At 36.6% G+C, this 72,089-nt stretch overlaps 2 protein-coding genes across 3 annotated transcripts in view; one reads left to right on the forward strand and one right to left on the reverse strand.

Annotated features, from left to right (window-relative positions):
* The window catches only part of LOC141711037 (uncharacterized), a 3,988-nt gene extending 2,536 nt beyond the window's left edge, over positions 1 to 1,452 (forward strand). Inside the window, exons 5-6 of one of the 2 annotated variants that reach the window (XM_074513491.1) lie at positions 74 to 174; positions 524 to 1,452. In XM_074513491.1, coding sequence (XP_074369592.1) covers positions 74 to 174; positions 524 to 581 — 159 coding nt within the window. In that variant the 3' untranslated portion in view covers positions 582 to 1,452. Of the gene's footprint in view, positions 1 to 73; positions 175 to 523 lie in introns of those variants that run through there. The other variant, XR_012571194.1, reaches the window with a different exon arrangement.
* Positions 1,453 to 27,495: 26,043 nt separating this feature from the next.
* Positions 27,496 to 34,734, reverse strand: LOC141713246 (putative nitric oxide synthase). The gene is made up of 13 exons (XM_074516574.1): positions 34,263 to 34,734; positions 33,758 to 33,943; positions 33,294 to 33,380; positions 32,859 to 32,938; positions 31,668 to 31,749; positions 31,556 to 31,576; positions 30,859 to 30,904; positions 30,212 to 30,327; positions 29,770 to 29,883; positions 29,528 to 29,635; positions 29,365 to 29,454; positions 28,257 to 28,366; positions 27,496 to 27,960 (listed from the first exon to the last, which is right to left on the reverse strand). The coding sequence occupies exons 1-13, from the start codon at positions 34,644 to 34,646 to the stop codon at positions 27,702 to 27,704; spliced, it is 1,683 nt and encodes a 560-aa protein (XP_074372675.1). The 5' UTR covers positions 34,647 to 34,734; the 3' UTR covers positions 27,496 to 27,701.
* Positions 34,735 to 72,089: the final 37,355 nt, after the last annotated feature.

Below are 72,089 nucleotides of genomic sequence, written 5' to 3' on the forward strand. Positions count from 1 at the left end.
GGCTTTTAACTTTACTTCTTGTTCTTGACCTCTTTAATTAATTTTATTTTCAAAATTCAAAATTTCCATCCAGTGTATTCAGCAAGGAGGTACATCATCTGTTTCTGGTGGGAGTGTTAAGGCTGACACCTCAAAAGCAAATTACTGGCTGATGGCAGCATATTATATCCACAGGTAAGTTATAGGACAATGTTAATGCTATTTTATATTTTTACTATTTAAAAATATTTAAGAATGTTTTCCCAATAATATAGCGATTTTGCCTATTACTTTAGAAAAGAAAAAGTTAAGTTAAGCTTGCATGCCTTTTTTTCAGCTTACATAGTTGGAATGTGTAATCAAATTTCTGTTTGAGAATACCTTCAAGTGTCGTTAGAGTTTTTTACTGGCTTTATACGTTCTTAGGTGTGCAGATTTAGTCCCTCGAAATCATTTGTTCTTAGTGATGCCATTGATACTTACATGTGAAATGCAACTTTTTCTTCTATATAAGCCTGGCTATTTAATGTCTGATAGTATACAGGGCTACTGCAAGTACCAGGCCCGGACTCCTAATTCAATCCAGTCCCGCATATCACTAGTCCTAACCGGCCCAATCCCGCAAGCCCAATCTTGGGGAATCCCAGCACGTGAGGCGCTTGCCTAAACACATGATAGAGACAGGCTGTCACTCATCAATCATGGGAATAATCAGGGCACGTGTCAGAGGATTCTCAGAACATTCCTCAGTCAGTCCCGCGCTGACACGTGTAAAATATCCACCACAGCCAGGTATCCTCCGCTCTTAGAACCAATGGCTACGATTCAAAGGTACCAACCCCAAAACTCTATCATTGGCATATAAATAGCCCAAGAAGGTAAGGTTTTGAGGTTAATCACTCTCTTGCACTCATATACACACACAGCCAACCATCATTCCTATCTATCTTCATCTTCCTCAAAAGCGAGTTCTTACTCTCACACCGGAGGCGCCGCGGGACCCAAACCCCCCTTCCGGTGTTGTTTTGTAGGAAACCCACCACCACAGTTACACTTCCACAGCGGCGAAGGATTCAAGTACAGCGTCGAAGGAGCAGCCCCGCCACCAGGAGTTATCATTTGGCGCTAGAAGGGGGCTCTCCATCCTTGGGTCTCGGGGCCCCTGGATTCACCTTCATCAGCAAGCTCTTGAAAGAGTCCATTTATTTAACTTGCAAGAACCCAAGCAACCAAACTCTTCCATAAACATGAATGTTGTTTATTTAAGCCACGTTTCTGTGTGCTCGTTATTTTAGGCCACGTTTGTGTGAGCCCTGTTTTGTTGATTTAAGCCACGTTTGCGTGTGCTATTTTTAGTTTTGATCATTTTAGAACCCCGATTTTGCTCTAGTTTGAATATTGCCTTTGTGTTCTAGAACCCAGCTGCACTCATTCTACCACATTGTTAAGTATTCCCAGAAGATTGTTTAAATTAGTCCCAGAAAGCTGTTTGTTACTGCTTGTTATTGTTCTGGATAGTTTTTGCGGTTTTCGAAAAGCGACCTTAGATCAATATTGTTAGTTGGAAATCTTTGTTATTTGTTGTTGGTATTTTTGAGACAATGGCAAGACCAGGAAAGCATACTTCTGGAAAACCATCTGCTAGTACTCAGGTCCAGGAGTCGGACCACTCCCAGGCCCTTGACCCCGGAGCCGACAGAGAAGCGTTTCAGGAGCAACCATTGCAACACACTCCCGTTGTGGAGAGAATTGTAAACACCCGGGATGCCAGAAGCCTTATTGAGCTGAATCAATACAAATACACTAATGTCCGGTGGACGAAGAGCACATGGCCAACCTTACAAGTGATGAACTGGTAGAAACAATCCGGCTCTACAGGAAGGAGCAAACCCGGCTCCAGGAAGAAGCCGAACTTGAGGAAGAACCGGAGGAGTCCGGGGACTCCCAACAATATAAGAGATCTGTCATTGACCGAATTGGAGCTAAGGGAAAGAAAAACAAAAAGGATCAGGGTAATAAGAAAGAAGCAGAAGTTGCTAAGCAGGAAAAGGTTGGAAGAGATGTGGGAGCAAATCAGAAAAGAGGAGGAAGCAAAGCTCGAGCTAAAGATCCAAAAAAGAATGCAGTTAGAAGAAGAAAAGCTACTGGCCAAGTCTAGGACTAAGAGATCCCGGAGGGATCCTACTCCGGAGGTGATTTCTGATGATGAAGAAGAGGAAAAGCAAAAAGACCTGAAAGATATGATCTATGAATTACAAAGGAAGATGGATAGAGACTCAGGTGTAGAAATTGAAGAAACACTAACTCCTTTCAGCCACTCCTTGGAGGCTATTCCCCGGCAGCGGGACTTGAAGCACTATAATTTTGATTCTTTTGATGGTCTGGGAGACCCAGAAGAGCACTTGAACTACTTTGAGCAAATCGCGCAAATATATTACTACAATGACTTGAAAAAATCAAGGTTCTTTGCATCAACTCTTAAGGCGGGACCCAGAGATGGTTCAGCAGGATCCCCTCCCGCAGCATCCATAGTTGGAAGGAGTTTTGAGCATCTTTTCTCCGAAGATTTCGAGCAAACAAGATACATGAAATACATATGTGTCACCTAGAAACAATCCGGCAACACGTTAACGAGTCCCTCTCAGCCTATATGCGCCGGTTCCAAGAAGCAATCAACAAAGTCTCGAACTTGGACGAGCGTGAAGCTCTTAGCATCTTCAGAAGAAACTTAGATCCGAAGCACAATGAAAGACACATTGTAGAGTTGATCAATAAGGAGCCACAAAGTCTGATAGCAGCTTATTTCATGGCTGCCAGATTCATAAAGGAAACTGATCTACTTCAGGCAATGAGGATGACCCGGAATGGGGGATCCAGGAGTAAGAACTCTGATGACCGACCGAAAGGGGGTTACCATCAGGATAAGAAGTTCAAGCAAAACCAGCAGAACCAAGAGAGGCCAACTACTCCAGTTTTTCAGAGACTGGGTCCTAAGCCAGAGTCCAAAAGCGATCCAGGACCCGCGAAGCAGCCCCGGGAGCCGAAGTAGGAGCCGGACTGGACTCCTCTCAACATGACCCGGGAGGAAATCTTGAAGGAGGTAAAAGATAAATCTTTATATTATCCTCTAAAGCCAATGCAAACTCCTCCGGAGAGCAGGCCTTACAATAGGCAATGCGATTATCATGAGACCTATGGCCACAAGACGGAGAACTGCTTATTACTCAAGTACTTTATCGAGGACCAGGTGAAGAAAGAAAATATGAACAAAAACCTAGTTCGGGACAACAACAAAGGGGAGGCACAGAAGAGAGGAAAGAACGTAGTTAATGTAGTCCTAGGAGGCTCCCACTCCCACCACGAAGCCCGGACTTCGGCGAAGAAGTGTTATCAATCCGGTCACTCCCAGACCTGGTGATATCCTTCAGCAGTAAGGACTATGAAGGAGTCAACCCTCATCACAATGCAGCTTTAGTTGTCACCTTGGACATCTTTGATAATGAAGTAAGAAGAATGCTCATAGACAATGGTTCCTCAGTAAATATTCTCTTCAAGCACACATTGGATCGAATGCAGTTAGGGAGCATCCGCTCAAACAAGCAAAGCTCAAGTTCTTCTAAAGACAACTACATTAGTCCTGATTGGCTAACTCAACCCAATCCGGACTGGGGGCAGCCAAAGCTCAAATTCTTCTAAGGACAACTACATTAGTCTTGATTGGCTGAACTCAACCCAATCCGGACTGGGGGCAGCCAAGCTCAAATTCTTCTAAAGACAGCTACATTAGTCCTGATTGGCTACACTCAACCCAATCCGGACTGGGGGGCATCCAAAGCTCAAATTCTTCTAAGGACAACTACCTTACTCCTGATTGGCTGAACTCAACTCAATCCGGACTGGGGGCAAGCAAAGCTCAAGTTCTTCTAAAGACAACCAACCTTATTCCTGATTGGCTAAAATCAACTCAATCCGGACTGGGACAATCAAAACCTCATGTTCTTCAAGCAAAGCCAACCTTACCCCCCCCCCATCCAGAAATCTGCATAAGGGAGTAGGGGCACATGATAGTACATAGGGCTCCTACAAGGACCAGGCCTGGAATCCTAACCCAATCCAGTCCCACATACCACTAGTCCTAACTGGCCCAGTCCCGCAAGCCCAATCTTGGGGAATCCCAGTGTTGGGTTTCGAGCACATAAACGCAACGAAAACAGTAATTAAAAACTGTAAAAAACCATAATTTTCAAAACCCGCCGCAGGATCCATGCGAAAAATATATATTTAATTCGTAAATCAGATTGTTTACCTTAAGAAGCTTTACCAATTGATTGACTAATGGAGATCCAAAGTTTGTTCAATAACCACGCATCCCGCTCTCGCGATCTACGCTCTATCGGTATCTACACGAATGCTTGAACTCAAGGATTGGATGTGTACTAGCACAAACACGTTTCTTCTTGCTCTCTCCATCTTCTCTCTTGGTGGCTAGGGTTTTAGTAAAAGTCTTTTCATACCAAATCAGCTACACAACAGATATTATATAGAGATTATAATAAGAATTATAACTCTTAACTAATTAAGAGTTATTATCAATTCGAAATTCCTATTTGTTTAATAATTAAGTCACACTTAATTATTTAACAAATGAATTTCATAATTAATATTAGTAAATTTGAATATCAATATTTATCTAATTAATTAAGTCAAACTTAATTAATATTATAAATAATTCAAATTATTTAAATTTAATTTAAATCCAATTTAAATTAAATATCATTCAAGCATTCTTTGTGTGTGACCCTATAGGTTATTATTACATTGGCAACGAATTTTAAATCTAATATAAAATCGTAGACAATGAGCGGCATCTAGTAATACATCATTGTTACCCAAGTAACAATAATTCAATAGATTATCGATTAAACCTTTCATGAATAATGTACAATGTAATATAATCCCTTTAACCGCATATTATAGATTAAACTAGAGGCATGTAATGTGTCATCCTCATCAATGTTTAATCCAAGTTTTCTTGATCAATGAGTAGACTATTATATCAAATCAACATTTGAGTGCGGCCACGTATTTCATAGTCTAGCTCACACAAGAGGCCAATAATATCACTCCTAAAATAGGAGGGTTAAATCCCATCTAGATCATTCATATTTCTCATACGATTCGTAATATACCCAGTGTCCACTTTTATCATTACCCGGTCAAGGATAACTTTTAATGGAATCAATGTATATTAATTCTCGTATAGAAATATAATGATTTCAGGTTTAAGGACCATTACATCATTATCACTGTGAGAATTACTTATGACACAACAAACATGTAGAATCTCACATTGGGTCTGTCCAGCACCATGTATATATATATATATATATATCTTCCTGTGTCTTTGACTTTAGTATCATTATACCTATGATCAATGAGATGTGATCATCAGTCAACAAACACACTAGTCTTAATGCATTATTATTGTCCCTTAATAATAATACTCGACTAGGGACCTTTAGGAATATTGATACTATTCTCATAATCTCATTTATAAGTCACATACTTAGAGATATAGAATTACATATCATATTCCAAGGACATTTATTAATCTAACATTTATATCACAGTAAATTAAGAATTAATAAATTATAAAGAGAATAATCGATAGAACATAAACATTAATAATCCTAATGTCTTAAACTAAAACATCATAGTGTTGTCTCTAGGGCACAAACACTAACAATCTCCCACTTGCACTAGAGCCAATCATCCATGTATCTAATACCTGATGGAACTAGTATGACCATCATACTTCTGCTGCGACAAAGCCTTAGTCAGTGGGTCTGCAACACTATCATTACTATGCACTTTACATTTATATCTCCTTAATCATTAATCTCATTCATAAGGTGATATTTCCTAAGGGCATGCCTAAACAGTCTCCATGGCTATTTTAAAAAAATATCAATATATTCGGTTTCCACAAAATCATCAATATTCTTGTTGTGAACTATTCCAGCTAACATCACTTATATTTAGACAAAACACAAACCAGACATAGACACATATGCATCCTTGTCTATCCAGAAATTAGGTTAAGAAACTAGTATCAGTGTAAGCCTTTACAACCAGTTCCCTATCTTTTCCATACACCAAAAATAAATCTTTAGTCCTCTTTAAGTACTTAAGAATATTCTTGAAAATTATCCAGTGACCCTCACTTGGATTTGACTGATATCTGTTTGTCATGCTCAAAGCATACGAAACATCAGGATAAATACATATCATTGTACACATTATAGATCCAATTGCTGACGCATCTGGAACTTTCTCAAACGGCCCTTATCATCTAATGATTTAGGGGGCAATTATCTTTTGAGATCACTATCCCATGAGACATCGAAACATATCCTTTCTTTATCTCCTGCATCCTAAAATGATGCAATATTTTATCAATGTATGTACTCCGACTAGGTCGATTAATCTTTTCAATCTATCTCTATAGATCTTGATCCCTAATATATAGATAGCATCGCCTAAGTCTTTCATCGAGAAACTATTTCTCAACCAAGTCTTAACAGCCTGTAGAGAAGGTATGTCATTCCTTATCTATTATATGTCATCTACATATAATACTTGGAATGTCACATGGCTCCCACTAACCTTCTTAAAAACACATGGTTCATCTTCGTTTTGAATAAAGCCAAACTCTGTGACCATTTCATCAAAATGAATATTCATTTTCCTTGAGGCTTGCTTCAATCTATAAATAGATAGAAGCAACTTACAAACTATCTTAGCAAACTTTGGATCGACAAAACCCTCAGGTTGTATCATATATACATCCTCTTCACGGCTCCCATATAAAAAAGTAGTTTTGACATCCATTTGCCAAATCTCATAGTCAAAGTAAGCAACTATTGCTAACAAAATTCTGATAGACTTGACCATAGTAACCGGTGAAAAAGTCTCATCATAGTCTGTACCATGAATTAGTTTGAAACTTTTGCCACTAGTCGCGTCTTATAGGTCTGTACTTTACCATCCATGTCAGTTTTCTTCTTGAAAACCCACTTGCACCCTATATGTTTTACCCCTTCGAGTGGATCAACTAAAGTCAATACTTTATTTTGATACATGGATTCCATCTCGGATTTCATGGCCTCAAGCCATATCTCAGAGTCTGAACTGTTCATAGCATCTTGGTAGATGAGAGGCTTATCATTATCCGTAAGCATCACATCACCATCTTGAGTCAAAAGAAATTCATAATTTCTCCCGAGCTCATGGTGAATCCTACTAGATTTATGAATAACATGTGTTTCTTGGACATGATTACTTTCAAAATTTTGATGTACATCCTGATCTTATTGCAACTTTGGTTCAATGTTATCATGTGGTTCTCGATCTTCATCGAGATGTATTATCCTCCCACTGATTTTCATAGAAAGTAGTTCTCCCTCAAGAAATACAGCGGCCCGAGCAACAAACACTTTGTTCTCAGAATGATTATAAAAACTATACCGTAGTCTCACTTGGGTATCCCACAAAATAGCATCTATCTAATTTTGGTCCAAGCTTGTCAGAGGCTAAACAATTTACAAACGCTTCACGTCCCCAAATTTTCATAAATGACATGCTATGACGTTTATCAGTCCATATCTCATACGGAGTATTTTGAACCGCTTTGGTCGGAACTTGGTTAAGTGTATATGCAGCCGTTTCTAGAGCATAACCCTAGAAACTGATTAGAAGATCCGTTTGACTCATCATCGATCGCACCATGTCCAACAAGGTACGATTTCTCCCCTCAGAATCTCTATTCCATTGAGGTATTTCAGAAGGAGTAAGTTGTGATACAATATCACACTCCTTCAAGAATCCCTTGAAATTGAGGTTTAAGTATTCTCCTCCACGATATGATCGTAAAACTTTTATACTTTTCCCTTGTTTTCTTTTCTACTTCGGCCTTATATTCTTTGAATATTTCAAAAGAATCGGATTTGTACTTCATAAGAACCATATATCCATATCTACTGAAATCATCAGTAAATGTTATGAAGTAGTATAAGCCCCCCCTGCCATCATACGCATTCGACCACATACATCATTATGTATAAGTCATAATCGTTCGGTGGCCCTTTCACCTGTTCAGGTAAAAAAAGCTTTAGTCATTTAGCCAATGAGACAAAGTTCGCATCTTCCGTATGATTCAAAATCAAACTTATCCAAGTATTCATCTATATGTAACTCAGAAATGTGTTTCTCATTAATATGGATTAACGACAATGCTAGAGGTAATGTTTGATTTGAGTCAACTTAGAACATATAAATTGTTAACTAATTGTGCAACATTATAAGTCTTATCATTGTAATAAAATAAACAACTATTGTTTATTTAAACAACTATTGTTTATTTAATTAAAATGAAAACCTTTCTTGTCCTGACAAGAAATTGACTTAATGTATCCGCTAAAGGCAGGCACGTAATAACAATTTATCAAGTTCTCAATCTCGCCTATATAGGGAAAATTACGTATCAAGTTCCTTCAACTAGAGAAATAACTTTTGCTCCAATTCTAACCCTGATACCAGAAGCTTGACCATTGCTAGTCTTCTTTTTAGATCTTCCAAACAAGCTCGATAATTTAACTTCCAATCATCCGGTTATTTCCACAAGAATGACAATCATCTCCTTTAGCAACACCACTATCAGGCTTCAAAATCCCTTTTGGATTGGACTTTGGTTTGGCACTGAATGAGATCAAATCTTCACCTTGCCTGTCCACTTTCCTTTCCCATTTGCATTCCATGTGTACATCATCAATATGGACGTAATTCATGCCTTTACCGTGTTATTTTTAGCAGTCCTAAACATGCTTAACAACTCAGTGAGTGTTCTGTCTATCTCATTCCTTTTGTTCTTAACAAACTGAGAATAGAAGTTGTTCAAAGATCGTTTGATCAAATCAAGCTGAGTCTCTAGACCATTCTTGAAACCCAAAATATCAAGGTACATATGCCTATCACCTTTAGAACATGTGGTTCAACCGGATATGATTCTCTCATTAATGCAAAAGTATGGTGCCTTATTATTATCAAATCTTTCGGACGAGCCTATCCTTCAAACATCCTTTGAAGGTGCTCAATCATATCATAAGCATCATTATGCTCTTGTTTCTTCTAAAGCTCAGCACTCATAATTACAAGCATGAGATATGAAACATCAGTTGCATAATCAATTTGCTTCTCGTAAGCATTTCAGTTCAGCAAATGTTTCATTCTCAGCTAGAAGAAATAAGGGAGAGGTTTGAGTGACATCCTTGAACCTGAGGACAATCCTCAAGTTCTCGTGTCAATTATGGAAATTATTTAATGTCAGATTATCCTTCTCAAGGACTATTACATAGAGAAGTTATTTGTGTTATTTGTCATTTAATATCTACAATATTAAAGTGCATAAAATGACTTAGTCTACAGATGATCATTAAATTATATTCAAGTGATTATTCATATATATATACACAATATATATCTCCCACTATTTTTATCAAATCAATAGCCCTAACTATTAATTTGGAAAGAACATCTTCAATATCCTTTCTAGTGAGCCAAGATCCATATTTTACCATGCGTTAGGTTAGTTTTGGCTTTTCTCCTAAAACATGATTATTTAGGTAGACAACATTTGTCAGTTATATCAACTATATAACTCTTGGATAGCTTGGTGGAACAACATTTGTTCATATTTATCTAATAAATTTCGCCAAACTCTATGCCTCTAAGTTCACAATCCTATTGTGGTAACTTAGTTAAGTCAAACATAATAGTCAAAAGTATCAATATACTTCAACACATCTCTTACGATATATGGGAGTACTTCGCTTTGGCGAACCCACTCCTTATCGATCTAGGGTTAACGCATTAGACTTACTGGAAGGCATCCGATCAACTTAATATTAACTTCAGGGTTTTGTTAATTTTAAAACGATCATGATCCCATCATAAAGAGATTCCCAATTTTTCCTTGAATAAAATACTTCAAATCAATATTCGTCAATGGTTCGATTTCCAGGTAGTGAGGGAGTCACAACGGTCTCGCTTAAAACCCACAACCTTACAAGTTCAATGAATTCGCTTTTGACAAAATCGCCCCATGTCAGAAATAAAGAAAATTTATATTTTATTATGTGTTTCATAAACACGAGAATCCCATAATCGTTTGTTCATTTTAAAATCTTGAGTCATTACAGATTTTATCTTGTTTAGAAAGAATGGCATGGGTGTCGTATCTAATACATACATCCTTAATCTAATTAAGCATGCATCTTTATAAACTACTCTACACATACATTCATCATATGCTCATATATATGTAAAGTGCAATAAATAAATGTGGTTGTTTGTGGCTTTATCCTATATGATCTTCATCAAGCTAATGACAAAGATCTAGGTCAATCTAAGGTGAAAAATAAATACAGGCTAACTATTACATGTCTTCTTTCTTGTATTGCTTCCTTAGATGGCCTCCATGTGAGATTACCCTTCCTTGATCTTCAAATCTTCATGTCTTCATGTACATTACACGAATGAAAAATAAAAACTAATCTAATGTACTTACAATAAGAACTCGAGTTACATTCGAGATTTCATAATTACAAGATCAAACAATATGCAAGCCGTATTTAAAAAACCAAAACCATTAACCTAAGGTCATAAGCCATAACCATCCATCATGCTCAATTAACACAAAATAACATGTTAAAACACATAATCTGATCTTAACATACCATACCCATCATGATCTAATCATAAAAACCAAATATTAAAAAAATCAGAAAATTCGAAATTAAATCTAATAACATTAAATCGCAGATTACAGGGCCTAAACGACGTCAAACGCCTTACAGATCAGTCGATGATAGATTTATCTATCAGTTACGTTATGACGCTCGATTCCATATGAAATAGCATATTCATTCGCCAAAATCGAACACCAGACACAGATTTTAGCAAATCCGCTGCATCCGATTCAGAATCGTATCAAATACGATTCTTATAATTAGAACAAACACAAAACATGTATATATCAGTATATATACAGATTATATAATCATCATATGATTATACAACTCTCATGAATATCATTTATTCAAAACATATATATACATGATTATACAACTCTCATGAATATCATTTATTCAAAACATATATATACATATGCATATATAAACATAACAACATGTAAAACATACAAAATAGCATACATAACAGTCATGGAATATTGTATACATGTTATCATCATAAAACCAATAAACACATAAACGAATTAAACACTTTTCGCAAGTAGCTCTGATGCCATTGTTGGGTTTCGAGCACATAAACGCAACGGAAACTGTTAGGTCACACACACTGTAGAAGGGGGTGAATACAGTGTAAAATACAATCAAATCGAACTTTAAATATTTCAAGTAACAGAATACAAACTTTATTGAAACAATAAACTCTGTTACAGTATGGAACTGTTACCTCTCAATGATGAACAAATATCACGAGAGCTGCTAGGGTTACAATGAATAATCTTATCGAATATGATAACACTTATAGTGTAAACCCTATGTCTGTGTTTACATACTACACAGTTACAAGATAATCGCTAATTGATATGGAATATAATTATGCTTCCTAAAATATATCAATCAGATATCTTTTCTTCCAAGTATTCTATTCTTCATAGAATTCCTTCTGCATGCATATCTCTTCTTATGTTTATCTCGATCTTCTTTCCTTTAACCATCTACTGTCCTTATCTGAACGTCCTTTAACACTTAAGTTCTGATATCCATCTTCTGATGATTATCTCCTGATAATATAAGTACTGATATCCTTAAGTCCTGACTTCCAGCATAAGTACTGATTCCCAGTTAAGTACTGATTTGTCCTGTTAAGTAAGATCTGAAAACTAAACATAAATCATATTAGCCATGATATTATCAAATATATCTAACAATCTCCCCCAACTTGTAAATTAGCATAATATACAAGTTTAACAGATATTTGATGATGTCAAAAACATTAAGTACAAATGCATGAGAATTAGACTAGATAACTACAACTTACAGTCCTTAAAGTTTTACCAACATTTAACTTCTGATAACAGCTTCAGTCTGTACAAATATCAGAATTTAATCAGTTGTAGATCTTAGCTTGGCTTCATCTTCTGATCTCTCTGATGTCAGGAGTTGTTCTGAGATCGTTCTTCAACAAACATCTCTCAGTATATCTAAGTTCAACAATCATCCTCCTTTTAGCATCTTTAAGCTCTGCAGTATCTTCACCAATTTGAAAGATTGCAGCCCTGAGATCATTAATCTTTGCTTTTCTTATATCCTGATCCAGTCTAATCAAATAAGCTTTATCAGACTCAAGATTAAATTCCACAGCCCTGTAACCTAGAAAGGTAGTTATAATTTTAGCAGTGTTAGGCTTCATTTCAACTATATCATCCTTGTGATCTCTGTACTTTGGAACATATGTGCTGTCAGACTTAACAGAATAAAGCCTTTTCTGTCTCTGAATCTGATCCTTCAAATAGTTTGCAGCACTTCCTGTCAATCTGTCATCCACTTGAAGTAAGAATAGTACATGCTCCAATTCTTCAAAATACTTCAATGGAATGACATTTTGCCTTATATGATAAACCCTACCATCTGTCATGAAGTACAACAAGATGTGTTCTTTCAAGTAGGTATGGTAAACCATTTGTACAGACTCTAGTTGATTCAATCTCTCAAGAGTTGCTCCAATACCTGGTTCACTCAAGGAAGTTGGATCATTGATAGTGTTCTGTATTCTTCTTTCATCAGCACTTTCCAATCCAGTTTTATCTCTTGCTTCCTTTCTAGTAACTACTCTTGCTTCAAAACCACTTGCAGCAGTCTTCAAAGGTTGAGTCTATTTTGCTTTAGTGAATCCTGGTAGGAGTGTCTTTGGTCTATCTTCTGATATCAAGTTAACTTGAGATGTGTTAGAGGTTACTTGCTTCTTTGAAATATCAGAACTTACTTTATCTTGACTCTGAACAACTTGAGCCATGTCAGAGGTTGTTTTAAAAACTTTTCTTGAAGTCAGAGCAAGATCATCATTTTCATCAGTGATTTCTTCATTCTCAGGAGGCACATAAACCTTGATAGGTTCACCAACCTTTTCTTTACCCTTGGATCTTGGATCTATATGCGGTTGTGATTTAGCCAATGTTGCTTCAGCATTTGTCCTTTCTTTTATCACAATGCCTTTGAGTTTTGGAAGTGGATTTTTACCAGAAGCTTCAGATTTAGATATGGCTTTTTCTGATTTAAGTCTGGCTTCTTCTTGCATTAAACTCTCCAAGTCCATTCCTGGATTTTCCTGAAAAAATAACTGTCTTGACATTTCTTCATCAAGATCTAAAAGTTCATCAGAACTTATCCTTTTACCAGTAGCAGAACTAATTCTTTCCCAGTATCAGAACTTGTCCTGTGACTTGTGATTTCAGCTTTTCTTGATGTGAATCCTCTACCTTGACTATGACCTCTACCCATTCCAGAGCTTCCTTGATCATCCTTTCCATCATCCTTTCCTTTCAGTGTTTTGTCAGGATTGCATTTGGACTTAATTACTTTCTCCCCCTTTTTGGCATCAGCAGGTAGTAGAAGAGAGACAAGCAATTCCACTGAGGCTTGGATTTCAGTAAGTTGAGATTGCTGAGAAGCTTGATTTTTCAGAATATCATTAATCTGAGCTTATTGTTTCTCTTGAGTCTTCTCAATATAAGCAATCATGTCAAAGGTAGGTTGGAAGAACTTTTTCTTATCAATTTTGTGAACTTGTTCTTGTTTGATGAATTCTTCCTGAATCTTGTGTAGCTCCGCATGAGTAGTTGAATGAAGACCTTGTCGATGTTTAGTACTCAATACAGTGACTCTAAGCTGGGTTTTGAAATCATCAGAATTTAACATTCATCAGCTTTAGTCAAGTGCTCAGCAAGATGCTTTTCATTTGGAACACAGGAAACTGAGTTCCATTCCTTAGTCCACTCCTGTCTTGCAGGAGTTTCACTCCAAGGCACTGGTGCTTCTCTGGTAATAAACTTCTTAACAAGTTCAGACTTAAGAATAGTTTGTTGAGGAGCATGTCCTGAAGGACCTGCTGCATCAGCATCTGCATTTGGAGCAGCATCACCAGTATCTCCAGCATTTGCAGCATCAGAACTTACAGAATCAGTATCTTGTGATAAAACAACAGTGTGAGTAGCAATGGAGGCTTCAGCATCCTCTAATTGCTGATATGGTTCTAAGTTCTGATCAACAGCCATATCCTGATGCTCACCTATATTCTGATCATCAGCATCTAGATGCAGAGAAGGTGTAGTAGATAACTCTGGAGTTTGAACAGCATCAGTAACAGGTGTTGTTGATGGATTATATGTTGTTGGAGCTTCTAACAGAATTACTTCAGGCACAACCAAGTTGTGATCATCAATATCAGCACGTGTGCCTGGATCAACAGGAGATACAGATGGTGTGTTGACCTTTTCAGAAACAGCTTCCTGAGATGGAGTTGATGAAGAAGAAGTGACTTTAGCAAATTCCTTTTCTTGTGAGATCAGAGATTCCTGATCCCCTTCCCGAGTTACTGCTTCTTCATCATCTGAAACAGGTCTTTTTGTCCTCTGTTTCTTGTATCTCTTGGAAGATTTTGATTCCTTGGGAGTTTCAGGGAACTGTCATTCTTCTAAGCCTCTTGAGAAGCCTAGATCCCCCAATTTCAGAATCCTTCTGAGAAGTCACTTTCTCAGCTTCTTTAACAACAGGTTCTGAAGAAGGAACATGTTCCTCAGTATCAGATTCATCTCTCAAAGCAATCTTCCTTCTCTTTTGAGGTGTTTGAGGAACAGTCTTTGTCCTCTTTGGCTTGGAAGATGAAGGCTTCACAGTAGGTACTGAGGTTGAGGGTTGAACTGTCTGTGAAGTGGAGAGATAAGATTTGATATATTGCCTGAGGGTTGGATTGAGTAGAATGAGTGGTAGGTGCTGATGGTTGTTGTGGTGTTTGGGAGGTTGTTGTTGGTTGGACATCAGAATAAACAGATCTATAAGTATCAGGATCAGCATTTACTAAGATCTGTTTTACAGATTGAGGAATCTGTAAAGGTCTAACCATTGATTTCTTAGTGTCAGCATTTATCAGGCCATTAAAGTAACGTTTTGCAACCTTAAAAGGTGGGGTTGAGGTACTAATTAGTTGAGGTTCATCAGTACAAAAAGTATATATAAGTTGACAGAATCTAGCAAAGTAGATAACATTCCTATCCTCTGACATCGTATCCCCAATAAAACCAATTATAGCAGTTGCAAAATCAAAATGAGTTTGGTTAATAATAGCATACCCGATGTGCTGACTCATGATAGCATCAAAATTCGAACACTTATTCCCAAAAGCTTTAGTGATGCAGTCGAAGAAGAAGCTCCATTCTCTTCTGATATGAGCCCGTTTCAACTGCCCAAGCTTTGCCAAACTCTGTTCATACCCCAACTTGGCCATTAACTCCTGAAGAGATGATTCCTCTGGAATTGAAAAGGTACATCCTTCTGGGAGATGTAGAGCCTTGTGTATTGTACCAGGAGTGATTGCATATGAAGAATCACCCACTTCGAAAAACAATACTGGGAGTGCCATGTGTACCACCATTATCAAAGTGCCCAGTCCGCCAAAATTTCAGAACTTGTTGGCTTGAAAAGACTGAAGGTTGGGTCAATGCATACCCAATCTCACTGTATGCAAGAAGATCTTGCACAAAATGCAATTCAGATGGAGCTTCATCATGATCAAGAATTGCAGCATAGTTGTTTGGAACAAATTTAGCTCCATCAATGATTAAATCCTTAGGTGCCATGTGAAAAATTTAGATTTAAGAGTGCCTGTTAGGTGTTTGATAAAATAGTCTGTATGAAAAACCAACGTTAGATGAAGAAGGAGAGTAAAAGCAAGTAGAGAGAAAAAGTATGAAGGGAAATAAAGGATTAAAAAGTCCTCTCTCTCTCTTACTTATACTCAAAGAAAAATGTTACCGTTGGACACCTGTCAGACATGCAGTAATAACGGATAGTTACTGGGCTCGAGAAAACAGTAATCATTACTTACCCACTTGCAGTTTTTCAAGGAAAAACCTTTCCACTTACCCAGTTATTCCATTAATGACGGTGAAACAGTTTTAATTCAAAATTGAAACTGTTCCCACTTATTTAATTATTTCTCACTGCAACATCAATATTCTGAAAATAAATTTGAGTGAAAATGACCAAAATAAATCAAATGAGTAAGTACTGATAAAGGAAAATCATAACTTAAATTAAAACAGAATTTACGTGGTCATCAGAATATGATTATTTATCATGATTTATCAATGCATTACAAATTATCTCAGAGACAAAATCTTGAAATAAAAACAAATTTCATTAATATATCAAGATAATACATTCATGAAATTGAAATTACATCAGAACATATACAAGATTTCCCTAAGCTGTTAAACCTAACGTCAACAGCCTTTGTCCTAGCTCAAGAAGCAGGGCAAGGCTGATGATGAAGAAAAACAGGAAGAAGAAAATAAATCATTTCTTCTTCCTACTCTCGACAAACAGAATGGCGAGTCGAATGATTCGCTCTTGCTGGCGGAGAGCTTCCAGCCTTTCCTCCTTCAATCGCTCCAGATGGCGATGGTAATCCATATAGAAGAACAGGAGGTGGGTGAGAACCTCCTGTGGGACAGAGTCCCATATCTCATCAGGAATGGCAGTGACGTGCCATTCCTGCTGCCAATCGGCACAGCTTAGCTCCATATTGAAGGTTTCGTAGTCAAAACATGTTGTATCTGACCATGGTGTTTTTGAAAGAAAAAGTATGAAGATGAGTTTGTGAGAAAAGATTTGATGGGAAGGCTGATGTGAAGTGGTTGCTTATATAGGCAAGAGAATGCCAGGAGACGTAAAGAAATTTAAAGCTGACAAGTAGAATTAATTCTACCTCGTCTCCCCAGACTTGGAAAAAGAAAAACATTCATTGGAAAGGGAAAACATGATTTAATGCGCACAAGAAGCAAGTAAAAGTTGACTGTTCAAGTACGAGTACCACTAACCCTAACCGTAGTGACTATTAATCTTCCACTTCAACATATTCAGGTTTAAACTGAGACTGTTTCCAAATTTTATCCACAAATAAGTCAAGTAAGGAATTATACGTTAATATCAGAACTTAGACTTATATCAGAACTTAACAGTCATCAGAACATAATTTCTTAACTCGAAAAAGAAATGCCTATCTTAGTAAGTCCTCTCACAAATTTTGATTTATATTCTTCAGAACTTAAACATTAGAGTATGTAATCAGAACTTGTCCTCGGAATTTGTGCAATGTGACACAATGACTGTTCATCAAAAACAACATAGATCACCACAGTAATTTTCTTCATTCATATGGAGTGATTAGTGTGTGCATTAAGCTAAATATCAGACAAAGAGTAAAGTCTGATTCACTTCAGTACATCTTAGAAATAAGGCATAACTAAAACTTTGCTAAAGAGCTGTCATTATCCTGAAACCTACTGATCAATGAGTTCATGCTTGAGTCCACCTCAACTATTATGTGCTGATTTTGTGCATCTTTTTAAATTCCTTTTTACAGTGGCTTCTCAGTGTAAGTGAGTCACGACCGCTTATCAGAATTTATGCTATTATCAGAGTATTTCTCCAGTAATCATAGAGTGTGAAAAGTCACCAAGAAAATATGTTATTTGCTTTTCTGATGCATATTACTTAATATCAGCAATGCACTTGGGTCTTCCCTTCCATATTTTTACTCTAGATCTCGTAGGAGTACCTGATTTTTAATCCTTGATTCTTTTGCTTTTTCTTTTGATATGTGAGGTTTATCAGCACTTAGTACATTCAACAGATTTACTAGCATCAGAATTTAACAGATGAGTAGCATTATTCTAGTTTGTGACTTAGTAATAAGATAGACAAAGTAAACTCAACTAAGCTCAATTATCAGAATTTGCTTGTGTCAATAGATTTCCACAGAAATAATTACTTCTTACATGGGATCCCTTATTTATTGAAGACTACTAGTTCATCATCTAGCACAGTTATCCTCATAGGATTGAAAGTTACTTAAACAGACATATCACTTATCAGAGTTTAGAAACATATATCAGACAACAGTCAGTACTTAAACACATTTTTTAATTAAGCACAGAATTCACAAAGAGATTAAATTCTGTAAATACTGATCATATAGTCTGATGCAACAGAACAAAACTAAACAGATTTAGAAAAAGAACCTGAAACCATTCCAAGTTCATTTACCAATCTTGTAAAGGTAGCTTCACACAATGGTTTTGTGAAGATATCTGCTAGTTGTTGATCTGTTGGAACAAAGTGCAACTCCACTGTACCTTCATCTACATGTTCCCTGATGAAGTGGTACCTGATGCTGATGTGCTTTGTCATAGAGTGTTGAACTGGATTACCTGTCATAGCAATAGCACTTTGATTATCACAGTAAATAGGGATTTTGAAATATGTTAACCCATAATCCAGTAACTGATTTTTCATCCAAAGAATCTGTGCACAATAACTTCCTGCAACAATATATTCTGCTTCTGCAGTTGATGTGGAAATTGACTTTTGTTTCTTGCTAAACCAAGAAACCAATCTGCCTCCAAGAAATTGGCAGCTTCCACTTGTGCTTTTCCTGTCAATTTTGCAACCTGCAAAATCTGCATCTGAGTAACCTATTAGTTTAAAGTCTGATTCTCTGGGATACCACAATCCCAGATCAGCTGTGCCCTTAAGATACTTGAAAATTCTTTTCACAGCTGTTAAGTGAGGTTCTCTTGGATCTGCTTGAAATCTTGCACAAAGACAGGTAGCATACATAATATCAGGTCTACTAGCAGTTAGATAGAGTAGAGAGCCAATCATACCTCTGTAATCAGTAGTATCTACTTATTTACCAGTATCCTTATCTAGTTTTGTTGCAGTGGTCCATGGGAGTGGATGCACTTGAACAATCTTGCATTCCAAATTTCTTCAGCAAGTTTCTGGTGTACTTAGTTTGACAAATAAAAGTGCCTTCTTCATTTTGCTTGACTTGAAGGCCCAGAAAATAGCTAAGTTCCCCCACCATACTCATCTGATACCTTGACTGCATCAGTTTGGAAAACCTCTTGCAAAGTCTGTCATTTGTAGACCCAAAAATGATATCATCAACATAAATCTGGACCAGAAGTAAGTCCTTTCCATGGTTGAGGTAGAACAGTGTTTTGTCTATTATTCCTCTGTTGAATCCACTTTCCAGAAGAAACTGAGCTAAAGTCTCATACCATGCTCTAGGAGCTTGCTTAAGTCCATAAAGTGCTTTATCAAGCCTGTAGACATAATCTGGATGTTTGGAATTTACAAAGCCTGGAGGTTGTTCAACATATACTTCCTCCTCCAATTCTCCATTGAGAAAAGCACTTTTCACATCCATTTGAAAGATAGTAAACTTTTTGTGAGCAGCATAAGCCAAAAATATCCTTATGACTTCTAACCTAGCAACTGGTGCAAATGTTTCATCATAATCAATTCCCTCCTGTTGAGAATATCCTTTTGCAATCAGCCTTACCTTATTCCTTGTAATTATGCCATCACTGTCAGTTTTGTTTCTGAATACCCACTTTGTACCAACAACAGATCTATTCTTTGGTCTTGGCACTAGGGTCCAGACTTTGTTTCTTTCAAATTCATTTAACTCTTCCTGCATTGCTTGCACCCAATCAGCATCTTAAAGAGCTTCTTCCACTTTCTTTGGCTCAGTCTGAGAGAGAAAGGAATTGTAAAGACATTCATTTGAAGTACCTATTCTAGTTCTGACACCTGCATCAGGATTTCCAATTATCAAATGAGGTGTATGTGATTTAGTCCACTTCCTTGCAGATGGAAGGTTTTCTCTAGAACTGGATGCTCCCCCATGATCCATGCTGTCTTCAATTTCATTTTCTGATGCTCCCCCTGAAATTATGCTCTCTGAGTTGGATTCTTCAGAATTTAGATTTTCAGCACTATCAGAACTTGGCTTATCAGAACTTGACGAATCAGAACTTGAAGAGCCAGATGTATGTTCTGATGCTTCTTGAGATGTGTTAATATCTTGAGTATGCTCCCCCTGCATAGGTGCATCTTTCTTTGACATAGTTACCACAGTTTCAATAACATCAGAGTTTAATCCATCAGAGTTTACAGTATCAGGACTTAGACTGTCAGGATTTTCAGTATCAGAATTTGAGTCTTCATTTTCAAATATCAGCTGATCATGGTCAATAAAATCTTCAAGACCAGTAATTTTCTTGTCATCAAAAGAGACATTGATAGATTCCATGACCACTCTTGTTCTCAAATTATAGACTCTGAAGGCTTTTGTGGAAAGTGGATATCCAATAAAGATTCCTTCATCAGCTTTTAGATCAAATTTAGATAGCTGTTCAGGATGAGTCTTGAGAACAAAATACTTGCATCCAAATACATGAAAGTACTTCAGATTTGGCTTCTTTTTCTTCACCATCTCATATGGTGTTTTTCCTTGCTTGTTAATGAGTGTTGCATTTTGAGTAAAACAAGCAGTCTGCACAGCTTCAGCCCAGAAATAGGTTGGAAGCTTTGCTTCTTCAAGCATTGTACGTGTAGCTTCAATGAGAGTTCTATTCTTCCTTTCAACAACTCCATTTTGCTGTGGAGTTCCAGGAGCAGAAAATTCCTGCTTAATTCCATAGTTTTTGCAGAACTCTTCCATTATCAAATTCTTGAACTCAGTGCCATTATCACTCCTTATTGTTTTCACAGAATCTTTGACCAATTTATCCAGATGTTTGACATGATCAATCAAGATAGATGCAGTTTCACTTTTTGTGTGCAAGAAATACACCCATGTGTATCTAGTGAACTCATCCTCTATGACCAACGAATATTTCTTCTTTACAATAGACATGACATTCACTGGACCAAATAGATCAACATGTAGTAGATAATAAGGCTCAAGAATTGATGATTCAGTCTTGCTCTTGAATGAAGATTTTCTTTGTTTGGCCTTCTGACAAGAATCACAAAGGCCATCAGGAGCAAATACTGACTTTGGCAGTCCTCTCACAAGATCTTTCTTGACTAGATCATTTATATTGTTGAAATTTAAATGAGAGAGTTTCTTGTGCCAATTCCAGCTTTCTTCAATTGATGCTCTACTCATCAGACAGATTGCAGAACCATCAGTACTTGTTGAAAGCTTAGCTTCATAAATGTTACCACGCCTGTATCCTTTCAGAACAACTTTGCCTTTGGATTTACTCACAACTTCACAATGTTCTTCAAAGAAATCAACATGATAACCTCTGTCACAGATTTGACTTATACTCAGCAGATTATGTTTAAGTCCTGAGACCAGAGCTACATCTTTAATGATGGCATTCCCTAAATTGATATTGTCATATCCCAATGTTTTTCCAATATTGTCATCTCCATAAGAAACACTTGGGCCAGCTTTTTCCACAAAATCTGATAGCAGGGCTTTATTTCCAGTCATATGTCCTGAACATCCACGGTCCAGAACTAGAATATTTTTCCTGTTGCCCTGCAATCACAAAGACCACTAATGATTAGTTTTAAGGACCCAGACTTGCTTGGATCCTTTGGCCTTATCAAGTTTGTTAACATTTGCAGCGGATTTAGCATCAGAGTTTATGTTAACATTTTTCTTATCAGAACTTACACTATCAGACTTTGAATCAGAATTTACACTAGAAGGAACAATGGAAACTTTCTTCAAAGAAGGTTTTAATTGATAATAATCATAGTACAAACTATGATATTCCTTACAAGTATAAATGGAATGCCATAAACTACCACAATGAAAACAAGGATTTTGTGGTTTATATCTAACAGACTGACTCTTAACTCCTGATTTTGAAGGTAAGGAGTTAATGTTCTTATTCTTCCTGCAAAAAGAAGCCAGATGGTTAGAACTTCCACAGTTATGACATGTTTTCCTAGGAGCATCAGGAACAGGTTTATAATCATTGCTTTTATTCACACCTTCCTTTCCATTCCTATTTTTCCTAGGTGATTTTACCTTGTTTATATTCTTAACATCTTTCAGCTTATGCTTAAGCTGCTTCTTAGTCATTAAGCCTATGTTTACTTCAGCTGTCTTTTCCTGTTTTAGTTTGTCAGAAGTTAATCCCTTTCTAACTTCTGATTTATCATTATCAGACTTTACAGTTACAAACTTAACAGGTTTTAACTTTGGCTTTTGCTTAACAACAGGCTTAATTTCTACAGTTCCTTTATCATTCTTATCCTCTCCATAACCTAAGCCCTCTTTCCAATTTTCACTACTTAGCAAATTTTGAGTTGTTCTGCCAGAGTTAGTCCAAGTCCTGATTATCTCTCTTTCCTTTTCTAACTCAGTTTTTAGAGATTCATTCATTTTTAGCACTTCATCCCTAACATAAAAAGCATCATCTCTATTCTTCTGAGTTTGATGGAACATAACTAACTCTTTTTCTAAGAAATCATTTCTTTTCTTAAAAGCAAGATTTTGAGAAGTTAATCTTTCACATGTTAAAGTTTGATCTCTATAACTAACAAACATGGTTTTAAGATATCTTCTCAACTCATTAATATCATCAGTATGAAAAGCATAAGTAGTCTGAGGTACCTTTGTTTCAACAGCTTCAGAACTGCTCTCAGCACTTTCTTTATCAGCATTTGCCATCAACGCATAGTTCTCCTCACTTTCAGAGTCTGAGGTGTCTGTCCAGCTTTTCTGCTTTGTGACAAGAGCCTTGCCTTTGTCACCCTTTACCTTCTTGCAATCAGGAGATATGTGGCCTTTCCCACCACAGTTATAGCATTTGACATTGGTATACTCCTCTATCAGACTTTCCTCCTCTGCCTTCAGATCTTCTGAAATTCTTCTTATCAGAACTTATGCCTTTCCAGGAAAACTTCTTTCCCTTCCTGAACTTCCTGTATGCAATCTTTGTGATCCCTTTCACCATAAGAGCACACAGGTTCATCATCTCCTCATCAGCATCAGTCTCAGGCAAGTTTTCAGAATCTGAGTCATCATCACTTTCAGAACTTGATGACTCAGTATCAGACTTTGTGAAAAGAGCTTTACCCTTGTCTTTCCTTGAGGTAGCTGCCTTGGGGGATTCTTCTTCAGCCTTAAGAGCAACTGTCCTTGACTTTCCTCCTTTCCTCTTGCTTCTTTGTTCCATCTCAAGTTCATGAGTCTTGAGCATTCCATAAATTTCATCAAGAGTTGTTTCGTCAAGATTATAATTGTCTCTTATTGTTGTTGCCTTCAAATCCCAACATTCAGGAAGAGCTAACAGGAATTTAAGGTTTGAATCTTCAAGATCATACTCCTTATTAACCAGTGACAGATCATTCAAGAGTTTGACAAATCTATCATATAAATCAGTCAATGATTCATTAGCCTTTGAGTCAAAGTGTTCATACTCTTGAGTGAGTATTGTCTTCCTGTTCTTCTTAATTGTATCAGTTCCCTGACACCTTGTTTCCAGAGCATCTCATATCTCCTTAGCAGTCTTGCAGTTAATTACCCTGTTTGACATTACATTATCAATGGCACTATGCAGTAAGTGTCGTACCTTAGCATCCTTAGCAATTGATGCGATATCTTCAGCAGTATAATCACTCTTTTCCTTTGGTACGGTCTTTGCTGCTTCACCTGCAACTGCAACTGCGAGCTTGGTTGGTTTGTGAGGTCCTTCCTTGATTCTATCAAGATATTCTGGATCTGTAGCTTCCAGAAACATGGTCATCCTCACTTTTCATATGGCATATTCAGATGGTCTCAGTATGGGAACTCTGATGGTTTCATACCGACTTTGAATTTGTGTCTTTGGAGGTTCTTCAGTTTTGGTAGGCTAAGTTAGAGTTTCTGTGTCAGACATGATTGTGTTTAGATCTTTAACTGTATGTGTGTTAACAGATAGGCTCTGATACCACTTGTTAGGTCACACACACTGTAGAGGGGGTGAATACAGTGTAAAATACAATCAAATCGAACTTTTAATATTTCAAGTAACAAAAAACAAACTTTATTGAAACAATAAACTCTGTTACAGTATGGAACTGTTACCTCTCAGTGATGAACAAATATCACGAGAGCTGCTAGGGTTACAATGAATAATCTTATCGAATATGATAACACTTATAGTGTAAACCCTATGTCTGTGTTTATATACTACACAGTTACAAGATAATCGCTAATTAATATGGAATATAATTCTGCTTCCTAAAATATATCAATCAGATATCTTTTCTTCCAAGTATTCTATTCTTCATAGAATTCCTTCTTCATGCATATATCTTCTTATGTTTATCTCAATCTTATTTCCTTTAATCAGCTACTGTCCTTATCTGAACGTCCTTCAGCACTTAAGTTCTGATATCCATCTTCTGATGATTATCTCTTGATAATATAAGTACTGATATCCTTAAGTCCTGACTTCCAGCATAAGTACCGATTCCCAGTTTAGTACTGATTTGTCCTGTTAAGTAAGATCTGAAAACTAAACATAAATCATATTAGCCATGACATTATCAAATATATCTAACAGAAACAGTAATTAAAAACGTAAAAAATCATAATTTTCAAAACCCGCCGCAGGATCCATGCGAAAAACATATATTTAATTTGTAGATCAGATTATTTACCTTAAGAAGCTTTACCAATTGGTTGACTAATGAAGATCCAAAGCTTGTTCAATCACCACGAATCCCACTCTCGCGATCTACGCTCTATCGGTATCCACACGAATGCTTGAACTCAAGGATTGGATGTGTACTAGCACAAACCCGTTTCTTCTTGCTCTCTCCATCTTCTCTCTTGGTGGCTAGGGTTTTAGTAAAAGTCTTTTCATACCAAATCAGCCACACAAGAGATATTATATAGAGAGTATAATAAGAATTATAACTCTTAACTAATTAGGAGTTATTATTAATTCGAAATTCCTATTTGTATAATAATTAAGTCACACTTAACTATTTAACAAATGAATTTCATATTTAATATTAGTAAATTCGAATATCAATATTTATCTAATTAATTAAGTCAAACTTAATTAATATTATAAATAATTCAAATTACTTTAATTTAATTTAAATCCAATTTAAATTAAATAATCCTTCAAGCATGCTTTGTGTGTGACCCTATAGGTTATTATTACATTGGCAACGAATTTTAAATCTAATTTAAAATCGTAAACAATGAGTAGAATGTAGTAATACATCATTGCTACCCAAATAATAATAATTGAATCGATGATTGATTAAACCTTTCGTGAATAATGTACAATATAATATAATCACTTTAACCACATATTATAGATTAAATTAGAGGCATGTAATGTGTCATTCTCATCAATGTTTAATACAAGTTTTCCTTGATCAATGAGTAAATTATCATATCAAATCAACATTTGAGCGTGGCCACGCATTTCATAGTCTAGCTTACACAAGAGGCCAATAATATCACTCCTAAAATAGGAGGGTTAAATCTCATTTAGATCATTCATATTTCTCATATGATTCATAATATACCCAATGTCCACTTTTATTATTACCCGGTCAAGGATAACTTTTAATGGAATCAATGTATATTAATTCTCGTATAGAAATATAATGACTTCAGGTCTAAGGACCATTACATCATTATCACTGTGAGAATTACTTATGACCCAACAGATATGTAGAATCTCACATTAGGTTTGTCCAGCACCATGTACATATATATTTGTCTGTGTCGTTGACTTTAGTATCATTATTCCTATAATCAATGAGATGTGATCATTAGTCAACAAACACACTAGTCTTAATGCATTATTATTGTCCCTTAATAATAATACTCGACTAGGGACCTTTAGGAATATTGATACTATTCTCATAATCTCATTTCTAAGTCACGTACTTAGAGATATAGAATTGCATATCATATTCCAAGGACATTTATTAATCTAACATTTATATCACAGTAAATTAAGAATTAATAAATTATAAAGAGAATAATCGATAGAACATAACATTAATAATCCTAATGTCTTAAACTAAAACATCATAATGTTGTCTTTAGGGCACAAACACTAACACCCAGCACGTGAGGCGCTTTCCTAAGCACGTGATAGGGACAACTGTGACCCATCAATCATGAGAATAATCAGGGCACGTGTCAGAGGATACTCTGAACATTCCTCAGTCAGTCATGCGCTGACACGTGTAATGCATCCACCCCAGCCAGGTGTCCTCTGCTCCTAGAACCAATGGCTACGATTCAAAGGTACCAACCCCAAAACCCTATCCTTGGCCTATAAATAACCCAAGAAGGTAAGGTTTTGAGGTTAATCACTCTCTTGCACTTATATACACACACAGCCACCCATCATTCATATTTATTTCCATCTTCCCCAAAATCGAGTTCTTACTCTCACATCGGAGGCGCCGCGGGACCTAAACCCCCCTTCCAGTGTTGTTTTGTAGGAACCCCACCACAGCTACACCTCCACAACGGCGAATGATCCAGGCACGGCGTCGAAGGAGCAGCCCCCACTGGGAGTTATCAATGTCCTTGCATGTTGGTGCTTGTGATAGGATCTATGCTGCTGGATGACTGTATTAAATGGCTTCTGCTGCCCCGAGTGAGCTCACTGACTGACCTTGTAGCTTCCATAATAAGCGCCAAGTTCTGCCATCTATTGAGGTGGCTGATCTCTAAAATGATCCACCGGCTTAAATGGGGTTTTTCTTTTGGGGACGCCAATTTATATTAATATATAATCAATGTAATGTGCCTATTTAAATCTGAGAAGGCCTGTATTAGTGTACTTTTGAATCAAATGATTTTCATGTAATCTTTGAAGACGAGCACGACATAATGCCTGCAGTTACTTGGAAAATGTACAAATAATGCCTGCAAGACTATCCCCATTTCCTGTTGGAATGAATGCTCCCGTTATAAGTGTTAATGAAAGTTCATACCCATATTTGAAGGCCAGTCTAATTTATTTTCAAATTGTTGTGGATCTCTAAATAACTTCTGTAGATAAACAATGGGAGAACAGCTTGCAAATATGCGTTTTCTTATAAAGTCAAGATTCACAATTAAGCAGTTTCTTGTGTATGATCTATTTTGGAAAAACCTATACCTCGCCTAAGGAAAAAAAGTAGAAATAAAATTTGCAATCTTTGTGTGGTATGCAGTGTGCTATCATGGGGCAACACATTAGGGAAAAAGTGAGGCATAAAAATGGAACTTGGCTGACCCAATATTTCGAATGCATGGAGTGCAGTTATAGTTCTTGGACCTCTCTTTTACAAACACAAAACATGTAGTACTGTAAAAAAACACAAAACATGTAACTAGTCTCCTTTTTCTTTGTTAGTATAAAACATTTTTAATAATGTTGCTTTTAAATTTTTAAATATTTGATATTAAATTACATATCATATATAAGATGTTTAATGCTATTATTTCTATCCCTATAAACCTGGCCTTTGACATTATTATACATAAAGTGAAAAAAAAAAACATATTGCTAAAAACCCACACTATCACTGGTATCAGAAAAACCATTTTGGTCTTACTTCCTCTTCTTTCTCTGTTAAATCTGGATACTGATACCACTCACCTCCAGCCTTCCCAACCGGCATCGGAGATCTAATGAAAATCTCAACTGGCTTCGGAACATGAATTCTCAGATTTAGCTCTTTTGTAATTTCAATTTCTTCCAAATTTAGTTCAGATATTACACCAAATTCTTTACTTACGGGCTCAACACAAATCCATCCAAGACCTGATATAGCCACATCACATGCTGGCCTGCTTGAGCAAAATTATAGAATTAGCTCAATAATCATAGTTCATATATAATTAAAAAATGGTTACCATGCATTTAACAAAAAAATTACACTCTAAGAATATCCATTTATTGACAATAGAGCCAATATTACACTCTAAAAAAATTCTCTTTGCGTTCCCATTTATAAGAAAACGAAGTACTGAAATCTCTATTGCTTGATATTTCTATGGACTTGACTTTAGAAAATTTATAAATTCCTTAAATCCCAAATTGGAAGCTTGAATTGTTATTTGCTAAAAGGGTCAGTGGTGCGTACCTGTTTGGATCTTCAAAGTTTATTTGTAACTCGCGGTGTGTTTCAAGTCCTGACCATTGTTCTGCTCTTTGCGTTCCCATCGGAGGAGTCAATAGAGTTCCAACTTCTTTCTGCAATAGAAGAAATGTTACTTTTATTTTTATTGTATTTTCATATACTAAGGAAACAAAGCAAAATTGTGTTCCTAATTCTTCCCAGCCAGCAGTTCACACACACAGCACAGCAACACAAGAAAGGAAAATAAAGTTTAAGAAAAACACTGGGCATACAGCGACGCATGAATGGGCTCAATAAAGGATAGCCATCGGTATTCAATTCTATAAGAGCCAAATTTTTTCTCAATCACTACCATATCAGATTTCTTTCTTTCCTTTGATTAGACAATTTACTCCAAGTATAAACATATATCCTCAAAGTATTCTTCACTCTTCCAGATATATTCATAAATAAACTATCATTTAATCCAATAAAAAAAATCTGTAAGAGAATCACTTCTGGGTTAGGTAAGAAAAAGACGGGCTATTAAACAAATGCATGGATAACTTCAAGTGCAAACTTTATAAATTTCCCCTTACTTCCTACTGATGTCTAACCAATGTTGGTAGAACTTTTTACACTATAAATTCCCAAGTAAAATACACTGTGCAAGAGCACTCTTAATTATATAAAAAAAAAGATGCTCTTCATGTTTACGACCAAACACTACACTGGAAACTGCATATTTTGTACTACTAGGAATATTTTTCAACTTTTTGTAACTTTTTGGTAGAACATGGAAGCAACAAACTTATTTAATTATTGAGTATAAGGTTATACTTGGGATTTTAGAAATAAATTTGCTGTAGAAGTTACACCAAAGAATAGTGTTACCACAAATTTGATGCAATACTAATCAATATTCATTTGGTTTAACTTTTACACTACTATAGTGTCCTAATGGAGGGCATTTACTATATCCAACTAGTGTTAAAGTTACACTAATTTAGAATTATAGTGTACCATTGGAGATGTCCTAAATAGGGTATACTTCTCTTTTTTTGAGGCACTTGCACAGTGTAACGTGCACGGTCCTATCCTGTTAGCAAATGAAGAACATACTAAGAGTTACCTTATAAAATTTAACTGCTTTACAAGTAGGTACAATGCAAATTTTAACTGCCTTTGGTCCATAAAATGTTAAACACGTCTCAGGAAGGACCTGAAAACACCAAAAAAAAACATCCATTATTCATCTTTTCACGAAAAACATAAGAAAGAGTGTGAAAGACTACCTTCAATACATCAATTCGAACAAGACCTCCCCAAAAAATGGAAAACCCGTTCATTCCATTTAATTTAATTACTTCAGGTGCCAAATCATTTGCAGGAACCTGAGCACTCTGGTCAGACAACATACTCTATATTAACATAATAACCCCCAAATGAAGGAACAAGAATAATAAATCGGGTAAATTATGCAAGTTTCTATGACCACAGGATAAGACTTTTTTTTTGTCTTAGAAAAAGAACATACTGTAAAAGATTGCCCTCTGAGCCGACTTCGAGGAGCAAGTGCTGGTAGATCTTCTGAATGAACCACTGCGGCTTGCCTATGATGGAGATGAACTCCAGGAGTGTCGTATAATTTCTGAACCATAAAAAATAATATTGTGTAATGATCTGTGATTTACGCTTTATCTTTACATGGAATGAAGTAGCATATTAGTAATATGGATAAGGACTTTGAAATCTAATAAACAAACTCAACCCACTGACCAACCAGCACGATCAATGTATTAGGGTATCAAATATTTCAACTAAGTTCAAGGTACTACAAACAAATAACACGTCGAAAATTATGAAACAGATGAGAAGAAAATTGTGAGTACAACTTGTGGTCCCAAAAGTATAAAAGAAACACATTAATTTCTACTACAATGACATGGCTTGTACTAGGAATGAAAGTAATCACATACCCCTCCTATGAAAGCATTTATTTCAATTGGACCCACAGTAGTTCCAGGGACAGCAGACTGAATAGGTTTGTATTTCCGTGCCATTGCAGCAACTGGATCCTTATAGGATAACATCTCTGTTTACAGTGCAATTATGTTTTAAGATTAGGAATCTAGGACTATACAAGCAAAAACATGAACCAACAAAAAAACAAGCCAGAAGGTTCTTATGAAAAGCATGCATGACAAATCAGTGGTAAGGCCAATCACATTAAGGTAGAAATATGTTTCCCTACCTTAAATGTTGGCCCCCCATTATTTACTTGCCTGTAGACCCAATTCATTATGTTATTGTGAGTAGGTGAGTATATTATGCTCTATAACTTTTAGAGTAAAAAGTTTAGCTATAACGGTTACTGTGTTGTCTTAAGAAACAAAATCGGGTGATTGAGGAATGAATACACCTCTTGTCAAGTGTATATTGTATTCCTTCCACTCACACATAAGAAAAGACATGTCCAAATATATACAGCATGGGTTAGCAGTTTAAATTATTAAACAGGTGCCCTTTAACATATGGACGGAACACAAATGAAACATAAATTTGTCAAACAGAGGGGTTGGCCCGCTGATTGCATTTAAAAGTTCAAGCTGTAGTGCAAACTTACTTAATAAAGCATTGATGAATGCTGATTTTCCAACATTAGCAGACCCCTGGCATGTGAACAACAATACTTTATTCATAGTTATCATAATGAGAAACTTCCCAAAAAATAAGACGAAGAACACAACTGTAAGAAACACCTCTATATGATTACTCGAGTAGAGTAGTGGAGCAAATCTGTAAGAAACAATGTAATGATCCCAGGTAAATCCGTGTAAAATCAAAATAAAAGTCTTGGAAGACCTTGCATCTATGTCTCACCTACTTCTTGAATTAAACCAGTTCTGGAAAAACATGTTTCATCTGTTAAATATGAATGCTACATGTAGAATGGTCAAGAATGTAGGATTGTTCAGCTGAAAATATCGGAGTGAGCCCTTAGGTACGCTTTATCTTAGTGTAGGTACTAATTTGTTTTAATTGGCATATATATGCTTAATCTTAATCAATAAATGATTTAGCAGCAGCCCATTTGGTTTTATTCAATCATAAACAAATAAGCCCCAACTCACAACTACATCTTGAATTACAAAACATAAGTTCCCCATCCTTTATCCATATGATTCTCCACCAGGTGTGCTGGTGGTTGTTCTATGGTAACAATGTAATGAAAAAAGTGCAAAAATGGTGCACAAATTATACACAATATGCCAATTAGTATCAAGCAGTAATATAATTAACCGATAGCTGAGCTTACTGACCAGAATATAAACATCCCGCCCCTGCAAAATAAGGTTCAGTGTACAAAAATAAGTTCCAGAAGATTGAAGAACTGATTAGATGTTAGTTTCCATGATAATCACTAAAATGTACCTTTTTCTCTTTCTGAATTTCGGACACAACTCCAGCTATTCCAACCAAAGACTTGGAACTTGTTAAATGAACACTAAGGACGCTGAAAAGAATAGATTTTGTCTTATAATATAACCATAACTCTTCTTAGCAATTGTAACGTTGTTCTTGGTTCTCTAAAAAAGAGACATAAAGAGGATCAGAATTAAACATGACCTACCTAAGATTTTTCAATCAGTGAGGTTCATAAAGTTCATAAGCTAAAGCATAGGGATTCACACATTCAAGAAAATAAAAATTAACTTAGATAAAAACACTAGTGTTTGTGCATAATTAATAATTTATATTATTAAAAATTATAAATCATAGTTGATTCATAATTTTGGGCCTAGTCTAGTAATTCACTAAAAAACTTTAATGTAAAATATAAAGTGGTCAAAACTACATTGTTAATAATTTTGATGGACGACAACCATAAAATAAAAGCACAAGCTTCTTCTAAAAAAGTGCATGTCATTATGAACCTAATCTAAGAACAGAATGATAGCTTCACATTTGGAGCCTTGTGTACCGAGCTACTCGTATTCATTATCTAACAGACAACTGAAAGGATGGCTAGAGAAAGAATAAGAGTGAACACTAGCCACAGATCACTACCCTTGACAGCATCAACAATAAAAAAGACTCCTACTATAATAGATCACCTCTGCCAAGTACCTATTGAATACAAAGCCAAGGGTGTATACAGCTCATAAACATGTCAGAGATAGGTAAAGCTTCAAAATTAGCTTCACTGCTCGTGTCATCAGGCAATGCCATGAGTTCCACTGCAATCAAATAATTTTCATAGCAATGTGCCCGTGATCATATAGGCTGCTTCTTTTAGGTACAGTATACTCTTTTCAAACTATTTATGTTTAAGGGTATCTTGATCTTAAGAAAGAACTCTTAGACACTTATTTAGAAAGCTGATATGTCATGCAATGTCTCGACTTGTTGGTTGCCTACTTTCACAGCTAAAAGGAACTACTGCTCTGCTGCTTTAATTTTACAAATACTTGAAGCCATAAGATGAACAAAAAAACTATAAGAATTTTCTTAGAAACAAATTTCATATATATTAAAAAATTACTAACAGTATATACCAATATGCTTTTAATAAATGAATGAATACGACCAAAAAAGTTAAGTTAAATAGAGTTTATGGCTTACTTAAGTTTTTTCTTCATGGTGGCTTCCACAACCCAGTCACCAATACAATTAAAATCTGTTCCTTTGGGAAGGAGGTCAACCTTAAAGAAATGGGCAAAAATATAAGTAAAGAGAAGAAAAATTATAGTAGACTATATAGGCTACAGCCAATAGCTTAGTTCACTAGTTTCAGATATTCATTATCATGTTCCTCCTGCATCACATGTTGTACAGTACAACAATAATGCACTGTATTAAATGCCACTAACTAGCTAGATCCCTAACCTAGTTAAATTAGTAACAGGAATGAGTGGTCTCGAATCTCATGCACCGTTTGTATATCTTCATTAGAAAAAACAATTAGAAAGGAATACAAAAATATGTTGCTTTGTGCTTGAATAAGCGATTAAGAGAGAGAAGCATACATATGGCTTTTTATGAAGTAAAAATTATCACCTTTGTCACAACTAAAATTATGGGATTAGCACCAGCAAGGTCGCGCACACGAGCCAAAAAGCTGCCATTGAAGTCTACTATATCAACCTGCGGATTACTAAGCATTAGAGGAAGCAGAACAAAAACCTAAATGGTGATTCCCAACTCCTTGGATTAGTTGAAAACATTGCATAAAAGAAAATTTTAGTGAGACCGCAAAGATTCTGGAAAGGTAAAGTCTTAAATTGAATAATTAAAATTTCAATTACTGGTTCACCGTTACAAAAATAGGGTACAACTATATATTAAATTCAACATGTTAAATCATCTAAATCTTAGTTATACATTGGTATATTTGAAGATTCAATGTGTATAATTATAAACAAACTTATATCCAAATGATAATATAGAATTTAGAATACAAAAGAAACAAGTAATTAATCATTTTCTGGTCTGGTGTGAAAAATACCACATGTATCTCTTACCAATTTAACAATTAAAGCTTTCTGGTATCTTAAATGTGATAGCTTTTCACGAAGCTCCTCGGCCGTAACAAACTGGTTGCCCCCAGCATAACCTCCATTGCCACCCACAGCAGTAATCATATGGCCATGAGATAACAAGTGACACCTTCCACAAAGAACCGTTCTAAGCTGATGGTGTTTCTTCTTCTGTAAATTCACCAGAAAATCCAAATACCATAGAAATCAGAAAACAAACTAACATTATAAATACACATGTACATATTATGAGTTTCAGAAACTAGCGAATCAATAATTGCTAGCAACACATGATAAAATAGCACATAAAAAAAGGTCAAATTCGTGAAGTTAACCGACTTGCAAGTTCATTTAAACATCCGCCTTATTTCACAATTTAAAAAATTGCAACTTAGGGGGAGTAAATTTGTAGTGAATTGTTTAGACTATGAGAATATTAATTGAACTAGGGAAAACAAATGCAAAAGGAAGTAAGAAAAATAGGGTATACCAATTGATAAGTATCCGTATCGACATAACCGGGAGCATCGGTGTGGAAAGTCTGCAAAGGAGCACCACATCCATAACAACAACAACAAATATACTGAGAAGCCCTGCTCATTTTCTTCTTGTGTTTCCTAATCTTCTTAGTATCTGAAGAAGCTTCTAGAGCTTGTTGTCGTTCAAGGAAGATGTCTCCTCGGGTCGGGGCAGCGGCTCCGGACCCGGACCCGGACCCGGACCCAGAAGGTGGGGGTTTTGAACATTTGATGATGTGAAGAGGAGGAGGAGGCTTTGAGTTGCAGGGAAAGAGATGATGAGTCGAGTAGTTTTTACTTTTAGGGGCAGAGACAAATGGATAGAGAGGAGAGAGAAACAGGGTTTTAGGCGCCATTGGGGAGAGCAAGAGCAACACAAACTTAGTTTAGTTACCCCGGACGAGAGAGAGAGAGTGAGTGAGTGAGTGAGTGAGTGAGTGAGATTCAAATTTATTCACCATCCCAACTTTTGGTATCACTGTATACTTTATCCCCAGCGCCACCTATTCGCAAAATTAGGGATGGCAATCGGATCGAATCGGGTATTGCAGAATTCATATCTAAATCCGAAAATTTTATCCATATCCCGAACCCGACCCGAACTCGAAAAATACCCAAAAATGAATACACGAACCCGATCCATTGGATTTCGGATCGGATTCGGGTATACTCGAAACCCGAAATTTTTTAAATCGGATATTCATATCCGAAACCCGAACCCGAATCCGAAATCTGAAAATTTGTATAATTATTGATATTGCAAGTGTTTGGGATCGAACACACGATTTATATAGAAAGAGTTTTAACGTGTCATCTTCAACCACTACACCACATCATTAATTGTGTTATTTTATGTATAACTAATATATAAAAACTCAACTCAATTGATACCCAGTTTTTTAGATTTATTACTAAAAGATGTTTTGTTAACCTTATAAATATTATCACCCGTTTAAATGATTGAATAATCATATTTAATTAAACTTTATAATTAGTTAATTTTTAACATAAATATAAAAATATATGTTCTAAAAATTATACAATAATATGTATAATGTATATTATTAATATACATATATTATAATATTATAATATTATAATGTGTAATATATAAAATTATAATATTATATGTATAATTAATATATATATATAATAATTCGGGGTTTTTTTCGGATTTCGGGTTCAGATCGGGTTCAGATAGAGTTTCGGGTTTCGAATCGGGTTTCAGATCGGTATAACTAATATCCAAATTCAAATCCAAAAATTTTCGGGTTTAAAAATTAAATCCATATCCAAATCCAAATCCAAAAGATCGGGTTCGGTAAATCCAAAATTTCGGGTTTCGGATCGGGTATCCGTCGGATCGGATTATTTTGTCATCCCTACGCAAAATGTTAATATAAATATTTTAATTTTATTTATCTTTATTCTAATTAAATTTAATTTCAGTTAATTTTATAAATCAAAACTAACGCACACGATATTTAATATCTCATATTATTAACTATTTGGAGCATTCTAAATTTGTTTAAAAAGTGAATGATTGTGACTCTCAATAACCAATTAAATGGTGGTAGCACAACTTTAAAATAATAGGACGTGTGGCCGCTCTACGCATGCGATATTTATTAATTGGAAAATCAACTTTTATCTTCTTTTATAATTTTAAAAATTTCATAACTTTAGAACTTCTATATAATACTATTTGGAAAATTTAATATTATAGTAATATTAAAATTATTGTAATTGTAGTCGGCAAATACAATTCATAGAATGTAAGAATACAAAAAAAGAGTTTAAGTGGTTTCAAGAATTAAGTTCAGTACAAAAGTTATGGTACTCAAACAGATTCAAAAAATGACGCATACTGATTTAGCCAAAAAGTCATTTATGTTGAACAACAAAAGAAATAGTGTTATCATGCTCCATTATGACAAAACATAATTTGTCATTTACGGCAAAATTATTCTCCTTGATAAACTTATCTCACCCAAATGAAAATCTTGGTTTGGAAGTTGAAGAAACAATTCCAACCTTCCACTTCCGTCCACTCATTTTTAGAAGGACATACTTTCAAGTACGTTTCTCCGGAACAATCCAAGGTGGAACATACTGTACATTAAAAAAAAGAAATATATGAGATATGATTCTTAAATATAACTAACTTGTTTATATTTAATGAATTTGGAATTTGAAAAACAGTATCACTCTGTGAGAGTTCATATCAATATTAGATGGAATCGGGATGATATCAAAACTCCGCATATTGCCAACATGATGAACTCCTAAACTTGCATTGACTATAATAAAAAAAATATAGTATAATATCCATTTAAGTTCCTCCAAACGACCGATAAGAACATAAGTATAAATAAAAAGTTACCGGATATAGGACAGGAAATAAAAAATGATTTTTCAAGTTTTTTTCTTGAAAAAATGGACACAAAAAACTCAGACTTATGAGAGGGCTCAAGGAGGACAGTCTCACCAACTTTTCAGTATTTGGGCCTGAATATTGCACTGAGATTTATAAACTTCTTTTCAACTGCTGAAAATGTGAACTTGAACTTATATCCTTTGTTAGGAGTAAAAAAATTGTTCCTTCTAATTATATGTCGAAAACGATCAACAAATGTTGAAGACAAGGCATGTTGCAAAATATTTGAATATATTGTTTGCTTAAGATGTTGTAATGTGCACTTTGACAATTATACGATTATATAAACACATTATATTAGAGCTTACTATTTCAGGGAATCGCTTCTGCCTCTCACCGGTATGAACAATAAATTTCTTACCAATCTCATCAGCAGTATCTACATACATTTTTTAAAAAAGGTTTAATAAGTAACTAAATTGATTTGATACAAAAACTGAATGATATGTTTAATACAATACTATGGCTTGCATATCTTCTATCAAAACTGGAGGAAGTAGCAGCTTCTTGACTGATGGATAGTCAATCTTCATCCCAAAGATCATGTATGGATATAGTGAAGACCCATTCACCTCTATAATAGTTCAGTGGATGGAAACCTTCCCCAAAATTAAAGTCACCAAAGTCACTGTAAAAAGGACAAACATTATCAAACCTCTTCATACCCTTGTTGAAATGAACATAGTACTGATACCCATTTGGTAGTTGGAGGGTAACGTTCTCTGGCACATGATCTCCGCATTTGTTGACAAAGTGAGATGGTACTTTCTTCAAATTAATTCAATACATATACAAATGGGTCAAGATACTTGTTCTGCTGATACAATCTTGTAATTAAAAAGTAGGACTAACCATATATGTCTTGTTGACATCGAGATTCGATAGACAAAGCAAAAATGTTGGGTGTGTGTGTTCCTGTGAGTAGATGGTGTTATAACTTAATTGTAAAAAAGAATAACGAAGTTGGACAATGTAAATATCTATCAAAGCTAAACTATAGACAAAAACATCAGAAATTTAAAAAGTATCTATAACATTCTAATCCCTTTGTTAGATATATTTGATAATGTCATGGTTAAGATGATTTGTGTTTAGTTTTCAGATTTTACTTAACAGGACAAATCAAATACTTAACCGGAAATCAGTACTTATACTGAAGTCAGGACTTAAGTTGTCAGAACTTAAGTTATCAGGAGATATTTATCAGGAGATAATATCAGGACTTAAGGAGACTTTCAGATAAGGAAGACGGCTGATTGAAAGGAAAGAAGATCAAGACAAACGCAAGAAGAGATATGCATGAAGAAGGAATTCTATGAAGAATAGAATACTTGGAAGAAAAGATAACTAGTTGATATATTTTAGGAAGCAGAATTATATTCCATATCAATTAGAATTTATCTTGTAACTATGTAGTATATAAACACAGACATAGGGTTTAAACTATATGTGTTATCATAATCGAAGTTATTATTTATTGTAACCCTAGCAGCTCTCGTGATAATTTGTTCATCACTGAGAGAGGACAGTTCCATATTGTTGTTGGATTTTAATCGCAGCGGAGGCATGTAAAAGCACTTTTACACACATAAAATCCAAATAAAAGCATATAAATCATGGCTAAAAACGTAAGGATCGATTACTAACCTTTAATATGCGATCCAAAAGTAACGATCGAAGATCCTTAGCAGCTGCTCCTCAAACGTGAAGCACTCCACCGGTATCCACCAAGAAAACGACGTTAAGGAGGAGGAGGAGGTGGAGAGAATTAGGTTTTATAAAATTTTGGGGTTAGAATAAAATAGGGTTTATAATAGTATATTTATAGGCAAAATTTTCAGCTGAAATTTTCTCATAAATATTATTATTATTATCCCATCTATTATTCTCATTAATAATTAAAACACCTTTTAATTATTAATCTTTTTTCTAAACACTTTAGAAATAATTCTCTCTCTTGATTTAATTTCCAAAAAATTAAATCCTTAATTAATAATATTAAGAACTTTTCTTAATTAATTTATAATCAATTAAATCTCATTTAATCAATTATTAAATTTGCCAATTAATTATTTATTTCACAAATAAATAATTATTAGCCATTATTAATTAATTCCTCCACCATTAAATCATTCTCCTTTTATGGTGTGACCCTGTAGGTTCAATATTAAGCCGGTAGTAGAAATAAATAATAATAAAACTATTTTATCATTATTTATATAAATTCTCTAATTTATTAAATATGATTAATTAATTAATCACATTTATTCTACATCGTGAGGGATACTTCTCAGCATATCGCGACTATCCGGATAATATGAATTCACTACTTAGAATACCAAGAACCTATTCAGTGAATAGTTACCGTACAATAAACTCCTTCTACCCTACAATGTCCCGATTAAATACAAGGCATGGATCTCGTGTCAAGCCTATCTAACTCAATCACTTGCTTACCATTTACTATGCGTAGTTCTATGCAAATTAGAAACTCCTTTCTAATTTCATTCACTCTAGCCAGAGATTCCTGAACTAGCATAAGTGGATCAGCCTTGAACATTCGCTTCCTTCACTGGAAGGGGTAGATCCTTTATTGATCATACACTATCTTCGTGTACAAATTCCTATACCCAGTAGAGCCCTAATAATTATCCCTGGAGACTAAGAACTAAACCAAAGCATAGTTCAGTGTACACAAGATGACTATGATGACCTCAAGTCTAAGGATACTTGTACAACTATCACTATGTGAACAACTGCTGACACGTGAGTGAACTCCATCAGTTGTTCAGCTGTGCGAGTCATGTTCAGTGAACTTATTCTATAATAAGCACCTACATACTAGCTATAGTGTCAACACACAAATGTCTATGAGAACAGACATCCTTCATAATGAAGCAAACATAGTATGTACCGATCTCTGCGGATTATTAATTACCAGTTAGTAATCCTACGACCAGGAACTATTTAAGTTTAGAGTTATCATCTTTTAGGTCTCACTATTATGATCTCATCATAATCCATAAAAAACTTTACTCTAAACTATGGTATATCTTATTTAAACACTTAAATAGATAGAGCCCGTAATAAAAATAAAATAAGTCTTTTATTAATATCAATGAAATCAAAATAGATTACACAGGAAGTTATTCCTAAATCCTAATACATGATTGGACTTAGGACATATTCCTTTCAATTGTAACAGAGTTTATTGTGTTAAATAAAATCTGTTTTCTGTGTTCTTATATTCGATTTGATTGTGATAAACACTGTATTCAACCCCCTTCTACAGTGTGTGTGACCTAACAAGTGGTATCAGAGCAGATCTGTTAACACACAAACAATTTAAGATCCAAAAACAATCATGTCTGAAGAAGAATAAACTCCAACCAAGCCCACCAAAACTGAAGAACCTCCAAAGACTCAAATCCATAATCGATATGAAACTATTAGAGTTCCCATACCAAAACCATCTGAATATCCCATATGGAAGGTGAGGATGTCTATGTTTCTGGAAGCTACAGATCCAGAATACCTTGACAAAATCAATGAAGGACCACACAAGCCAACCAAACTCTCTGTTGTAGTTGCAGGTGAACCAGCAAAATCTGTACCAAAGGAGAAGAGTGATTACACTGCTGAAGATATCTCATCGATTGCTAAGGATGCTAAGGTATGACACTTGCTGCATAGTGCCATTGATAATGTCATATCAAACATGGTAATTAACTGCAAGACTGCAAATGAGATATGGGATGCCTTGGAGACAAGATGCCAGGGAACTGATTCAATTAAGAAGAACATGAAGACTATACTCACTCAAGAATATGAGCACTTTGACTCAAAACCTGATGAGTCATTGACTGGTTTATATGACAGATTTGTCAAACTCTTGAATTATGTGTCACTAGTTGACAAGGAATATGATCTTGAAGATTCAAATCTTAAATTCCTGTTAGCTCTTCCTGAAAGTTGGGATTTGAAGGCCACCACTATAAGAGACAACTATAATCTTGAAGAAACAACTCTTGATGAAATTTATGGGATGCTCAAGACTCATGAACTTGAGATGGAATAAAGAAGCAAGAGGAATGGAAGAAAGTCAAGGACAGTTGCTCTAAAGGCTGAGGAGGAATCCCCCAAAGTAGCTGCCTCAAGAAAAGGCAAAGGAAAAGCTCTCATCATAAAGTCTGATACTGAGTCATCAAGTTCTGATAGTGATGGTGACTCAGAAACTGAAAGCTTACCTGAGATGGATGCTGATGAAGAGATGATGAAGCTGTGTGCTCTTATGGTGAAAGGAATCACAAGGATTGCATACAGGAAATTCAGAAAGGGAAAGAAATTTTCCAGGAAAGGTGCAAGTTCTGATAAGAAGGGTTTCATAAAATCTGAAGGCAAAGGAGGAAAGTCTGACAGAGGAGACTACTCAAATGTCAAATGCTAAAACTGTGGTGAGAAAGACCACATATCTCCTGATTGCAAGAAAGTGAAGAGTGACAAAGGCAAGGCTCTTGTCACAAAGAAGAAAAGCTGGACAGACACTTCAGATTCTGAAAGTGAGGTGAACTATGCCTTGATGGCAAATGCTGATAGCAGTTCTGATGCTGCTGAGTTAAAGGTACCTCAAACTACTTATGCCTTTCATACTGATGATATTACTGAGTTGAGAAGATATCTTAAAACCATGTTTATTAGTTATAGAGATCAAACTTTAACATGTGAAAGATTAACTTCTGAAAATCTTGCTTACAAAAAGAGGAATGATTATTTAGAAAAAGAGTTAGTCAGTGTTCCATCAAACTCAGAAAGATAGAGATGATGCCTTTTATATTAGAGATGAAGTACTTAAAATGAATGAATCTCTAAAAACTGAGTTAGAAAAGGAAAGAGAGATTATCAGGACTTGGACTAACTCTGGCAGAACAACTCAGAATTTGTTAAGTTGTAGAAACTGGAAAGAAGGCTTAGGTTATGAAGATGATAAGAATGATAAGGGAACTGTAGAAATTGAGCCTATAGTTGTTAAACAAAAGCCAAAGGTAAATCCTGTTAAGTTTGTAGCTATAAAGTCTGATATTGATAAATCAGAAGTTAAAGAGAAATTAACTTCTGACAAACCAAAACAGGATAAGCCAACTGAAGTTAACATAGGCTTAATGACAAAGAAGTAGCTTAAGCATAAACTGAAAGATGTTAAGAATGTAAACAAGGTAAAGCTCCCTAAGAAAAATAGGAATGGAAAGGAAGGTGTAAATAAAAGTAATAATTATAAGCCTGTTCCTAATGCTCCTAGAAAGAAATGTTATAACTATGGAAATTCTAACCATCTGGCTTCTTTTTGCAGGAAAAATAAGAACATAAACTCCTTACCTTCAAAGTCAGGAGTTAAGAGTCAGTATGTTAGATATAGGCCACAAAATCCTTGTTTCATTGTGGTAGTTTATGGCATTCCATTTATACTTGTAAGAAATATCATAGTTTGTACTATGATTATTATCAAATAAAACCTTCTTTAAAGAAAGTTAGCATTATTCCTTCTAGTGTAAGTTCTGATGCAAAGTCTGATACTGTAAATGCTGATAAGAAAAATATTAACATAAACTCTAATGCTAAATCCGCTGCAAATGTTAACAAACTTAATAAGGCCAAAGGATCCAAGCAAGTCTGGGTCCTTAAAATTAATCATTAGTGGTCTTTGTGATTGCAGGGCAACAGGAAAAACATCCTAGTTCTGGACAGTGGATGTTCAGGACATATGACTGGGAATAAAGCCCTGCTATCAGACTTTGTGGAGAAAGCTGGCCCAAGTGTTTCTTATGGAGATGGCAACATGGGAAAAACCTTGGGATATGGCAATATCAATCTGGGGAATGTCATCATTGAAAAAGTAGCTCTAGTCTCAGGACTTAAACACAATTTGCTGAGTGTTAGTCAAATCTGTGACAGAGGTTATCATGTGGATTTCTTTGAAGAACACTGTCAAGTTGTAAGCAAATCTACAGGCAAAGTTGTTCTGAAAGGATACAGACATGGTAACATTTATGAAGCCAAGCTTTCAACAAGTACTGATGGTTCTGCAATCTGTCTGTTAAGTAGAGCATCAATTGAAGAAAGCTGGAATTGGCACAAGAAACTCTCTCATTTAAATTTCACAATATAAATGAACTAGTCAAGAAAGATCTTGTGAAAGGTTTTCCAAAATCAGTATTTACTCCTGATGGCCTTTGTGATTCCTGTCAAAAGGCAAAACAAAGAAAATCTTCAATCAAGAGCAAGACTGAATCTTCAATTCTTGAGCCTTATCACCTAATACATGTTGATCTATTTGGTCCAGTGAATGTCATGTCTATTGCAAAGAAGAAATATTCTATGGTCATAGTGGATGAGTTCACCAGGTACACATGAGTGTATTTCTTGCACACAAAAAGTGAAACTTGCATCTATCTTGATTGATCATGTCAAACAACTGGATAAAATGGTTAAAGACTCTGTGAAAATCATAAGAAGTGATAATGACATTGAGTTCAAGAATTTGATAATGGAAGAGTTCTGCAAAAACCAAGGAATCAAGCAAGAATTTTCTGCTCCTGGAACTCTACAGCAAAATGGAGTTGTTGAAAGAAAGAATAGAACTCTCATTGAAGCTTCACGAACTATGCTAGATGAGGCAAAATTACCAACCTATTTTTGGGCTGAAGCTGTGCAGACTGCTTGTTTTACTCAAAATGCAACACTCATTAACAAGCATGGAAAGACACCATATGAGATGGTGAAGAAAAAGAAGCCAAATCTGAAGTATTTTCATGTATTTGGATGCAAGTGTTTTGTTCTTAAGACTCCTCCTGAACAGCTATCCAAATTTGATCTAAAAGCTGATAAAGGAATTTTTGTTGGATATCCACTTTCCACAAAAGCCTTCAGAGTCTATAATTTACGAACAAGAGTTGTCATGGAATCTATCAATGTCTCTTTTGATGATAAAAAGATTACAGGACTTGAAGATTTCAATAATCATGATCAGCTGAGATTTGAGAATGAAGTTTTAAATTCTGATACTGTAAATCCTGACAGTCTAAATCCTGAAAGTCTAAATCCTGACAGTCTAAATCCTGAAAGTCTAAATCCTGACAGTCTAAATCCTGATACTGCAAACTCTGATGGATTAAATTCTGATGTTATTGAAATTGTGGTGACTACGCCAAAGGAAGATGCACCTGTGCAGGGGGAGCATACGGAAGATACAACCACATCTCAAGAAGCATCAGAACCTACAACTGGCTCTTCAAGTTCTGATTCATCAAGTTCTGATAGGCCAAGTTCTGATAATTCTGGGAATTCCAATTCTGAAGGAACCAACTCAGAGAGCATAATTTCAGGGGGAGCATAAAAAAATGTTGATGGAGACAGCATGGATTATGAGGGAGTATCTAGTTCTAGAGAAAACCTTCCATCTGCAAGGAAGTGGACTAAAGCACATACACCTGACTTAATTATTGGAAATCCTAATGCAGGTGTCAGAACTAGAACAGCTACATCAAATGAATGTCTCTATTACTCTTTTCTTTCTCAGACTGAACCAAAGAAAGTGGAAGAAGCTCTTCAAGATGCAGATTGGGTGCAAGCAATGCAGGAAGAGTTAAATGAATTTGAAAGAAATAAAGTCTGGACCCTAGTGCCAAGACCAAAGAACAGATCTGTAGTTGGTACAAAGTGGGTGTTCAGAAACAAAACTGATAGTGATGGCATAATTACAAGGAATAAAGCAAGGCTGGTTGTAAAAGAATACTCTCAACAGGAGGGAATTGATTATGATGAAACATTTGTACCAGTTGCTAGATTGGAAGCCATAAGGATATTTTTGGCTTATGCTGCTCACAAAAAGTTTACAGTCTTTCAAATGGATGTAAAAAGTGCTTTTCTTAATGGAGAATTGGAAGAAGAAGTATATGTTGAACAACCTCCAGGTTTTGTAGATTCAAAATTTCCTAATCATGTCTACAGACTTGACAAAGCACTTTATGGCCTTAAGCAAGCTCCAAGAGCATGGTATGAGACATTAGCTCAGTTTCTTCTAGAAAATGGATTTAATAGAGGGACTATTGATAAAACATTATTTTATCTCAACCATGGAAAGGACTTACTTTTGGTGCAGATTTATGTTGATGATATCATTTTTGGATCTACAAATGACAGACTTTGCAAAAGGTTTGCCAAGCTAATGCAGTCAAGATATCAAATGAGTATGATGGGAGAACTTAGCTATTTTCTGGGCCTTCAAGTTAAGTAGAATGAAGAAGGAACTTTTATTTGTCAATCTAAGTACACTAAAAATTTGTTAAAGAAATTTGGAATGCAAGATTGTTCAAGTGCATCCACTCCTATGGCCACTGCAACACAACTGGATAAGGATACTGGTACATCAGTAGATATTACTGATTACAGAGGCTATGATTGGCTCACTACTCTATCTAACTGCAAGTAGGCCTGATATCATGTATGCTACCTGTCTTTGTGCAAGATTTCAAGCAGATCCAAGAGAACCTCACTTAACAGCTGTGAAAAGAATTTTCAAATATCTTAAGGGTACAGCTGATCTGGGATTGTGGTATCCTAGAGAATCAGACTTTAAGCTAATAGGTTACTCAGATGTAGATTTTGCAGGATGTAAAATTGACAGGAAAAGCACAAGTGGAAGCTGCCAGTTTCTTGGAGGCATATTAGTTTCTTGGTTTAGTAAGAAACAGAAGTTAATTTCCACATCAACTGCAGAAGCAGAGTACACTGCTGCAGGAAGCTGTTGTCTACAGATTCTTTGGATGAAGAATCAGTTACTGGACTATGGGTTAACATATTCTAAAATCCCTATTTAGTGTGATAATCAAAGTGCTATTGCTATGACAGGTAATCCAGTTCAACACTCAATGACAAAGCACATCCGCATTAGGTACCACTTCATAAGGGAACATATGGATGAAGGTACAGTGGAATTGTATTTTGTTCCAACAGATCAACAACTAGCAGATATCTTCACAAAACTACTATGTGAAGCAACCTTTACAAGATTGGTAAATGAACTTGGAATGGTTTCAGGTTCTTTTTCTATATTTGCTTAGTTTATGTTCTGATACATCAGATTTTATGATCAGTATTTACAGATATTACTATCTTTGTGTATTATGTGCTTAAATTGAAAATTTGCTTAAGTGTTGATTGTTGTCTGATGTGAATTTCTAAACTCTGATAGTGATATGAATGTTTATGTGACTATTCAATCCAATGAGGATAACTGTGCTAGATGCTGACCTAGTAATCTTTAATATGCCAAAGATCCCATGTTTGAAGTAATTATTTATGTGGACATCTCTTAACACAAGCAAATTCTGATATTGAGCTTAGTTGAAGTTTACTTTGTGTATCTTATTACTAAGTCAAAAACTAGAATAATGTTTCTTATCTGTTAAAATCTGATGTTAGTAAATCTGATGGATGTACTAAGTGTTGATAAGCCTCACTTATCAATAGAAAAGAAAATAAATCAAAATCAGGTAATCCTTTGAAATCTAGAAAAAAAATGTGGAAGGGAAGACCCAAGTGCATTGCTGGTATTAAGTAATATGCATTAGAAAAGCAAAATAAAGTTTTCTTGGTGACTTTTCACATTCTTTGATTACTGGAGAAATACTCTGATAATAGCATATATTCTGATAAGCAGTTGTGACTCACTTACACTGAGAAGCCACTGTAAAAAGGAATTCAAAAGATGCATAAAATGAGCACAAAACATGTTGAGGTGAACTCATGCATGAACTCATTCTATAGTAGACTTCAAAATAATGACAGATTTTAAGTAAAGTTCTTAGTTATGCCTTATTTCTAAGATGTACTGAAGTGAATTAGACTTTACTCTTTGTCTGATATTTAGCTTTATGCACACACATACACTCCATATGAATGATGAAAATTAATGTGGTGATAAATGTTATTTTGGGTGAACAGTTTAAGTATTAGTTGCATAAATTCTGAGGACAAGTTCTGATGGAAGTTCTGATGATTAAGTTCTGATATACCATATATCGGTATTTGTGTGAAGCATTACAGGAATATACATTCACTTTTCGAGTCAAGAAGCCATATTCTGATGACTTTTAAATTCTGATAATAATCAAGTTCTGATGCTGACGTGGCAGTATTTATTTACTTGGTTTATTTTTGGTCATTACATCAACGGTTACATTTTTATTCAGAATATTGGTTTATGTGAGATAATGCAGTATTAATCATTTGTGTAATGGGAACAGATTTTTTTTTTAAAACTGAACGTGCAAAGTAATAATTGCTTATTTACCGTGCCTATTAACTTTTGCCTTAACTGCTGCATGTTTGATAGGTGTAATGGTCTATTCCACTCCTCATTAACTGCTGTAACGTGGGTTGTCTAAGTAAAAGAGATAAAAGATTTTCAAATCTTTTATTCATATTTTTATTCTATTTCACTCTCTCTCTTTTCTTATTCTCTCACATTTTCTAACGGTTCACTATACAGACATTTCATCAAACACCTTTCAGGCAAACAAGATTCTCACTTATTTCTAAAGGTACCCTAGGATTTAATCGTTGATGGAGCCAAGTTTGTACCAAATAACTATGCTGCAATCTTGAACAAGGCTGAAGCTCCATCAGATTTGCACTTTATGCAAGATTTCTTAGCAAACAGTGAGATTGGGTATGCTTTGACCCAACCTCAAACCATTTCAAGCCAACAAGTACAGATGTTTTGGCGGACTGGGATTTTTGATGATGGTGGTGCTACTGGTACTCCAAGCATCGTATTTGAAGTAAATGATGTTGAACATGTAGTTACACCTGGGGCAGTTCGCAAAGCTCTCCACCTACTAGAAGGCTGTACATTCTCAACAGTGGAGGACCCTGTTCTACAGCAGCTTATGGCCAATTTGGTTTATGAGAAAAGTTTGGGAAAGCTTGGACAACTGAAAAGAGCAAATATCAGGAAAGAATGGAGCTTTTTCTTTGATTGCATCACTAAGGCATTCGCCAATAAATGCTCCAACTTTGATGTTATTCCAATCATGAGTCAGCAAATCGGGTATGCTCTTATTCATGAAACTCACTTTATTTTGCAAGTGATGTGTTAGGTTTCATAGGGGATAGGATGACAGAGGATAGGAATGTAGTATACTTTACTAGATTATGTCAGCTTATATATACTTTTTGTTGTGCTGATGAACCCCAACCTACCACTGATTTAATTCCACCCTTTAAGCTTGCAAAAAGGGATTTTAATGATTTATTAAATGCTGATAATAAGAAAAAAGAGGTTAGACCCTTACAAATACCTCAGTCAGTGAAACAGATACTGGTAAATGCTGATCCTCAAACCTACACATCTGTTTATCCTGATGTTCAACCCACATCCCAGCCACCACAATAGCCATCAGAATATACCACATCTACACAAACACCTCAAACTTCTCAACCTCAACCTACTCAACCCTCAATCAGGACATATTTCAAACCATCACAGTCATCTCAACCTTCAGCACATCCTGTGAAGCCTTCATGAGGACAATGAGTACCAGGTTCCCATATCTGAACCTGTTGAAGAAGCTGAGAAGGTCATTTCTCAGAAAGACACTGTAATTGGGAGTTCTAGGCCTCTCAAATGGCTTAAAAAGCTAAATCCTAATGATAAAACTCCTACAGTGTCTCCACCCCTGAAGAAAATGAAAAAGCAAAGAGCACACAGGGACACAGTTGAGTCAGAATCAGAAGATGAGGAAGCAGCTAAGGAAGGGAATCTCTGATCCCAACAGAACCAATTGTTATTGAATCACTTCCTTCAGAACAACCATAAATTGCTCAAGACAGAGTGCCTACTCCTCCTGTGTCACCTATAGTTGAACAAGTACATACTGATGATCCAGGTACAAGTGCTGTGACTGATATTCATAACTTGATTGTGCCTAAGGTTTTGTACTTAGAAGCTCCACCAACTCCAATCACTCCACCAACAACACCAATTCTAGATGCTGATTCTAATGAAGATATTCCTTCTACACCAATTCTGAATCTGGATGATGAAAATCAGATTTTAGGTGGGCATCAAGGTTTAGTTGTTGATCAAAACTTAGTTGGAGATCAGCACTTAGAGGATGATGTTGAAGCCTTAATAGCCTCTCATACTATTCTTTTATCAGAAGATGCTGATGATGCTGATTCTATAAGTTCTGATGCTTCTAATGCTGAACTTACTGGTGAAGCTGCTGCCAATGTAGATGCTGATGCAGCTGGTCTATCAGGACATGCACCTCAACAAGCTCCAAACAAAGCTGAATTAATAAAGAAGTTTGTTAGAGAAGATGCACCAGTACCTTGGAGTGAAACTCCTAGAGGAAGGGAGTGGACTAAGGAATGGAACAAAGTTGATTTTGTTCCTTCTTCAACCATACTTGCTGAACACTTGTCTAAAGCTGATGAGATGCTAGTCAATGATGATTTCAAGACACAATTCAGAGTTACTGCACTAAGTACAAGGCACCTTCAAGGTCAACAATCTGTAACTCAGGCCAAGGTAGACAAGATTCAAGAATCCTTAAATCAGGCAAGATATGCTTGTCAAGGTGGACAAGAAAAGGTTTTTCAAACCTACCTTTGACAGAATTGAGAACATTGAGAAAACTCAGGAGAAGCAACCGGCTCAGATTGATGATATTCTGAAGAATCAAGCTTCTCATAAAACTCAACTAGATGAAATCCAATCCTCAGTGGAATTGCTTCTCTCTCTTCTTTTACTTGCTGATGCCAAAAAGGGGGAGAAAGTAATTAAGTCCAAATGCAAACCTGTTAAGACACTGAAGGGAAAGGATGATGAAAAAGATGACCAGGGAAACTCTAGAATGGGTGGAGGTCATGGTCAAGGTAAAGGTTTTACATCAAGCAAAGCTGGATCTACAAGTCAAAGAACAAGTTCTGATACTGGGAGAAGAATAAGTTCTGATACTGGTAAAAGGATAAGTTCTGATAAACATCTGAAACTTGATGAGGAAATTTCAAGACAGTTATTTCTGAAAGAAAATCCGGGAATGGACTTGGAGAGTCTAAAGGAAGAAGAAGCTAGACTTAATTTAGAAAAAGTCAACTTCAAATCTAAAGCTTCTGTTTTTGAAAAGAAACTTCCTAAGGCTAAAGGCATTATGATAAAAGAAAGGACAAATCCTGAGGCAACTAAAGCCAAATCACAAGTGGAGATAGATCCAAGGTCCAAGGGCAAAGAAAAAAATTGATGAACTTGTAAAGGTTTATGTGCCATTCATGGATGAAGAAATATCTGATGAAGATGCTAGTCTTACTCTGGTAAAAAGGAAGATTTCTCAAACAACCTCTGACACGACTCATGTTATTCAGAGTCAAGATATAGTAAGTTCTGATATGGCAGTGAAGCAAGCAACCTCTGACATAGCTCAAATTGGCTTGATATCAGAAGATAAGGAAAAGGAAATCTCTGACATTGCTCATGTTAAACCTTCAAAGTTACTCCTACCAGGATTCACCAAAGCCAAACAAACTCAATCTTTGAAGACTGCAACAAGTGGTTTTGAAGTAAGAGTTGTTACAGGAAAAGAAGTAAGAGATAAAACTGGATTGGGTAGTGCTAATGAAAGAAGAATACATAACACAACTAATGACCCAACTTCTTTAAGTGAACCAGGTGTTGGAGCAACTCCTGAAAGATTGAATCAGCTTGAATCTATACAGATGGTTTACCATACATTTTTGAAAGAACACATCTTGTTATATTTTATGACAGATGGAAGGGTATACCATATTAGGCAGAATGCTATAACACTGAAGTATTTTGAGGAACTGGAACATGTTCTATTCTTACTTCAAGTGAAGAACAGATTAACAGACAGTGCTGCAAATTATTTGAAGACTCAAATTCAAAGACAGAAGAAGCTTTATTCTAGTAAAGTCTGACAGCACATATTGTCCCACATACAGAGATCACAAAGGTGATATTCTCGAGATGAAGCCTAACTCTGCTAAGATTATAACTACCTTTCTGGGTTATAAGGCTGTGGAATTCAATCTTGAGTCTAACAAGGCGTATTTGATCAGACTAGATCAGGATATAAGGAAAGCTAGAATAAATGATCTCAGGGCTGCTATCTTTCAAATTGGTGAAGATACGGTTAAACTGAAGAATGCTAAAAGGAGGATGGTTAATGTAACACCCCCAGATCCGGGGTCGGGGATCCGGGTCGTCACGGTCTTTCTTTCCACAATATCACTTCACTTAATTAATAATAATAACCTTATGCTGTGACCCCACACTAACACACACCACAACCCGTTATAGTCTCAGAGATGAAATTGAAATAAGTACAAGTCTTTGAATCCACAATTTAAAAGTTATTACAACCCAAAATGATTACTTGATAAATTTACAGTTATTTGCCATTATCTGCCACAAGTTATAATTATACATAATTGATTCTCAAAAGTAGATGGTCTGATCTACAATAGATCTACCTCTGCAGCTATAGCAGCTACAACATCATCGGGAAGACGCGGGACGCTTCCCACGCGCTTGCGCTGGGTCTGCTGGAGTCTGGCCATCTTTCCTAACTGTTGTTGTGTGATGAAGAAATAAAGCAAGAGTGAGCCTTACAGCTCGCAAGATAATACATAGTGATAACAATAATATAAGTATCTAAATGGATACTTACTAAAATCTTTTATCATGTGTAAGATAATTACTTACTAGATATAAGTAAAAACAAGGGATGAAGTTACCAAATACTTCACTACACTTATATCATTTATAAAGCTACTTGAACTACCACTGTTCAAAGTATAATGAGCTTTCAACAGTTCATCAGATAGATGAGACTACAAGACAAGATTTGAATAGATTAAATCTTTGAAATATTATTAAAGGAAATGAAGTTATGATATACTTCATTAAGTTCTGATATATATATATATATATCCACATATACATCTTCTTTATACAATTTCCTGAAAACCTCTGTCATGTAAAGTATGAACAGAATTGCAATATCCAATAAATTTGGAAAGGAAAAGAATTTGGCATAAACCAGATATCTTGCTGATCAGGCAAAGATACCCATGAGTAACCTTTTCTACTAGTAGATGGACGAATTCCCCACTGGTCATCACCCTGGTCGTAATAGGACCTTATTCTGGACTGCCACTCAGCCACTTATGCATTTGATGGACTCCCACTGAGCCACTTACACTATCATGGACGCCCACTGAGCCCATGTTGCTTATGCCGACTCAATAGATGGACTTACTTCCCGAACGTTGGGTAAGTAATCAATTCATTTACCAAAACTGCAACCGTGTTGCGAATATAAAATACACCACAGAGCCGGATCCCTCAGGTTTTGAGCGAGTATTTAAATCCCCTTAAAAAGGAAGATCTTAAATATAAAAATGAGTTTTGGGATCCGCTCTAACTTTTTTAAAAATCATTTTGAAGACTCGAAAACACTTTAAAGAGTGTTTGGAGTAAAGCTGATTTAATGAAGTAAATCAGTCCCCAGAATATTTAGAAAATGTCTGAATATTATTATTTAAATAATATTCCCATAAAGAATAATCTTTATAAAAATAATTGAAGTAGAAGTATTAAAACTTATACTTGAAACGAGTATTAAATAACCAAAGATATACTTATATGAAAGTACTATCTTTATTTGAATAATCGAAAATAAGTTTGATTATTGACACCTTATTCTTTAATAAAATAAAGAATATATTTCAGTAATAAGCGGAGTCATAATACCTCGAATGGATATTATAAATAATATTCATAAAATAAAGGAGTCATACATCCTCGATTGAATATCCAAGTAATATTCAATAATAATATAAAGGAGTCATAAGCCCTCGAATAATATTCGAAATAATATTCAATAATTAATATAAAGTTATCGAATAACCCTTATTCGATTAATAGTTTTGAAAACTATGACCATATATATATATATATATCAGTATATATATATATATATATATTTATATCCATATATACAAAATCTACTCGGGATCCTCGACTCCCGGTTTTAGAAAATATTTTCACCTTTGGGTCCCTATACTAAGGGTATATGCAAATTACCGCTATCCTCTAGCATAGGTATTATCAACTGAATCAACAGATATATATGGAAAGAATACGAAACAGGCATGCATATATATATACCACAGCAACATGCTTCAATATATTGCAACATTTGCTAATTAATCAACATGCATCTATCGCAAGATAATGCAAATACATATATACATCACAACAACAGTTATAACGGGTAGAAAACTTGCCTGAGCGACTTGGGGTGATAAAAGGTTCGGGACGAGTTTGGTAACCTATAAACAACAAGTAAGTTGGAATTAAACCAAAGTCACTTGTAAATCTATACTTTAACTAACTTAGACTTTAACGCTTGTTTGGCGCTTACTGACTCGCTTAAGTCACTCGGGTACCCTCGGCTCCACCATTTTTAATAATTTAACCTTTACGAGTTTTAAGGCGATTACTTCGCGAGTGTCTTACCAACTGCCTAACACACTTACCATAAATGTTTCATACATTAATTAACCCTTTTTGGTCTTTAACCTATGTTTCAAAGTAAGGCGAGGGGAAAAGTTTCGTTCACGAAACGCCGTTACTTGAAACGGTCGTTTCTCCTAAACCGTGCATCGGAATCGAACGAACTACATATCAAAACGAAGCTCGTAACACGAGCTATCTAGACATGGCAATGGTAATAATCTAGCAGGGGGTTCTCGGGTCCTAATGTTATGCACAAAAACAGTCTAAAGAAAATCGGACGTTACGACGGCTATGTTTACGCAATTTGCCCAATTTTAAACCATTCAAAACCAACCCAATTCAACCTCAAATCCAACATACAACCAACATCCATCCTTATCACATCATAACAACCCCAACCAATTCAATTTTAACATTCATACTTATGCCTAAGCTTAACTTTAACCATACTTAAGTTCTTTTAATCAAAACAACAACATTTACCATTCCATTTCAATACCATTTCAATCCCAAACTCTAAATCACAAACATCAAGCTACAATATCACCCTACTAATCAAAATCATCTTATAATACATAGGAATATAGGGTTTGGAGATGATATACCTTCCTTGAAGTGGTGGGAGTAGCTAGGAAGCCTTAAGAAGCTTTGAGAAGTCTTAGGAATGCTTGAATCTTCAAGGAAAACAAGAAAAATTTCAAGTTAAAAACTTGAAAACACTATTCATTGTCTTCTTCTTTGATTAAATGAAGAAGATTGAGAAGGAATTGATGGCTTAAACTCATGATATAGCCCTAACTAAGCATGAAGATGATTAGGGAATTAACTCACCAATTTAGGAAGCTTGGATCTTTGATTTTGAATTTTCTTGCCTTTTGCAATAGTAAAAAGCCGAGAGCTCTCAAGAACAATGCCTTGGTTTCTTTTTGATTTTGATGAAGAATGAATTTGCTTGGCTTGGTTGATTTGTTTTTGTGTTTGATTTAGTCAATTACCTATTTACCCTTGATTTTGTGTGGTTAAAAAGCCACCACATCTCCTTCCTTCCCATGTCATGCCTATGTCATGTTGTGATATCATCCTTCCCTCTTTGTCCTCCTCTCATTGGTTGGGTGACATCACTCACTCTAATCCCTTTGATTAACTTCCTAATTGTTTGCCTAATGACCGCTGATCTGTTATACGGTTCGCTTAACTTTCGTTCTCGTTTATCGTTTGAAGGATCATACCCGGGATCTTATTACTTAGGTTCCCTTAACCTTTCTCAATACATTATATTCCTTTTTATGATCCTCTATTATAATCCTTTAATTTAAATCCTTTTTATCCTGTTACCTTATATTCATTATCTCCGTATCTAGTGGATTTCCGGGAAAAACCAAAGTGTTCGGAATTGGATTCTGACGATCTTTACATATACTCATATACCGTATAGAGTACTAATAAAATCTCATAATATCCATAACAGAACCCCTACATAGTGTGGCATGAAAAGTTTTCTCATTCAGCAAAAACACTATTCACAAGGGTTACAAAAAGTTGAAAATTTTGGGGGTTATTACAGTCTCCCCTCCTTAAAAGGATTCCGTCCCGGAATCAAATTGAAAATAAATAGGGATACTCTCTTAGCATTGCACTTTCTAACTCTCGAGTAAATTTTCCCACATTGTGGTCCTACCACCAAACTCCGCCTAGTTTGATAACCCTTCTCCTAAGTACTTGTTCCTTTTCACTCTATAACCCTTCCTGGTTGCTCCATATAGGTTACGTCTGGTTGCATGTCTATGCGCTCATATGCCCCTATTTATCTGGCATCCGAATTACACTTCCTTAACATTGACAAATGGAACACATTATGAACTTGTTGCAAATTAGGGGGTAAGGCTAGCTCGTAAGCTAACTTTCCAATCCGTCTTAATATCTCAAAAGGTCCAATGTATCTTGGGCTTAGTTTTCCTTTCCTTCCGAACCTCATTAATCCCTTCCAAGGGGATACCTTTAGCAGTACTAAGTCCCCTATTTCATATTCCTTGTCCTTTCGGGCTAGGTCTACATATTTCTTCTGTCTGTCTTGGGCTGCTACAAGTCGCCCTCTGATAAGATCCACCATATCTTTGGTCCTTTGGACCACTTCGGGTCCGAGCATCTTCCGCTCTCCTACTTCATCCTAGTATAAGGGAGATCGACACCTTCTTCCGTACAGGGCCTCATAAGGCGGCATTCCGATGCTAGCATGAAAGCTATTGTTATAAGAAAACTCGATCAACGACAAGTGATCATCCCAACTCCCTTTAAAGTCTATTGCACAGACTCTCAATATATCCTCTAGTGTCTGGATGGTCCTTTCACTCTGCCCATCCGTCTGGGGATGGTACGCGGTACTCATATTTAACTTAGTCCCCGCACATTCCTGAAAGCTCCTCCAAAATCTGGAGTTGAACCTGGGGTCTCGGTCTGAGACAATGGACGCTGGGACTCCATGTCGCGTTACTATTTCCTTAAGGTAAATGTCCACCAGTCTATCGACTGTGTATCTCTCATTGATAGGAATGAAATGAGCTGACTTTGTCAGTCGGTCTATAATTACCCAAATGGCATCGTGATTGGCTTTCGTCCTTGGCAAGCCTACAACAAAATCCATCGCTATCTGTTCCCATTTCCATTCGGGAATCTCCAGGGGTCGTAAGAGTCCACTGGGTCTCTGGTGCTCTGCCTTTACCCTTTGGCAAGTCAAACATTTGCTTACCCATTCTGCTACGTCCCTCTTCATGTTGGGCCACCAGTAATATTCCTTCAAATCCCTATACATCTTGGTACTTCCTGGGTGAATGGAATACCTTGAACTATGGCTTTCATCCAATATCTCATCTTTTAGCTCTTGAACATTCGGAACCCAAATCCGGTAGGAGTACCTCATTATCCCTTTATCATCTTTCTCAGTATGGATCTCCTCTCCAGTCATTGACTCTCTACCTTCATTCATTATTTTCTCCTGGCACAATCTGATCTTTTCCAATAACTCTGGCTGCATTGAGATCTCAAAAAGCTTTTCAGTTCCGGTTCCGGTTACCTTTACTTCTATTTCCATTTTCTCAAAATCCCTTATCAATTCTTCCGAAGTTGTTATCATTCTGAGTCTTTCCTTTCTACTAAGGGCATCAGCCACCACATTGGCTTTCCCTGGATGATAGAGAGTCTCACAATCATAGTCCTTGATTAGTTCTAACCATCTCCTCTGGCGCATGTTGAGCTCTTTCAGCGTAAATATGTACTTGAGGCTCTTATGGTCTGTGAAAATCTCGCACTTCTCTCCATACAAGTAGTGCCTCCAAATTTTTAAGGCAAATATTATTGCCACGAGCTCAAGGTCATGAGTAGGATATCTAACCTCGTATTCCTTCAATTGTCTCGACGCATACGCAATCACTTTACCGTGCTGCATAAGCACACATCCTAATCCTTTGTGCGACGCGTCACTATATATCACAAAATCTCCTTTTCCGTCCGGCAATGCCAATACCGGAGCTGTTATCAACCTTTTCTTTAATTCCTGAAAACTGTTCTCGCATTTCTCCGTCCATTCAAACTTCTCTGTCTTACGAGTAAGTCGTGTCAAAGGGGCTGCGATCTTCGCAAAGTCCTGTACAAATCTACGATAGTAGCCGGCCAATCCTATAAAACTCCTTACCTCTGTGGGTGTGGTTGGCCTTTCCCAATTTGAGACCGCCTCTATCTTGAAGGGGTCGACCAATACTCCTTCTTTATTGATCACATGTCCTAAAAACTGTACTTCATTCCGCCAGAATTCACACTTCGAGAATTTGGCATACAACTGCTCCTCTCTGAGTATTCCTAGAGCTATCCTCAAATGCTCTGCATGTTCTGCCTCAGTTCTTGAGTAGATCAAAATATCATCAATAAAAACTATCACACATTTGTCCAAGTACTTCTTAAATACTCTATTCATTAAATCCATGAAAGTCGCTGGGGCGTTGGTTAATCCAAAGGACATTACCAAGAACTCATAATGCCCATACCTGGTACGGAACGCTGTCTTGGAAATATCTTCGGGTTTAATCTTTAGTTGGTGATATCCAGTTCTCAGGTCGATCTTGGAAAAATAAACAACATCCTTTAGCTGGTCGAACAGATCATCTATTCTAGGTAATGGGTACCTGTTCTTTATCGTTAGCTTGTTCAACTCTCGATAGTCTATGCACAGCCTCATGCTCCCATCTTTCTTCTTAACAAATAAAACTGGTGCTCCCCACGGAGACACACTGGGTCTTATCATACCCTTATCCAAGAGTTCCTGCAATTGGATAGCTAATTCCTTCATTTCTAACGGGGCTAACCAGTAAGGTGCCTTTGAAACTGGTGCCGTCCCCGGGGCCAACTCAATAGCAAATTCAATCACTCTATCGAGTGGTAATCCCGGAAGGTCTTGTGGGAATACATCTTCAAATTCGTTGACTACTGGAATATCTTGTAAGTTGGGCACCTCCTTCTGCGTGTCCACCACATAGGCTAGGTAGGCCTCATTTCCTTTTCGTAGCATCCTTCTGGCCTGGGTCATAGTCAAAAATTTCTGCGTCTGCCTCTTTCCTCTAAATATAACTTCCTTCTTCCCTGGGATATTTAGCTTAACTTTCTTCCCTTTACAGTCTATCTGAGCATCATTGCTAGATAGCCAGTCCATTCCCAAAATTACATCAAACTCCCCTAACTTAAAAGGAATCAGATCAACACTAAAAGATTGCTCCCATATGCCTATCTGTAACACCCCCAGATCCGGGGTCGGGGATCCGGGTTGTCACGGTCTTTCTTTCCACAATATCACTTCACTTAATTAATAATAAATAACCTCATGCTGTGACCCCGTACTAACACACACCACAACCCGTTATAGTCTCAGAGATGAAATTGAAATAAGTACAAGTCTTTGAATCCACCATTTAAAAGTTATTACAACCCAAAATGATTACTTGATAAATTTACAGTTAATTGCCATTATCTGCCACAAGTTATAATTATACATAATTTGATTCTCAAAAGTAGATGGTCTGAATTACAATGGATCTACCTCTGCAGCTATAGCAGCTACAACATCATCGGGAAGACGCGGGACGCTTCCCACGCGCTTGCGCTGGGTCTGCTGGAGTCTGGCCATCTCTCCTAACTGTTGTTGTGTGATGAAGAAATAAAGCAAGAGTGAGCCTTACAGCTCGCAAGATAATACATAGTGATAACAATAATATAAGTATCTAAATGGATACTTAATAGAATCTCTATCATGTGTAAGATAATTACTTACTAGATATAAGTAAAAACTAAGGAATGAAGTTACCAATACTTCACCACACTTATATCATTTATAAAGCTACTTGAACTACCACCGTTCAAAGTATTATAAGTTTTAAGAAAAACATCCCATAGATGAGACCACAAGTTAAGACTTGAATAGATTCAATCTTTGAAATATTATTGAATGAAAAAAAAGTTACGAGATACTTTATTTAGTCCCGATATATATATCCACATATATATCTCTTAAACATTTCCTGGAACCTCTGTTATGTAAAGTATGAACAGAGATTGAAACATCCAATAAATTTTGGAAAGGAAAAGAATTTTGGCATAAACCAGATATCTTGCTGATCAGGCAAAGATACCAATAAGTAACCTTTTCTACTAGTAGATGGATGAATCCCCCACCGGTCATCACCCTGGCCACATAAGGACCTTGTGCTGGACCGCCACCCGGCCTCTTACGCGTTGATGGACTGCCACCCAGCCACTTACACTTTGATAGACCGTACCCCGGCCTGTCGCTTATGCCGACTCAATTAGATGGGCTTACTTCCCGAACATTGGGCAAGTAATCAATTCATTTACCAAAACTGCAACCTCGTTGCGAATATAAAATACACCACAGAGCCGGATTCCCCAGGTTTTGAGCGAGTATTTAAATCCCCTTAAAAAAGGAAGATCTTAAATATAAAAATGAGTTTTGGGATCCGCTCTGACTTTAAAAATCATTTTGAAGACTCGAAAACACTTTATAGAGTGTTTGGAGTAAAGCTGATTTAATGAAGTAAATCAGTCCCCAGAATATTTAGAAAATGACTGAATATTATTATTTAAATAATATTCCCATAAAGAATAATCTTTATAAAAATAATTGAAGTAGAAGTATTAAAACTTCTACTTGAAACGAGTATTAAATAACCAAAGATATACTTATATGAAAGTACTATCTTTATTTGAATAATCAAAAATAAGTTTGATTATTAACACCTTATTCTTTAATAAAATAAAGAATATATCTCAGCAAATAATCGGAGTCATAGATACTCAAATGAATATTCAAATAATATTCATTAAATAATATAAACTGAGTCATAAGCCCTCGAATGAATATTCAAATAATATTCAATAAATAATAAGAAAGAGTCATAAGCCCTCGAATGAATATTCAAATAATATTCAATAAATAATAAGAAAGAGTCATAAGCCCTCGAATGAATATTCAAAATAATATTCAATAATAAAATAAAGTTAAAGTTATCGAATAAACCTTATTCGATTAATAGTTTTGAAAACTATGACCATATATATATATATATAAGTATATATATATATATTTATATCCATATATACAAAATCTACTCGGGATCCTCGACTCCCGGTTTTAGAAAATATTTTCACCTTTGGGTCCCTGTACTAAGGGTATATGCAAATTACCGCTATCCTCTAGCATAGGTATTATCAACTGAATCAACAGATATATATGGAAAGAATACGAAACAGGCATGCATATATATATACCATAGTAGCATGCTTCAATATATTGCAACATTTGCTAATTAACCAACATGCATCTATCACAAGATAATGCAAATACATATATTCATCACAACAACAGTTATAACGGGTAGAAAACTTGCCTGAGCGACTCGGGGTGATAAAAGGCTCGGGACGAGTCTGGTAACCTATAAACAACAAGTAAGTTGGAATTAAACCAAAATCACTTGTAAATCTATACTTTAACTAACTTAGACTCTAACGCTTGTTTTGCGCTCACTGATTTGCTTAAGTCACTCGGGTACCCTCGGCTCCACCATTTTTAATAATTTAACCTTTACGAGTTTTAAAGCGATTCCTTCGCGAGTGTCTTACCAACTGCCTAACACACTTACCATAAATGTTTCATACATTAATTAACCCTTCTTGGTCTTTAACCTATGTTTCAAAGTAAGGCGAGGGAAAAAGTTTCGTTCGCGAAACGCCGTTACTTGAAACGGTCGTTTCTCCTAAACCGTGCATCGGAATCGAACGAACTACATATCAAAACGAAACTCGTAACATGAGATATCTAAACATGGCAGTGGTCTAATCTAGCAGGGGGTTCTCGGGTCCTAATGCTATGCACAAAAACAGTCCAAAGAAAATCGGACGTTACGACGGCTATGGTTACGCGATTTCCAATATTTTAAACCATTCCAAATCAACCTCAAATCCAACATACAACCAACATCCATCCTTATCACATCATAAAAACCCCAACCAATTCAATTTAATCATTCATACTTATGCCTAAACTTAACTTTAATCATACTTAAGTTCTTTTAAATCAAAACCACAACATTTACCATTCCATTTCACTACCATTTCAAATCCCAAACTCTAATCACAACAACAAGCTACAATATCATCCTACTAATCAAAATCATCTTATAATATATAGGAACCTAGGGTTTGGAGATGGTATACCTTCCTTGAAGTGGTGGGAGGAGCTAGGAAGCCTTAAGAAGCTTAGAGAAGTCTTAAGAATGCTTGGATCTTCAAGAAAAACAATAAAAATTTCAAGTTAAAAACTTGAAAACACTATTCATTGTCTTCTTCTTTGATTAAATGAAGAAGATTGAGAAGGAATTAATGGCTTAAACTCATGATATAGTCCTAACTAAGCATGAAGATGATTAGGGAATTATCTTACCAATTTAGGAGGCTTGGATCTTGAGTTTTGAAATTCTTTGCCTTTAAAATGCTAAAAAGCCGAGAGCTCTTCAAGAACAAGCCTTGGTTGCTTTTTGATTTTTGATGAAAATGATTTTACTTGGCTTGGTTGCTTTGCTTTTGTGTTTGATTTAGTCAATTACCTTCTTGCCCTTGAATTTGTGTGGTTACAAAGCCACCACACCTCCTTCCTTCCCATGTCATGCTTGTGTCATCCTCATGATGTCATCCTCCCTTCCTTGTCCTCTTTCTATTGGTTGGATGACATCATTCCCACTAATCCCTTTGATTAACTTCCTAATCGTTTGCCTAATGACCGCTGATCTGTTATACGGTTCGCTTAACTTCGTTCTCGTTTATCGTTTGAAGGATCATACCCGGGATCTTATTACTTAGTTTCCCTTAACCTTTCTCAAGACATTATATTCCTTTTTATGATCCTCTATTATAATCCTTTAATTTAAATCCTTTAATTTAAATCCTTTTTATCCCGTTATCATATACTCAATTCTCTCCGTATCTTGTGGATTTCCGGGAAAAACCAAAGTGTTCGGAATTGGATTCTGACGATCTTTACATACACTTATATACTTCATAGAGTACTAATAATATCCCAGAATATCCATAACAGAACCCCTACATAGTGTGACGTGAAAAGTTTTCTCATTCAGCTAAAACACTATTCACAAGGGTTACAAAAAGTTGAAAATTTTGGGGTTATTACAGTCTCCCCTCCTTAAAAGGATTCCGTCCCGGAATCAAACAGAAAACAAATGGGGGTACTTTTCTAGCATTGTGCTCTCTAGTTCCCAAGTTGATTCTTCCACGTTGTGATTCTGCCATAGTACTCTGACTAGCTTGATCACTTTGTTCCGAAGCACCTGCTCCTTCTTATCCATAATCCTTACTGGCTTCTCCACGTAAGTTAGATCTGGCTGCATATCCACCTGCTCGTACTCCACTATGTGCCTGGCATCCCGATGATACCTCCTTAGCACTGACACATGGAACACATTATGAACTTGTTGCAAATTAGGGGGTAGGGCTAGCTCGTAAGCTAACTTTCCAATCCGTCTTAATATCTCAAAAGGTCCAATGTATCTTGGACTTAGTTTTCCTTTCTTTCCGAACCTCATTAATCCCTTCCAAGGGGATACTTTCAGCAGTACTAAGTCCCCTACTTCATATTCCTTGTCCTTTCGGGCTAGGTCTGCATATTTTTTCTATCTGTCTTGGGCTGCCACAAGTCGCCCTCTGATAAGATCCACTATATCTTTGGTCCTTTGGACCACTTCGGGTCCGAGCATCTTCCGCTCTCCTACTTCATCCCAGTATAAGGGAGATCGACACCTTCTTCCGTACAGGGCCTCATAAGGCGGCATTCCGATGCTAGCATGAAAGCTATTGTTATAAGAAAACTCGATCAACGGCAAGTGATCATCCCAACTTCCTTTAAGGTCTATTGCACAGACTCTCAACATATCTTCTAGTGTCTGGATGGTCCTTTCACTCTGTCCATCCGTCTGGGGATGGTACGCGGTACTCATATTTAACTTGGTCCCCGCACACTCCTGAAAGCTCCTCCAAAATCTGGAGTTGAACCTGGGGTCTCGGACTGAGATAATGGACGCTGGGACTCCATGTCGTGTCACTATTTCCTTAAGGTAAATGTCCACCAGTCTATCGACTGTGTATCTCTCATTGATAGGAATGAAATGAGCTGACTTTGTCAATCGGTCTATAATTACCCAAATGGCGTCGTGATTGGCTTTCGTCCTTGGCAAGCCTACAACAAAATCCATCGCTATCTGTTCCCATTTCCATTCGGGAATCTCCAGGGGTCGCAAAAGTCCACTGGGTCTCTGGTGCTCTGCCTTTACTCTTTGGCAAGTCAAACACTTGTTTACCCATTCTGCTACGTCCCTCTTCATGTTGGGCCACCAGTAATATTCCTTCAAATCCCTATACATCTTTGTACTTCCCGGGTGAATGGAATACCTTGAACTATGACTTTCATCCAAAATCTCATCTTTAAGTTCTTGAACATTCGGAACCCAAATTCGGTAGGAGTACCTCATTATCCCTTTATCATCTTTCTCAGTATGGATCTCCTCTCCAGTCATTGACTCTCTGCCTTCGTTCATTATTTTCTCCTGGCACAATCTGATCTTTTCCAATAACTCTGGCTGCATTGAGATCTCAAAAAGCTTTTCAGTTCCGGTTCCGGTTACCTTTACTTCTATTTCCATTCTCTCAAAATCCCTTATCAACTATTCCGAAGTCGTTATCATTCTGAGTCTTTCCTTTCTACTAAGGGCATCAGCCACCACATTGGCTTTCCCTGGATGATAGAGAATCTCACAATCATAGTCCTTGATTAGTTCTAACCATCTCTTCTGGCGCATGTTGAGCTCTTTCTGCGTAAATATGTACTTGAGGCTCTTATGGTCTGTGAAAATCTCGCACTTCTCTCCATACAAGTAGTGCCTCCAAATTTTTAAAGCAAATACTATTGCCGCGAGCTCAAGGTCATGAGTAGGATATCTAACCTCGTATTCCTTCAGTTGTCTCGACGCATACGCAATAACTTTACCGTGCTGCATAAGCACACATCCTAATCCTTTGTGCGACGCGTCACTATATATCACAAAATCTCCTTTTCCGTCCGGCAATGCCAATACCGGAGCCGTTATCAACCTTTTCTTTAATTCCTGAAAACTGTTATCGCATTTCTCCGTCCATTCAAACTTCTCTGTCTTACGAGTAAGTCGTGTCAAAGGGGCTGCGATCTTCGCAAAGTCCTGAACAAATCTACGATAGTAGCCGACCAATCCTATGAAACTCCTTACCTCTGTGGGTGTGGTTGGCCTTTCCCAATTTGAGACCGCCTCTATCTTGGAGGGGTCGACCAATACTCCTTCTTTATTGATCACATGTCCTAAAAACTGTACTTCATTCCGCCAGAATTCACACTTCGAGAATTTGGCATATAACTGCTCCTCTCTGAGTATTCCTAGAGCTATCCTCAAATGCTCTACATGTTCTGCCTCAGTCCTTGAGTAGATCAAAATATCATCGATAAAAACTATCACACACTTGTCCAAGTACTTCTTAAATACTCTATTCATTAAATCCATGAAAGCCGCTGGGGCGTTGGTTAATCCAAAGGACATTACCAAGAACTCATAATGCCCATACCTGGTACGGAACGCTGTCTTGGAAATATCTTCGGGTTTAATCTTTAGTTGGTGATATCCAGTTCTCAGGTCGATCTTGGAAAAATAAACAGCATCCTTTAGCTGGTCAAACAGATCGTCTATTCTAGGCAATGGGTACCTGTTCTTTATGGTTAGCTTGTTCAACTCTCGATAGTCTATGCACAACCTCATGCTCCCATCTTTCTTCTTAACAAATAAAACTGGTGCTCCCCACGGAGACACACTGGGTCTTATCATACCCTTATCCAAGAGTTCCTGCAATTGGATAGCTAATTCCTTCATTTCTAACGGGGCTAACCGGTAAGGTGCTTTTGAAACTGGCGCCGTCCCTGGGGCCAACTCAATAGCAAATTCAATCACTCTATCGGGTGGTAATCCAGGAAGGTCTTGTGGGAATACATCTTCAAATTCGTTGACTACTGGAATATCTTGTAAGTTGGGCACCTCCTTCTGCGTGTCCACCACATAGGCTAGGTAAGCCTCACTTCCTTTTCGTAGCATCCTTTTGGCCTGGGCCATGGTCAAAAATTTATGCGCCTGCCTCTTTCCTCTAAATATAACTTCTTTCTTCCCAGGGATATTTAACTTAACTTTCTTCCCTTTACAGTCTATCTGAGCATCGTTGCTAGATAGCCAGTCCATTCCCAAAATCACATCAAACTCCCCTAATTTAAAAGGAATCAGATCAACACTGAAAGATTGCTCCCCTATGCCTATCTCACAGGCGGGGTGAATCTGGTTAACAGGAATAATTTCATGATTGGCTATTTCTACTTGTAAGGGTTCTATCAAGGGTTCAGCCTTAAGTCTTAACTTACGCGCAAGGTCCTTTGATATAAAAGATTTAGTTGCTCCCGAATCAAATAAAACATTTGCACTGACTGAATTTAGAGAAAGGGTACCTTCTATCACATCTGAATCTTTCATAGCATCCTGGACTGTCATGTTAAAAGTCCTCGCAGTAGGTGGCTTATTGGAAGCAGCCCTGCTTGCTCCCGAAGCTGCTGGTTTATTCATTGGGCATTCCCTCTTCCAATGACCCGGGCGTCCGCACTGATGACAAGTGGCGGTTGGAATGACGGCAGGGGTTGATGATGGGCACTTATTTGAGTAGTGGCCTTCCTGACCGCACTTAAAACAGGTTACAGGCTTTCCTTTACACTCCCCAGTGTGATTCCTTCCACATATGTTACAGGATGGCAATGGGGGTCGAGACTGGTTGGAATAGGACATTCTTGACTTCTGGCCGCCCTGGCTCACACTCACACTCATTGGACGCTTAAACCCAGTGTTCCTTCCTGGTAGGGACACTGCTCCTCGATTAAATTTAGTTGGGAAGCTCCTTCCTGTGGAACCTCCACCCATGCTCATACTTTTCCTCTTTATTCCTTTCTTCTCTCTTTCCTTCTGCATCTGTTCACTTCCGACTTCTACAATCGTTGCCTTTTGCACCAGAGTGGCATAGTCCGTAAGCTCAAGGATTGCCACCCTATTCTGAATCCACGGTTTCAGTCCCTGCTGAAACCTCCTAGCTTTCTTTTCCTCGGTGCTCACAAACTCCGGCACAAACCTTGATAACTCAGTAAATTTCGCTTCGTACTCTGCTACAGACAAGTTATTCTGCTTTAGCTCCAAGAACTTGAGCTCCATCTGGTTTTCCATAAACCTCGGGAAATACTTTCCCAGAAACAACTGACTAAATCTCTCCCAGGTTATAATAGCATCTGTCTCCATGTTTTTCTTGGACTCCCACCAGTAGTTAGCTTCTCCTTTCAGAAGGTAGGTAGCAAATACAGTCTTCTGTGCCTCCTCGGTACTCAAAATCTCAAAAGATTTCTCCATTTCCTTTAACCATGCCCTTGCCTCAACTGGGTCGGCTGATCCGTGGAACTCAGGAGGCTTAAGGGACTTAAAAGCCCTGAAAGAGTTTGCCACAACATTGTTACTTCCTTGAGGGGGTGGGTTGGGTTGACGTTCCAAATTCTGTCTTAGGAGTTGCATGAACTGGCCCATGGGATCCATGCCTGGGTTTGGTACTGGTTGTTCTACCTCGGTTTCTCCTTCTTCAGCCTCTATCTCAAATCCCTCAACATCATATGTTTCCTCTTCCTCTTCATACAGGGAGTCATCCTGTTCCACATAATCCTCATCTTCCTCTTCACTGTGCTCCTGGTTCCTATCATCCTGGTTATGGCTTCCCTGGTCTTCAGATCCAGGGTTCGCCCTAGTTCCAATCTTTCTTGGCGGCATGATTCTGATAATAATAAAAACAATTATTGGGAAAATTCAACGTTAGGTCACAATCATATACAACATTGTGCCTTGCACAGCTCTTATAATGGGGAGAACGTATAACGGAATTCTATTATTTTAAGAAAGTTCTAATACGAAGTGCAGTAATAATAATGATAAAAATAGTGATCCCGTCACTATGGAACTGAACCGAAAGGAAACAAATATATACATAATGCGAGAAATACATAGTTTGATCTGGTCAAAAATACAACAGTGCTACAGTCATCTGTCCCAAAAGTGATACACAAGAGTCTATCTGTCTAGTCAGAAAAAGGGATGCTATATACAAGTCAACTATCCCGGAAAATTGGCTCTTACTAAGGCCTCGGCTAACTAGACAACTAGACTATTCCATCATCAATGCTGAATCACACACCAGAGCGGGTCAGCTCCCAAACCCTTTCCATCGCACGATGGAAGATATAGTCGGCCTGCCGCCTGGAGATCCTACCATGCCTGTCCCCCTGGAGCGATCTGAGTCTCGCTCGGGATGTGAGCTCTATCCCCGTAAGCTCCCTCCTCAAGGATCGGGGTATAGAAGCCCTAGTCTCATAAGCTCGGGTACGCCTACCCGCCCTCTCTGCATCCAACTCCCTCCTGGCCTCATCTAGTCGGCCCTCGGCAACAGCCACTCGGGTCCTCAATACATCCTGAACATATCCATGAGCTAACGAAGACTGCCTGTGGGCAGGGTCAAGAGGTGGTGAATCCGGAGCCGCTGAGGGTGCCTCCTCGGTCTGCCTAGGCTCGGAAGTATGGGTCTCTGAGCCGTCATCATCAGGAATTCAAGATAGTGGTGGAGGGGTAGGGGCTCTGACCACCGAAAGTGTGGGTAATGGGATACCAGCATACACTACCATAGGTCCCACACGCTCCTCAGCTACTGGGACCTCATCCGGGTCCTCCTCATCTGGAATAGCAATGACCTCCGTCTCTGACTCCTCTGAGGGGTCCTCCTCATCCTCCTCCATCTCAGGCTCCTCCTGATCCTCAACATCTAGAAGTGCCTCATCATGCTCGCGCTCGAACATCTCAGGGTCCCCTATCTCAGGCGCCTACACATTAAACGAGCTAAGTTACTATCATGATACTTATAAGGGTTCCCGTAAGGGTTTTAACTGTCAGCACTACTTTAAGTAGTCCGACCATGAACTTGGCAAGAGTTCTTATTATCTTTGTGAGTTTGTTATTATATCGACGCATCATCTCTGAGGTTTATAACGCTTGGCTCTGATACCATTTCTGTAACACCCCCAGATCCGGGGTCGGGGATCCGGGTTGTCACGGTCTTTCTTTCCACAATATCACTTCACTTAATTAATAATAAATAACCTCATGCTGTGACCCCGTACTAACACACACCACAACCCGTTATAGTCTCAGAGATGAAATTGAAATAAGTACAAGTCTTTGAATCCACAATTTAAAAGTTATTACAACCCAAAATGATTACTTGATAAATTTACAGTTATTTGCCATTATCTGCCACAAGTTATAATTATACATAATTGATTCTCAAAAGTAGATGGTCTGAATTACAATGGATCTACCTCTGCAGCTATAGCAGCTACAACATCATCGGGAAGACGCGGGACGCTTCCCCGCGCTTGCGCTGGGTCTGCTGGAGTCTGGCCATCTCTCCTAACTGTTGTTGTGTGATGAAGAAATAAAGCAAGAGTGAGCCTTACAGCTCGCAAGATAATACATAGTGATAACAATAATATAAGTATCTAAATGGATACTTAATAGAATCTCTATCATGTGTAAGATAATAACTTACTAGATATAAGTAAAAACAAGGAATGAAGTTACCAATACTTCACCACACTTATATCATTTATAAAGCTACTTGAACTACCACCGTTCAAAGTATTATAAGTTTTAAGAAAAACATCCCATAGATGAGACCACAAGTTAAGACTTGAATAGATTCAATCTTTGAAATATTATTGAATGAAAAAAAAGTTACGAGATACTTTATTTAGTCCCGATATATATATATCCACATATATATCTCTTAAACATTTCCTGGAACCTCTGTTATGTAAAGTATGAACAGAGTTTGAAACATCCAATAAATTTTGGAAAGGAAAAGAATTTTGGCATAAACCAGATATCTTGCTGATCAGGCAAAGATACCAATAAGTAACCTTTTCTACTAGTAGATGGATGAATCCCCCACCGGTCATCACCCTGGCCACATAAGGACCTTGTGCTGGACCGCCACCCGGCCTCTTACGCGTTGATGGACTGCCACCCAGCCACTTATACTTTGATAGACCGTACCCCGGCCTGTCGCTTATGCCGACTCAATTAGATGGGCTTACTTCCCGAACATTGGGCAAGTAATCAATTCATTTACCAAAACTGCAACCTCGTTGCGAATATAAAATACACCACAGAGCCGGATTCCCCAGGTTTTGAGCGAGTATTTAAATCCCCTTAAAAAAGGAAGATCTTAAATATAAAAATGAGTTTTGGGATCCGCTCTGACTTTAAAAATCATTTTGAAGACTCGAAAACACTTTATAGAGTGTTTGGAGTAAAGCTGATTTAATGAAGTAAATCAGTCCCCAGAATATTTAGAAAATGACTGAATATTATTATTTAAATAATATTCCCATAAAGAATAATCTTTATAAAAATAATTGAAGTAGAAGTATTAAAACTTCTACTTGAAACGAGTATTAAATAACCAAAGATATACTTATATGAAAGTACTATCTTTATTTGAATAATCAAAAATAAGTTTGATTATTAACACCTTATTCTTTAATAAAATAAAGAATATATCTCAGCAAATAATCGGAGTCATAGATACTCAAATGAATATTCAAATAATATTCATTAAATAATATAAACTGAGTCATAAGCCCTCGAATGAATATTCAAATAATATTCAATAAATAATAAGAAAGAGTCATAAGCCCTCGAATGAATATTCAAATAATATTCAATAAATAATAAGAAAGAGTCATAAGCCCTCGAATGAATATTCAAAATAATATTCAATAATAAAATAAAGTTAAAGTTATCGAATAAACCTTATTCGATTAATAGTTTTGAAAACTATGACCATATATATATATATAAGTATATATATATATATATATATATATATATTTATATCCATATATACAAAATCTACTCGGGATCCTCGACTCCCGGTTTTAGAAAATATTTTCACCTTTGGGTCCCTATACTAAGGGTATATGCAAATTACCGCTATCCTCTAGCATAAGTATTATCAACTGAATCAACAGATATATATGGAAAGAATACGAAACAGGCATGCATATATATATATACCATAGTAGCATGCTTCAATATATTGCAACATTTGCTAATTAACCAACATGCATCTATCACAAGATAATGCAAATACATATATTCATCACAACAACAGTTATAACGGGTAGAAAACTTGCCTGAGCGACTCGGGGTGATAAAAGGCTCGGGACGAGTCTGGTAACCTATAAACAACAAGTTGGAATTAAACCAAAATCACTTGTAAATCTATACTTTAACTAACTTAGACTCTAACGCTTGTTTTGCGCTCACTGATTTGCTTAAGTCACTCGGGTACCCTCGGCTCCACCATTTTTAATAATTTAACCTTTACGAGTTTTAAAGCGATTCCTTCGCGAGTGTCTTACCAACTGCCTAACACACTTACCATAAATGTTTCATACATTAATTAACCCTTTTTGGTCTTTAACCTATGTTTCAAAGTAAGGCGAGGGAAAAAGTTTCGTTCGCGAAACGCCGTTACTTGAAACGGTCGTTTCTCCTAAACCGTGCATCGGAATCGAACGAACTACATATCAAAACGAAGCTCGTAACATGAGCTATCTAAACATGGCAGTGGTCTAATCTAGCAGGGCGTTCTCGGGTCCTAATGCTATGCACAAAAACAGTCCAAAGAAAATTGGACGTTATGACGGCTGTGTTTACGCGATTTCCAATATTTTAAACCATTCAAAACCATTCCAAATCAACCTCAAATCCAACATACAACCAACATCCATCCTTATCACATCATAACAACCCCAACCAATTCAATTTAATCATTCATACTTATGCCTAAACTTAACTTTAATCATACTTAAGTTCTTTTAAATCAAAACCACAACATTTACCATTCCATTTCACTACCATTTCAAATCCCAAACTCTAATCACAACAACAAGCTACAATATCATCCTACTAATCAAAATCATCTTATAATATATAGGAACCTAGGGTTTGGAGATGGTATACCTTCCTTGAAGTGGTGGGAGGAGCTAGGAAGCCTTAAGAAGCTTTGAGAAGTCTTAAGAATGCTTGGATCTTCAAGAAAAACAAGAAAAATTTCAAGTTAAAAACTTGAAAACACTATTCATTGTCTTCTTATTTGATTAAATGAAGAAGATTGAGAAGGAATTAATGGCTTAAACTCATGATATAGTCCTAACTAAGCATGAAGATGATTAGGGAATTATCTTACCAATTTAGGAGGCTTGGATCTTGAGTTTTGAAATTCTTTGCCTTTAAAATGCTAAAAAGCCGAGAGCTCTTCAAGAACAAGCCTTGGTTGCTTTTTGATTTTTGATGAAAATGATTTTACTTGGCTTGGTTGCTTTGCTTTTGTGTTTGATTTAGTCAATTACCTTCTTGCCCTTGAATTTGTGTGGTTACAAAGCCACCACACCTCCTTCCTTCCCATGTCATGCTTGTGTCATCCTCATGATGTCATCCTCCCTTCCTTGTCCTCTTTCTATTGGTTGGATGACATCATTCCCACTAATCCCTTTGATTAACTTCCTAATCGTTTGCCTAATGACCGCTGATCTGTTATACGGTTCGCTTAACTTCGTTCTCGTTTATCGTTTGAAGGATCATACCCGGGATCTTATTACTTAGTTTCCCTTGACCTTTCTCAATACATTATATTCCTTTTTATGATCCTCTATTATAATCCTTTAATTTAAATCCTTGTTATCCTGTTATCATATACTCAATTCTCTCCGTATCTTGTGGATTTCCGGGAAAAACCAAAGTGTTCGGAATTGGATTCTGACGATCTTTACATACACTTATATACTTCATAGAGTACTAATAATATCCCAGAATATCCATAACAGAACCCCTACATAGTGTGACGTGAAAAGTTTTCTCATTCAGCTAAAACACTATTCACAAGGGTTACAAAAAGTTGAAAATTTTGGGGTTATTACACTATCTCACA

This window comes from Apium graveolens, chromosome 3, assembly GCF_009905375.1.
Source record: "Apium graveolens cultivar Ventura chromosome 3, ASM990537v1, whole genome shotgun sequence".
Taxonomy (NCBI): domain Eukaryota; kingdom Viridiplantae; phylum Streptophyta; class Magnoliopsida; order Apiales; family Apiaceae; genus Apium; species Apium graveolens.

Bases quoted from the DNA above. Each gene is read 5' to 3' on its own strand.
- LOC141713246 (XM_074516574.1), bottom strand. From the start codon at position 34,646: ATGGCGCCTAAAACCCTGTTTCTCTCTCCTCTCTATCCATTTGTCTCT. The intron at 33,381-33,757 runs GTAAGAGATACA...AGTAATCCGCAG, and splicing joins AAGCTTTAATTGTTAAATTG to GTTGATATAGTAGACTTCAA. The intron at 30,328-30,858 runs GTAAGTTTGCAC...CACTGTAAACAG, and splicing joins ATTCATCAATGCTTTATTAA to AGATGTTATCCTATAAGGAT.